This window comes from Hemitrygon akajei, chromosome 3 (genome assembly GCF_048418815.1).
Source record: "Hemitrygon akajei chromosome 3, sHemAka1.3, whole genome shotgun sequence".
NCBI classification, from domain to species: Eukaryota; Metazoa; Chordata; class Chondrichthyes; order Myliobatiformes; family Dasyatidae; genus Hemitrygon; species Hemitrygon akajei.
Genome location: NC_133126.1, coordinates 124,145,817 through 124,217,905, shown reverse-complemented (window position 1 = coordinate 124,217,905; position 72,089 = coordinate 124,145,817). Strand labels below are relative to the sequence as shown.

The 72,089-nt window shown below is 48.7% G+C and overlaps 1 protein-coding gene across 1 annotated transcript; it reads right to left on the bottom strand.

Annotated features, from left to right (window-relative positions):
• Positions 1 to 29,048: 29,048 nt before the first annotated feature.
• LOC140725372 (phosphatidylinositol 3,4,5-trisphosphate 5-phosphatase 1-like) lies at positions 29,049 to 64,823 on the bottom strand. Its single transcript, XM_073040772.1, has 4 exons — positions 64,748 to 64,823; positions 64,047 to 64,166; positions 30,318 to 30,852; positions 29,049 to 29,183 (listed from the first exon to the last, which is right to left on the bottom strand). The coding sequence occupies exons 1-4, from the start codon at positions 64,783 to 64,785 to the stop codon at positions 29,181 to 29,183; spliced, it is 696 nt and encodes a 231-aa protein (XP_072896873.1). The 5' UTR covers positions 64,786 to 64,823; the 3' UTR covers positions 29,049 to 29,180.
• Positions 64,824 to 72,089: the final 7,266 nt, after the last annotated feature.

Here is a 72,089-nt window from a genome sequence, read left to right as displayed (position 1 = left end):
GGATCTCCTTGCCTGCTCCGATCTGTGGAATTTGCCTGCCTCCCTGCCTGCTCCGATCTCTGGGATCTGCCTGCCTGCTCCGATCTGTGGGATCTGCCTGCCTCCCTGCCTGCTCCGATCTGTGGGATCTGCCTGCCTCCCTGCCTGCTCCGATCTGTGGGATCTGCCTGCCTCCCTGCCTACTCCGATCTGTGGGATCTGCCTGCCTCCCAGCCTGCTCCGATCTGTGGGATCTCCTTGCCTGCTCCGATCTGTGGGATGTGCCTGCCTCCCAGCATGCTCCGATCTGTGGGATCTGCCTGCCTGCCCCGAAATGTGGGATCTGCCTGCCTGCTCCGATCTGTGGGATCTCCTTGCCTGACCCGAACTGTCGGATCTGCCTGACTGCCTGCCCCAAACTGTTGGATCAGCCTGTCTGCCCCGAACTGTGGGATCTGCCTGCCTGCCTGACGCGAACTGTGGGCTCTGCCTGCCTGCCCCGAACTGTGGGATCTGCCTGCCTGCCCCTAACTGTGGGATCTGCCTGCCTGCCTGCCCCGAACAGTGGAATCTGCCTGCCTGCCCCGAACTGTGGGATCTGCCTGCCTGCCTCGAACTGTGGGATCTGCCTGCCTGCCTGCCTGACCCGAACTGTGGGATATGCCTGCCTGCCTGCCCCGAACTGTGGAATCTGCCTGTCTGACCCGAACTGTGGGATCTGCCGTCCTGACCCGAACTGTGGGATCTGCCGTCCTGCCCCGAACCGTGGGATCTGCCTGCCTGACCCGAACCGTGGGATCTGCCTGCCTGACCCGAACCGTGGGATCTGCCTGCATGCCCCGAACTGTGGGATCTGCCTGCATGCCCCGAACTGTGGGATCTGCCTGCCTGACCCGAACTGTGGGATCTGCCTGCCTGCCTGCCCCAAACTGTGGGATCTGCCTGCCTGCCCCGAACTGTGGGATCTGCCTGCCTGCCCCGAACTGTGGGATCTGCCTGCCTGCCTGCCACAAACTGTGGGATTTGCCTGCCTGCTCCGAACTGTGGGAATTTCCTGCCTGCCTGAACCGAACTGTGGGATCTGCCTGCCTGCCCCGAACTGTGGGATCTGCCTGCCTGCCTGCCCCGAACTGTGGGATCTGCCTGCCTGCCTGACCCGAACTGTGGGATCTGCCTGCCTGCCCCGAACTGTGGGATCTGCCTGCCTGCCTGCCCCGAACTGTGGGATCTGCCTGCCTGCCTGCCCCGAACTGTGGGATCTGCCTGCCTGACCAGAACTGTGGGATCTGCCTGCCTGCCTGACCCGAACTGTTGGATCTGCCTGCCTGCCCCGAACTGTGGGATCTGCCTGCCTGCCTGCCCCGAACTGTGGGATCTGCCTGCCTGCCTGACCCGAACTGTGGGATCCGCCTGCCTGCCCCGAACTGTGGGATCTGCCTGCCTGACCCGAACTGTGGGATCTGCCTGCCTGACCCGAACTGTGGGATCTGCCTGCCTGACCCGAACTGTGGGATCTGCCTGCCTGACCCGAACTGTGGGATCTGCCTGCCTGACCCGAACTGTGGGATCTGCCTGCCTGATCCGAACTGTGGGATCTGCCTGCCTGCCTGCCCCGAACTGTGGGATCTGCCTGCCTGCCTGACCCGAACTGTGGGATCCGCCTGCCTGCCCCGAACTGTGGGATCTGCCTGCCTGCCTGACCCGAACTGTGGGATCTGCCTGCCTGACCCGAACTGTGGGATCTGCCTGCCTGACCCGAACTGTGGGATCCGCCTGCCTGCCCCGAACTGTGGGATCTGCCTGCCTGCCTGACCCGAACTGTGGGATCTGCCTGCCTGACCCGAACTGTGGGATCTGCCTGCCTGACCCGAACTGTGGGATCTGCCTGCCTGACCCGAACTGTTGGATCTGCCTGCCTGCCCCGAACTGTGGGATCTGCCTGCCTGCCTGCCCCGAACTGTGGGATCTGCCTGCCTGCCTGCCCCGAACTGTGGGATCTGCCTGCCTGCCTGACCCGAACTGTGGGATCTGCCTGCCTGACCCGAACTGTGGGATCTGCCTGCCTGCCTGACCCGAACTGTGGGATCTGCCTGCCTGACCCGAACTGTGGGATCTGCCTGCCTGACCCGAACTGTGGGATCTGCCTGCCTGCCTGACCCGAACTGTGGGATCTGCGTGCCTGACCCGAACTGTGGGATCTGCCTGCCTGCCTGACCCGAACTGTGGGATCTGCCTGCCTGACCTGAACTGTGGGAACTGCCTGCATGCCCCGAACTGTGGGATCTGCCTGCCTGCCTGACCCGAACTGTGGGATCGGCCTGCCTGACCCGAACTGTGGGATCTGCCTGCCTGCCTGCCCCGAACTGTGGGATCTGCCTGCCTGCCTGCCCCGAACTGTGGGATCGGCCTGCCTGCCCCGAACTGTGGGATCTGCCTGCCTGCCTGACCCGAACTGTGGGATCGGCCTGCCTGACCCGAACTGTGGGATCTGCCTGCCTGCCTGACCCGAACTGTGGGATCTGCCTGCCTGCCTGCCCCGAACTGTGGGATCGGCCTGCCTGCCCCGAACTGTGGGATCTGCCTGCCTGACCCGAACTGTGGGATCTGCCTGCCTGCCCCGAACTGTGGGATCTGCCTGCCTGACCCGAACTGTGGGATCGGCCTGCCTGACCCGAACTGTGGGATCTGCCTGCCTGCCTGCCCCGAACTGTGGGATCGGCCTGCCTGACCCGAACTGTGGGATCTGCCTGCCTGCCTGCCCCGAACTGTGGGATCGGCCTGCCTGCCCCGAACTGTGGGATCTGCCTGCCTGCCTGACCCGAACTGTGGGATCGGCCTGCCTGACCCGAACTGTGGGATCTGCCTGCCTGACCTGAACTGTGGGAACTGCCTGCATGCCCCGAACTGTGGGATCTGCCTGCCTGCCTGACCCGAACTGTGGGATCGGCCTGCCTGACCCGAACTGTGGGATCTGCCTGCCTGACCTGAACTGTGGGAACTGCCTGCATGCCCCGAACTGTGGGATCTGCCTGCCTGCCTGACCCGAACTGTGGGATCTGCCTGCCTGCCTCGAACTGTGGGATCTGCCTGCCTGCTCCGAACTGTGGGATCTGCCTGCCTGACCCGAACTGTGGGATCTGCCTGCCTGACCCGAACCGTGGGATCTGCCTGCATGCCCCGAACTGTGGGATCTGCCTGCATGCCCCGAACTGTGGGATCTGCCTGCCCCGAACTGTGGGATCTGCCTGCCTGCCCCGAACTGTGGGATCTGCCTGTCTGCCCTGAACTGTGGGATCTGCCTGCCTGCCTGCCCCGAACTGTGGGATTTGCCTGCCTGCCCCGAACTGTGGGATCTGCCTGCCTGCCCCGAACTGTGGGATCTGCCTGTCTGCCCCGAACTGTGGGATCTGCCTGCCTGCCTGCCCCGAACTCTGGGATCTGCCTGCCTGACCCGAATTGTGGGATCTGCCTGTCTGACCCGAACTGTGGGATCTGCCTGACTGACCCGAATTGTGGGATCTGCCTGTCTGACCCGAACTGTGGGATCTGCCTGACTGACCCGAACTGTGGGATCTGCCTGCCTGACCCGAATTGTGGGATCTGCCTGTCTGACCCGAACTGTGGGATCTGCCTGCCTGACCCGAACTGTGGGATCTGCCTGACTGACCCGAACTGTGGGATCTGCCTGCCTGACCCGAACTGTGGGATCTGCCTGCCTGCCCCGAACTGTGGGATCTGCCTGCCTGCCTGCCCCAAACTGTGGCATTTGCCTGCCTGCTCCGAACTGTGGGAATTTCCTGCCTGCCTGCGCCGAACTGTGGGATCTGCCTGCCTGCCTGACCCGAACTGTGGGATCTGCCTGCCTGCCCCGAATTGTGGGATCTGCCTGCCTGCCTGATCCGAACTGTGGGATCGGCCTGCCTGACCCGAACTGTGGGATCTGCCTGCCTGCCTGACCCGAACTGTGGGATCTGCCTGCCTGCCTGACCCGAACTGTGGGATCTGCCTGCCTGCCTGACCCGAACTGTGGGATCGGCCTGCCTGTCTGCCCTGAACTGTGGGATCTGCCTGCCTGCCTGCCCCGAACTGTGGGATCTGCCTGCCTGACCCGATCTGTGGGATCTGCCTGCCAGACCCGAACTGTGGGATCTGCCTGCCTGACCCGAACTGTGGGATCTGCCTGCCAGACCCGAACTGTGGGATCTGCCTGCCTGACCCGAACTGTGGGATCTGCCTGCCTGACCCGAACTGTGGGATCTGCCTGCCTGACCCGAACTGTGGGATCTGCCTGCCTGCCTGACCCGAACTGTGGGATCTGCCTGCCTGCCTGACCCGAACTGTGGGATCTGCCTGCCTGCCTGACCCGAACTGTGGGATCTGCCTGCCTGACCCGAACTGTGGGATCTGCCTGCGTGCCTGACCCGAACTGTGGGATCTGCCTGCCTGCCTGACCCGAAATGTGGGATCTGCCTGCCTGACCTGAACTGTGGGAACTGCCTGCATGCCCCGAACTGTGGGATCTGCCTGCCTGCCTGACCCGAACTGTGGGATCTGCCTGCCTGCCTGACCCGAACTGTGGGATCTGCCTGCCTGACCCGAACTGTGGGATCTGCCTGCGTGCCTGACCCGAACTGTGGGATCTGCCTGCCTGACCCGAACTGTGGGATCTGCCTGCCTGCCCCTAACTGTGGGATCTGCCTGCCTGACCCGAAATGTGGGATCTGCCTGCCTGACCTGAACTGTGGGATCTGCCTGCCTGACCCGAAATGTGGGATCTGCCTGCCTGACCTGAACTGTGGGAACTGCCTGCCTGCCTGACCCGAACTGTGGGATCTGCCTGCCTGCCTGACCCGAACTGTGGGATCGGCCTGCCTGACCCGAACTGTGGGATCTGCCTGCCTGCCTGACACGAACTGTGGGATCTGCCTGCCTGCCTCGAACTGTGGGATCTGCCTGCCTGACCCGAACTGTGGGATCTGCCTGCCTGACCCGAACTGTGGGATCTGCCTGCCTGACCTGAACTGTGGGAACTGCCTGCATGCCCCGAACTGTGGGATCTGCCTGCCTGCCTGACCCGAACTGTGGGATCGGCCTGCCTGACCCGAACTGTGGGATCTGCCTGCCTGCCTGCCCCGAACTGTGGGATCTGCCTGCCTGCCTGACCCGAACTGTGGGATCTGCCTGCCTGACCCGAACTGTGGGATCTGCCTGCCTGCCCCGAACTGTGGGATCTGCCTGCCTGCGCCGAACTGTGGGATCTGCCTGCCTGCGCCGAACTGTGGGATCTGCCTGCCTGACCCGAACTGTGGCTTCTGCCTGCCTGACCTGAACTGTGGGAACTGCCTGGCTGCCCCAAACTGTGGGATCTGCCTGCCTGCCTGCCCCGAACTGTGGGATCTGCCTGCCTGCCTGACCCGAACTGTGGGATCGGCCTGCCTCACCCGAACTGTGGGATCTGCCTGCCTGACCTGAACTGTGGGAACTGCCTGGCTGCCCCAAACTGTGGGATCTGCCTGCCTGCCTGCCCCGAACTGTGGGATCTGCCTGCCTGCCTGACCCGAACTGTGGGATCGGCCTGCCTCACCCGAACTGTGGGATCGGCCTGCCTGACCCGAACTGTGGGATCTGCCTGCCTGCCTCGAACTGTGGGATCTGCCTGCCTGACCCGATCTGTGGGATCTGCCTGCCTGCCCCGAACTGTGGGATCTGCCTGCCTGACCCGAACTGTGGGATCTGCCTGCCTGACCCGAACTGTGGGATCTGCCTGCCTGACCTGAACTGTGGGAACTGCCTGGCTGCCCCAAACTGTGGGATCTGCTTGCCTGCCTGCCCCGAACTGTGGGATCTGCCTGCCTGCCTGACCCGAACTGTGGGATCGGCCTGCCTCACCCGAACTGTGGGATCGGCCTGCCTGACCCGAACTGTGGGATCTGCCTGCCTGCCTCGAACTGTGGGATCTGCCTGCCTGACCCGATCTGTGGGATCTGCCTGCCTGACCCGAACTGTGGGATCTGCCTGCCTGACCCGAACTGTGGGAACTGCCTGCCTGCCTCGAACTGTGGGATCTGCCTGCCTGCCTGACCCGAACTGTGGACTCTGCCTGCCTGCCTGACCCGAACTGTGGGAACTGCCTGCCTGCCCCGAACTGTGGGATCTGCCTGCCTGCCTGACCCGAACTGTGGGATCGGCCTGCCTGACCCGAACTGTGGGATCTGCCTGCCTGCCTGACCCGAACTGTGGACTCTGCCTGCCTGCCTGACCCGAACTGTGGGATCTGCCTGCCTGACCCGAACTGTGGGATCTGCCTGCCTGCCTGACCCGAACTGTGGGATCGGCCTGCCTGACCCGAACTGTGGGATCTGCCTGCCTGCCCCGAATTGTGGGATCTGCCTGCCTGCCCCGAACTGTGGGATCTGCCTGCCTGACCCGAACTGTGGGATCTGCCTGCCTGCCCCGAACTGTGGGATCTGCCTGCCTGCCTGACCCGAACTGTGGGATCTGCCTGCCTGACCCGAACTGTGGGATCTGCCTGCCTGACCTGAACTGTGGGAACTGCCTGCATGCCCCGAACTGTGGGATCTGCCTGCCTGCCTGACCCGAACTGTGGGATCGGCCTGCCTGACCCGAACTGTGGGATCTGCCTGCCTGCCTGACCCGAACTGTGGGATCTGCCTGCCTGCCTCGAACTGTGGGATCTGCCTGCCTGCCCCGAATTGTGGGATCTGCCTGCCTGACCCGAACTGTGGGATCTGCCTGCCTGACCCGAACTGTGGGATCTGCCTGCCTGACCCGAACTGTGGGAACTGCCTGCCTGACCCGAACTGTGGGATCTGCCTGCCTGCCCCGAATTGTGGGATCTGCCTGCCTGACCCGAACTGTGGGATCTGCCTGCCTGACCCGAACTGTGGGATCTGCCTGCCTGCCTGACCCGAACTGTGGGATCTGCCTGCCTGCCTGACCCGAACTGTGGGATCTGCCTGCCTGCCTCGAACTGTGGGATCTGCCTGCATGCCCCGAACTGTGGGATCTGCCTGCCTGCCTGACCCGAACTGTGGGATCGGCCTGCCTGACCCGAACTGTGGGATCTGCCTGCCTGCCTGACCCGAACTGTGGGATCTGCCTGCCTGCCTCGAACTGTGGGATCTGCCTGCCTGCTCCGAACTGTGGGATCTGCCTGCCTGACCCGAACTGTGGGATCTGCCTGCCTGACCCGAACTGTGGGATCTGCCTGCCTGACCCGAACCGTGGGATCTGCCTGCATGCCCCGAACTGTGGGATCTGCCTGCATGCCCCGAACTGTGGGATCTGCCTGCCCCGAACTGTGGGATCTGCCTGCCTGCCCCGAACTGTGGGATCTGCCTGTCTGCCCTGAACTGTGGGATCTGCCTGCCTGCCTGCCCCGAACTGTGGGATCTGCCTGCCTGACCCGATCTGTGGGATCTGCCTGCCAGACCCGAACTGTGGGATCTGCCTGCCTGACCCGAACTGTGGGATCTGCCTGCATGCCCCGAACTGTGGGATCTACCTGCCTGCCTGACCCGAACTGTGGGATCGGCCTGCCTGACCCGAACTGTGGTCTCTGCCTGCCTGCCTGACCCGAACTGTGGGATCTGCCTGCCTGCCTGACCCGAACTGTGGGATCGGCCTGCCTGACCCGAACTGTGGGATCTGCCTGCCTGCCTGACCCGAACTGTGGGATCTGCCTGCCTGACCCGAACTGTGGGATCTGCCTGCCTGACCCGAACTGTGGGATCTGCCAGCCTGCCCCGAACTGTGGGATCTGCCTGCCTGCCTGACCCGAACTGTGGGATCTGCCTGCCTGACCCGAACTGTGGGATCTGCCTGCCTGCCTGACCCGAACTGTGGGATCTGCCTGCCTGACCCGAACTGTGGGATCTGCCTGCCTGCCTGACCCGAACTGTGGGATCTGCCTGTCTGACCCGAACTGTGGGATCTGCCTGCCTGACCCGAACTGTGGGATCTGCCTGCCTGCCTGACCCGAACTGTGGGCTCTGCCTGCCTGACCCGAACTGTGGGATCTGCCTGCCTGACCCGATCTGTGGGATCTGCCTGCCTGCCTGACCCGAACTGTGGGATCGGCCTGCCTGACCCGAACTGTGGGATCTGCCTGCCTGCCTGACCCGAACTGTGGGCGCTGCCTGCCTGCCTGACCCGAACTGTGGGATCTGCCTGCCTGCCTGACCCGAACTGTGGGATCTGCCTGCCTGCCTGACCCGAACTGTGGGATCTGCCTGCCTGCCTGACCCGAACTGTGGGATCTGCCTGCCTGCCTGACCCGAACTGTGGGCGCTGCCTGCCTGCCTGACCCGAACTGTGGGATCTGCCTGCCTGCCTGACCCGAACTGTGGGATCTGCCTGCCTGACCCGAACTGTGGGATCTGCCTGCATGCCCCGAACTGTGGGATCTGCCTGCCTGCCTGACCCGAACTGTGGGATCGGCCTGCCTGACCCGAACTGTGGGATCTGCCTGCCTGCCTGACCCGAACTGTGGGATCTGCCTGCCTGCCTGCCCCGAACTGTGGGATCTGCCTGCCTGACCCGAACTGTGGGATCTGCCTGCCTGACCCGAACTGTGGGATTTGCCTGCCTGATCCGAACTGTGGGATCTGCCTGCCTGCCCCGAACTGTGGGATCTGCCTGCCTGATCCGAACTGTGGGATCTGCCTGCCTGACCTGAACTGTGGGAACTGCCTGCATGCCCCGAACTGTGGGATCTGCCTGCCTGCCTGACCCGAACTGTGGGATCGGCCTGCCTGACCCGAACTGTGGGATCTGCCTGCCTGCCTGACCCGAACTGTGGGATCTGCCTGCCTGCCTCGAACTGTGGGATCTGCCTGCCTGCTCCGAACTGTGGGATCTGCCTGCCTGACCCGAACTGTGGGATCTGCCTGCCTGACCCGAACCGTGGGATCTGCCTGCATGCCCCGAACTGTGGGATCTGCCTGCATGCCCCGAACTGTGGGATCTGCCTGCCCCGAACTGTGGGATCTGCCTGCCTGCCCCGAACTGTGGGATCTGCCTGTCTGCCCTGAACTGTGGGATCTGCCTGCCTGCCTGCCCCGAACTGTGGAATTTGCCTGCCTGCCCCGAACTGTGGGATCTGCCTGCCTGCCCCGAACTGTGGGATCTGCCTGTCTGCCCCGAACTGTGGGATCTGCCTGCCTGCCTGCCCCGAACTCTGGGATCTGCTTGCCTGACCCGAATTGTGGGATCTGCCTGTCTGACCCGAACTGTGGGATCTGCCTGACTGACCCGAACTGTGGGATCTGCCTGCCTGACCCGAACTGTGGGATCTGCCTGCCTGCCCCGAACTGTGGGATCTGCCTGCCTGCCTGCCCCAAACTGTGGCATTTGACTGCCTGCTCCGAACTGTGGGAATTTCCTGCCTGCCTGCGCCGAACTGTGGGATATACCTGCCTGCCTGCCCCGAACTGTGGGATTTGCCTGCCTGCCCCGAACTGTGGGATCTGCCTGCCTGCCCCGAACTGTGGGATCTGCCTGCCTGCTCCGAACTGTGGGATCTGCCTGCCTGCCCCAAACTGTTGGATCTGCCTGCCTGACGCGAACTGTGGGATCTGCCTGACTGCCTGCCCCAAACTGTTGGATCTGCCTGCCTGACGCGAACTGTGGGCTCTGCCTGCCTGCCTGCCGCGAACTCTGGGCTCTGCCAGCCTGCCTGACGCGAACTGTGGGCTCTGCCAGCCTGCCTGACGCGAACTGTGGGCTCTGCCTGCCTGCCTGACGCGAACTGTGGGCTCTGCCAGCCTGCCGCGAACTGTGGGCTCTGCCTGCCTGCCCCGAACTGTGGGCTCTGCCTGGCTGCCTGCCCCGAACTGTGGGCTCTGCCTGCCTGCCTCGAACTGTGGGATCTGCCTGCCTGCCCCGAACTGTGGGATCTGCCTGCCTGCCCTGAACTGTGGGATCTGCCTGACTGACCCGAACTGTGGGATCTGCCTGACTGCTTGCCTGCCTCGAACTGTGGGATCTGCCTGCCTGCCTGCCCCGAACTGTGGGATCTGCCTGCATGCCCCGAACTGTGGGATCTGCCTGCCTGCCCTGAACTGTGGGATCTGCCTGCCTGCCTGCCTGCCCCGAACTGTGGGATCTGCCTGCATGCCCCGAACTGTGGGATCTGCCTGCCTGCCCTGAACTGTGGGAGTTGCCTGCCTGCCTCGAACTGTGGGATCTGCCTGCCTGCCTGCCTGCCCCGAACTGTGGGATCTGCCTGCATGCCCCGAACTGTGGGATCTGCCTGCCTGCCCTGAACTGTGGGAGTTGCCTGCCTGCCTGCCCCAAACTGTGGCATTTGACTGCCTGCTCCGAACTGTGGGAATTTCCTGCCTGCCTGCGCCGAACTGTGGGATATACCTGCCTGCCTGCCCCGAACTGTGGGATTTGCCTGCCTGCCCCGAACTGTGGGATCTGCCTGCCTGCCCCGAACTGTGGGATCTGCCTGCCTGCTCCGAACTGTGGGATCTGCCTGCCTGCCCCAAACTGTTGGATCTGCCTGACTGACCCGAACTGTGGGATCTGCCTGCCTGACCCAAACTGTGGGATCTGCCTGCCTGCCCCGAACTGTGGGATCTGCCTGCCTGCCTGCCCCAAACTGTGGCATTTGACTGCCTGCTCCGAACTGTGGGAATTTCCTTCCTGCCTGCGCCGAACTGTGGGATATACCTGCCTGCCTGCCCCGAACTGTGGGATTTGCCTGCCTGCCCCGAACTGTGGGATCTGCCTGCCTGCCCCGAACTGTGGGATCTGCCTGCCTGCTCCGAACTGTGGGATCTGCCTGCCTGCCCCAAACTGTTGGATCTGCCTGCCTGACGCGAACTGTGGGATCTGCCTGACTGCCTGCCCCAAACTGTTGGATCTGCCTGCCTGACGCGAACTGTGGGCTCTGCCTGCCTGCCTGCCGCGAACTGTGGGCTCTGCCAGCCTGCCTGACGCGAACTGTGGGCTCTGCCAGCCTGCCTGACGCGAACTGTGGGCTCTGCCTGCCTGCCTGACGCGAACTGTGGGCTCTGCCAGCCTGCCGCGAACTGTGGGCTCTGCCTGCCTGCCCCGAACTGTGGGCTCTGCCTGGCTGCCTGCCCCGAACTGTGGGCTCTGCCTGCCTGCCTCGAACTGTGGAATCTACCTGCCTGCCCCGAACTGTGGGATCTGCCTGCCTGCCCTGAACTGTGGGATCTGCCTGACTGACCCGAACTGTGGGATCTGCCTGCCTGCTTGCCTGCCTCGAACTGTGGGATCTGCCTGCCTGCCTGCCCCGAACTGTGGGATCTGCCTGCCTGCCTGCCTGCCCCGAACTGTGGGATCTGCCTGCATGCCCCGAACTGTGGGATCTGCCTGCCTGCCCTGAACTGTGGGAGTTGCCTGCCTGCCTCGAACTGTGGGATCTGCCTGCCTGCCTGCCTGCCCCGAACTGTGGGATCTGCCTGCATGCCCCGAACTGTGGGATCTGCCTGCCTGCCCTGAACTGTGGGAGTTGCCTGCCTGCCTGCCCCAAACTGTGGCATTTGACTGCCTGCTCCGAACTGTGGGAATTTCCTGCCTGCCTGCGCCGAACTGTGGGATATACCTGCCTGCCTGCCCCGAACTGTGGGATTTGCCTGCCTGCCCCGAACTGTGGGATCTGCCTGCCTGCCCCGAACTGTGGGATCTGCCTGCCTGCTCCGAACTGTGGGATCTGCCTGCCTGCCCCAAACTGTTGGATCTGCCTGACTGACCCGAACTGTGGGATCTGCCTGCCTGACCCGAACTGTGGGATCTGCCTGCCTGCCCCGAACTGTGGGATCTGCCTGCCTGCCTGCCCCAAACTGTGGCATTTGACTGCCTGCTCCGAACTGTGGGAATTTCCTGCCTGCCTGCGCCGAACTGTGGGATATACCTGCCTGCCTGCCCCGAACTGTGGGATTTGCCTGCCTGCCCCGAACTGTGGGATCTGCCTGCCTGCCCCGAACTGTGGGATCTGCCTGCCTGCTCCGAACTGTGGGATCTGCCTGCCTGCCCCAAACTGTTGGATCTGCCTGCCTGACGCGAACTGTGGGATCTGCCTGACTGCCTGCCCCAAACTGTTGGATCTGCCTGCCTGACGCGAACTGTGGGCTCTGCCTGGCTGCCTGCCCCGAACTGTGGGCTCTGCCTGCCTGCCTCGAACTGTGGGATCTGCCTGCCTGCCCCGAACTGTGGGATCTGCCTGCCTGCCCTGAACTGTGGGATCTGCCTGACTGACCCGAACTGTGGGATCTGCCTGACTGCTTGCCTGCCTCGAACTGTGGGATCTGCCTGCCTGCCTGCCCCGAACTGTGGGATCTGCCTGCATGCCCCGAACTGTGGGATCTGCCTGCCTGCCCTGAACTGTGGGATCTGCCTGCCTGCCTGCCTGCCCCGAACTGTGGGATCTGCCTGCATGCCCCGAACTGTGGGATCTGCCTGCCTGCCCTGAACTGTGGGAGTTGCCTGCCTGCCTCGAACTGTGGGATCTGCCTGCCTGCCTGCCTCAAACTGTGGCATTTGACTGCCTGCTCCGAACTGTGGGAATTTCCTTCCTGCCTGCGCCGAACTGTGGGATATACCTGCCTGCCTGCCCCGAACTGTGGGATTTGCCTGCCTGCCCCGAACTGTGGGATCTGCCTGCCTGCCCCGAACTGTGGGATCTGCCTGCCTGCTCCGAACTGTGGGATCTGCCTGCCTGCCCCAAACTGTTGGATCTGCCTGCCTGACGCGAACTGTGGGATCTGCCTGACTGCCTGCCCCAAACTGTTGGATCTGCCTGCCTGACGCGAACTGTGGGCTCTGCCTGCCTGCCTGCCGCGAACTGTGGGCTCTGCCAGCCTGCCTGACGCGAACTGTGGGCTCTGCCAGCCTGCCTGACGCGAACTGTGGGCTCTGCCTGCCTGCCTGACGCGAACTGTGGGCTCTGCCAGCCTGCCGCGAACTGTGGGCTCTGCCTGCCTGCCCCGAACTGTGGGCTCTGCCTGGCTGCCTGCCCCGAACTGTGGGCTCTGCCTGCCTGCCTCGAACTGTGGAATCTACCTGCCTGCCCCGAACTGTGGGATCTGCCTGCCTGCCCTGAACTGTGGGATCTGCCTGACTGACCCGAACTGTGGGATCTGCCTGCCTGCTTGCCTGCCTCGAACTGTGGGATCTGCCTGCCTGCCTGCCCCGAACTGTGGGATCTGCCTGCCTGCCTGCCTGCCCCGAACTGTGGGATCTGCCTGCATGCCCCGAACTGTGGGATCTGCCTGCCTGCCCTGAACTGTGGGAGTTGCCTGCCTGCCTCGAACTGTGGGATCTGCCTGCCTGCCTGCCTGCCCCGAACTGTGGGATCTGCCTGCATGCCCCGAACTGTGGGATCTGCCTGCCTGCCCTGAACTGTGGGAGTTGCCTGCCTGCCTGCCCCAAACTGTGGCATTTGACTGCCTGCTCCGAACTGTGGGAATTTCCTGCCTGCCTGCGCCGAACTGTGGGATATACCTGCCTGCCTGCCCCGAACTGTGGGATTTGCCTGCCTGCCCCGAACTGTGGGATCTGCCTGCCTGCCCCGAACTGTGGGATCTGCCTGCCTGCTCCGAACTGTGGGATCTGCCTGCCTGCCCCAAACTGTTGGATCTGCCTGACTGACCCGAACTGTGGGATCTGCCTGCCTGACCCGAACTGTGGGATCTGCCTGCCTGCCCCGAACTGTGGGATCTGCCTGCCTGCCTGCCCCAAACTGTGGCATTTGACTGCCTGCTCCGAACTGTGGGAATTTCCTGCCTGCCTGCGCCGAACTGTGGGATATACCTGCCTGCCTGCCCCGAACTGTGGGATTTGCCTGCCTGCCCCGAACTGTGGGATCTGCCTGCCTGCCCCGAACTGTGGGATCTGCCTGCCTGCTCCGAACTGTGGGATCTGCCTGACTGCCTGCCCCAAACTGTTGGATCTGCCTGCCTGACGCGAACTGTGGGCTCTGCCTGCCTGCCTGCCGCGAACTGTGGGCTCTGCCAGCCTGCCTGACGCGAACTGTGGGCTCTGCCAGCCTGCCTGACGCGAACTGTGGGCTCTGCCTGCCTGCCTGACGCGAACTGTGGAATCTACCTGCCTGCCCCGAACTGTGGGATCTGCCTGCCTGCCCTGAACTGTGGGATCTGCCTGACTGACCCGAACTGTGGGATCTGCCTGCCTGCTTGCCTGCCTCGAACTGTGGGATCTGCCTGCCTGCCTGCCCCGAACTGTGGGATCTGCCTGCATGCCCCGAACTGTGGGATCTGCCTGCCTGCCCTGAACTGTGGGATCTGCCTGCATGCCCCGAACTGTGGGATCTGCCTGCCTGCCCTGAACTGTGGGAGTTGCCTGCCTGCCTGACCCGAACTGTGGGATCTGCCTGCCTGCCTGCCTGCCCCGAACTGTGGGATCTGCCTGCATGCCCCGAACTGTGGGATCTGCCTGCCTGCCCTGAACTGTGGGAGTTGCCTGCCTGCCTGCCCGAAATGTGGGCTCTGCCTGCCTGCCTCGAACTGTGGAATCTGCCTGCCTGCCCCGAACTGTGGGATCTACCTGCCTGCCCTGAACTGTGGGATCTGCCTGACTGACCCGAACTGTGGGATCTGCCTGCCTGCTTGCCTGCCTCGAACTGTGGGATCTGCCTGCCTGCCTGCCCCGAACTGTGGGATCTGCCTGCATGCCCCGAACTGTGGGATCTGCCTGCCTGCCCTGAACTGTGGGATCTGCCTGCCTGACCCGGACTGTGGGATCTGCCTGCCTGACCCGAACTGTTGGATCTGCCTGCCTGACCCGAACTGTCGGATCTGCTTGCCTGCCTCGAACTGTAGGATCAGCCTGCCTGACCCGAACTGTGGGATCTGCCTGCCTGCCTGCCCCGAACTGTGGGATCTGCCTGCCTGACCCGAACTGTGGGATCTGCCTGCCTGCCTGCCCCGACCTGTGGGATCTGCCTGCCTGACCCGAACTGTGGGATCTGCCTGCCTGCCTGCCCGAACTGTGGGATCTGCCTGCCTGCCTCGAACTGTGGGATCAGCCTGTCTGACCCGAACTGTGGGATCTGCCTGCCTGCCTGCCCCGAACTGTGGGATCTGCCTGCCTGTCTGACCCGAACTGTGGGATCTGCCTGCCTGCCTGACCCGAACTGTGGGATCTGCCTGCCTGCCTGCCCCGAACTGTGGGATCTGCCTGTCTGACCCGAAATGTCGGATCAGCCTGCCTGACCCGAACTGTGGGATCTGACTGCCTGCCCGAACTGTGGGATCTGCCTGCCTGCCCGAACTGTGGGATCTGCCTGCCTGACCCGAACTGTGGGATCTGCCTGTCTGACCCGAACTGTGGGATCTGCCTGTCTGACACGAAATGTGGGATCTGCCGTCCTGCCCCGAGCTGTGGGATCTGCCGTCCTGCCCCGAACTGTGGGATCTGCCTGCCCCGAACTGTGGGATCTGCCTGCCTGCCCCGAACTGTGGGATCTGCCTGTCTGCCCCGAACTGTGGGATCTGCCTGCCTGCCTGCCCCGAACTGTGGGATCTGCCTGCCCCGAACTGTGGGATCTTCCTGCCTGACCCGAACTGTGGGATTTGCCTGCCTGACCCGAACTGTGGGATCTGCCTGCCTGACCCGAACTGTGGGATCTGCCTGCCTGACCCGAACTGTTGGATCTGCCTGCCTGACCCGAACTGTCGGATCTGCTTGCCTGCCTCGAACTGTGGGATCAGCCTGTCTGACCCGAACTGTGGGATCTGCCTGTCTGACCCGAACTGTGGGATCTGCCTGCCTGCCCCGAACTGTGGATCTGCCGTCCTGCCCCGAACTGTGGGATCTGCCTGCCTGACCCGAACCGTGGGATCTGCCTGCCCCGAACTGTGGGATCTGCCTGCCTGCCCCGAACTGTGGGATCTGCCTGCCTGCCTGCCCCGAACTGTGGGATCTGCCTGCCTGACCCGAACTGTGGGATCTGCCTTCCCCGAACTGTGGGATCTGCCTGTCTGCCTCGAACTGTGGGATCAGCCTGTCTGACCCGAACTGTGGGATCTGCCTGCCTGCCTGCCCCGAACTGTGGGATCTGCCTGCCTGACCCGAACTGTGGGATCTGCCTGCCTGCCTGCCCGAACTGTGGGATCTGCCTGCCTGACCCGAACTGTGGGATCTGCCTGCCTGCCTGCCCCGAACTGTGGGATCTGCCTGCCTGCCTGCCCCGAACTGTGGGATCTGCCTGACTGACCCGAACTGTGGGATCTGCCTGCCTGCCTGCCCGAACTGTGGGATCTGCCTGCCTGCCTCGAACTGTGGGATCAGCCTGTCTGACCCGAACTGTGGGATCTGCCTGCCCGCCTGCCCCGAACTGTGGGATCTGCCTGCCTGTCTGACCCGAACTGTGGGATCTGCCTGCCTGACCCGAACTGTGGGATCTGCCTGCCTGCCTGCCCCGAACTGTGGGATCTGCCTGCCTGCCCCGAACTGTGGGATCTGCCTGCCTGCCCCGAACTGTGGGATCTGCCTGCCTGCCCCGAACTGTGGGATCTGCCTGCCTGCCTGCCCCGAACTGTGGGATTTGCCTGCCTGCTCCGAACTGTGGGATTTGACTGCCTCACGGCCCCGAACTGTTGGATCTGCCTGCCTGCCTGCCCCAAACTGTCGGATTTGACTGCCTCACGGCCCTGACCTGTGGGATCTGCCTGCCTGCCTCGAACTGTGGGATCTGCTTGCCTGCCTGCCCCGGAACTGTGGGATGTTGCCTCTGTCGGGCGGATCCGGCGAGACTGCCGCTGCCCGGCGGCGGTTTTGCCTCTTCCTACCCATTGCCTCCGTTGTGCGGATCCGGCCAGTCTGCCGCTGCCCAGCGGGGGTTCTGCCCCTTCCTTCCCGTTGCCTCCGTCGGGCGCGTCCGGCCGGACTGCCGCTTCCTGGCGAGTTTTCTGCCCCCTCCTGCCCGTTGCGTCCGTCGGGCAGGTCCGGCCGGACTGCCGCTGCCCGGAGGGTTTTCTGCCCCTTCCTGCCCATTGCCTCCTTCGGGTGCATCCGGCCGGACTGCCGCTGCCCGGAGGGTTTTCTGCCCCTTCCTGCCCGTTGCCTCCGTCGGGTGCGTCCGGCCGGACTGCCGCTGCCCTTCGGGTTTTCTGCCCCTTCCTGCCCGTTGCCTCCGTCGGGTGCATCTGGCCGGACTGCCGCTGCCCGGTGGGGTTCTGCCCTTTCCTACCCGTTGCCTCCGTCGGGCGGGTCCGGCCGGACTGCCTCCCGGCGTGTTTTCTGCCCTTTTCTACCCTTTGCCTCCGTCGGGCGGCTCCGGTCAGACTGCCACTGCCCAGCTAGGGTTCTGCCCCTTCCTACCCGTTGCCTCCGTCGGGCGGGTCCGGCCAGACTGCCACTGCTCGGCGTGTTTTCTGCCCCTTCCTTCCCGTTGCCTCCGTCGGGCGGATCCGGCCGGACTGCCGCTGCCCAGCGTGTTTTCTGCCCCTTCCTTCCCGTTGCCTCCGTCAGGCGGATCCGGCCGGACTGCCGCTGCCTGGTGTGTTTTCTGCCCCTTCCTACCTGTTGCCTCCGTCGGGCGGATCCGTCCGGACTGCCGCTGCCCGGCATGTTTTCTGCCCCTTCCTACCTGTTGCCTCCTTCGGGTGCATCCGGCTGGACTGCCGCTGCCCGGAGGGTTTTCTGCCCCTTCCTGCCCGTTGCCTCCGTCGGGTGCGTCCGGCCGGACTGCCGCTGCCCTTCGGGTTTTCTGCCCCTTCCTGCCCGTTGCCTCCGTCGGGTGCATCTGGCCGGACTGCCGCTGCCCGGTGGGGTTCTGCCCCTTCCTACCCGTTGCCTCCATCGGGCGGGTCCGGCCGGACTGCCTCCCGGCGTGTTTTCTGCCCTTTTCTACCCTTTGCCTCCGTCGGGCGGCTCCGGTCAGACTGCCACTGCCCAGCTAGGGTTCTGCCCCTTCCTACCCGTTGCCTCCGTCGGGCGGGTCCGGCCAGACTGCCGCTGCCTGGTGTGTTTTCTGCCCCTTCCTACCTGTTGCCTCCGTCGGGCGGATCCGTCCGGACTGCCGCTGCCCGGCATGTTTTCTGCCCCTTCCTACCTGTTGCCTCCTTCGGGTGCATCCGGCCGGACTGCCGCTGCCCGGAGGGTTTTCTGCCCCTTCCTGCCCGTTGCCTCCGTCGGGTGCGTCCGGCCGGACTGCCGCTGCCCTTCGGGTTTTCTGCCCCTTCCTGCCCGTTGCCTCCGTCGGGTGCATCTGGCCGGACTGCCGCTGCCCGGTGGGGTTCTGCCCCTTCCTACCCGTTGCCTCCATCGGGCGGGTCCGGCCGGACTGCCTCCCGGCGTGTTTTCTGCCCTTTTCTACCCTTTGCCTCCGTCGGGCGGCTCCGGTCAGACTGCCACTGCCCAGCTAGGGTTCCTACCCGTTGCCTCCGTCGGGCGGGTCCGGCCAGACTGCCGCTGCTCGGCGTGTTTCTGCCCCTTCCTTCCCGTTGCCTCCGTCGGGCGGATCCGGCCGGACTGCCGCTGCCCGGTGTGTTTTCTGCTCCTTCCTTCCCGTTGCCTCCGTCAGGCGGATCCGGCCGGACTGCCGCTGCCCGGTGTGTTTTCTGCCCCTTCCTACCTGTTGCCTCCGTCGGGCGGATCCGTCCGGACTGCCGCTGCCCGGCATGTTTCTGCCCTTCCTACCTGTTGCCTCCGTCGGGCGGATCCGGCTGGACTGCCGCTGCCCGGTGTGTTTTCTGCCCCTTCCTACCTGTTGCCTCTGTCGGGTGGGTCCGGCCGGACTGGCCTCTGCCCGGCGGGTTTTCTGCCCCTTCCTACCTGTTGCCTCCGTCGGGCGGCTCCGGTCTGACTGCCGCTGCTCCGACTGGGATTCTGCCCCTTCCTACCGTTGCCTCCGTCGGGCGCGTCCGGCCGGACTGCCGCTGCCCGGAGGGTTTTCTGCCCCTTCCTACCGTTGCCTCCGTTGGGCGGCTCCGGTCAGACTGCCGCTGCCTGGCCGGTTTTCTGCCCCTTCCTTCCCGTTGCCTCCGTCGGGCGGATCCGGCTGGACTGCCGCTGCCCGGCTGGGGTTCTGCCCCTTCCTACCCGTTGCCTCCGTCGGGCGCGTCTGGCTGGACTGCCGCTGCCCGTCCGGTTTTCTGCCCCTTCCTACCCGTTGCCTCCATCGGGTGGATCAGGTCAGACTGCCGCTGCCCGGGTGTGTTTTCTGCCCCTTCCTACCTGTTGCCTCCGTCGGGCGGATCCGGCTGGACTGCCGCTGCCCGGTGGGTTTTCTTCCCCTTCCTACCTGTTGCCTCTGTCGGGCGGGTCCGGCCGGACTGGCCTCTGCCCGGCGGGTTTTCTGCCCCTTCCTACCCGTTGCCTCCGTCGGGCGGCTCCGGTCAGACTGCCGCTGCCCGGCTGGGATTCTGCCCCTTCCTACCCGTTGCCTCCATCGGGCGCGTCCGGTCAGACTGCCGCTGCCTGGCTGGGTTTTCTGCCCCTTCCTTCTCGTTGCATCCGTCGGGCGCGTCCGGCCGGACTGCCGCTGCCCGGAGGGTTTTCTGCCCCTTCCTACCGTTGCCTCCATCGGGCGCGTCCGGCCGGACTGCCGCTGCCCGGAGGGTTTTCTGCCCCTTCCTACCCGTTGCCTCCATTGGGCGGCTCCGGTCAGACTGCCGCTGCCCAGCCGGTTTTTCTGCCCCTTCCTTCCCGTTGCCTCCGTCGGGCGGATCCGGCTGGACTGCCGCTGCCGGCTGGGGTTCTGCCCCTTCCTACCCGTTGCCTCCGTCGGGCGGATCTGGCCGCACTGCCGCTGCCCGGCTGGTTTTCTGCCCCTTCCTGCCCGTTCACTCCGTCGGGCGGATCCGGCTGGACTGCCGCTGCCCGGCTGGGGTTCTGCCCCTTCCTACCCGTTGCCTCCTTCGGGCGCGTCCGGCCGGACTGCCGCTGCCCGGCTGGGGTTCTGCCCTTTCCTACCTGTTGCCTCCATCGGGCGCGTCCGCTGGACTGCCGCTGCCCGTCCGGTTTTCTGCCCCTTCCTACCCGTTGCCTCCTTCGGGCGCGTCCGGCCAGACTTCCACTGCCCGGCGGGTTTTCTGCCCCTTCCTACCCGTTGCCTCCATCGGGTGGATCAGGTCAGACTGCCGCTCCCCGTCGGGGGTTCTGCCCCTTCCTACCCATTGCCTCCATCGGGTGGATCAGGTCAGACTGCCGCTCCCTGCCGGGGGTTCTGCCCCTTCCTACCCATTGCCTCCATCGGGTGGATCAGGTCAGACTGCCGCTCCCTGCCGGGGGTTCTGCCCCTTCCTACCCGTTGCCTTCGTCAGGCGGATCCTGCCAGACTGCCGCTGCCCGGTGGGGGTTCTTACCCCTTCCTGCCCGTTGCGTCCGTCGGGCGGGTCCGGCCGGACTGCCGCTGCCCGGAGGGTTTTCTGCCCCTTCCTGCCCATTGCCTCCATCGGGTGCATCCGGCCGGACTGCCACTGCCCGGAGGGTTTTCTGCCCCTTCCTGCCCATTGCCTCCATCGGGTGCATCCGGCCGGACTGCCGCTGCCCGGAGTGTTTTCTGCCCCTTCCTGCCCGTTGCTTCCATCGGGCGGGTCCTCATCTCTCGTACCCTTCAAGGCCCTGAAATTCAGCACTCCGCGGTGGAGAAAGAAGCCCAGGCCGTAGTGGAAGCTATTAGGCACTGGAGGCACTATCTCGCCGGCAGAAGTTTCACCTTGCTGACCGACCAGTGCTCAGTTGCGTTCATGTTCAGCAACCAACAGCGGGGCAAAATCAAAAATGATAAAATTTTGAGGTGGATAATAGAACTCTCCACCTACAACTATGACATCTTGTACCGGCCTGGAAGACTCAATGAGCCCCCTGATGCCCTATAACGGGGAGTGTGTGCCAGCGCGCAGCTCGTCCGTGACCTGGCACCCGCAGGAGCACCAGACCCCCTACCCCGAACACTCCACGGTGACTATAAACCAGTACCCACTGATGTATTTATATATACCCACGAGACCCCACCCACACTCCCTCTCAGCCGAGGCCCATGCGCACACCAAGCCCTACGCAGTCTCCTCACGACACTCCCATACCGGGCGCCGGGCACACGCATGAGGGATTACTGACGCCCAACGGGCTGGCACCTCAAGTCAGGCCGGAGCCAGCACAACCACCGTCACCGGTGCTACGTAGATCGCAGCGACAGACTCGACCACCTGATAGACTTAACCTGTAAATATACTTGTGAGAAACATCGCCCCGTGGGGACTCTCTTTTAAACAAAGGGGGGGTGAATGTGGTAAACTATGTGTATACCTGTCTGGACACGCCCTTCTGCCGACTGCTCCTATGGCTTCTCCCACACACCCTGTATAAAGGCGATTGGAGGCACTGCTCCTCCCTCAGTCTCCAAGATGTTGTCACGTTTGCAGCTAATAAAAGCCTATCATTTGACTCCCGTCTCCGAGAGTTATTGATGGTGCATCAAGGTTGAAGATGTAAGAGAGTTTTCACATGCCCTAGCCCAAGCTCTAACTTGATACTGAAGCACTCCCCTGATGCCGTGACCAATAAGAGGGTGGTACTAAGAGATCAATTTATAGAGGGGATCAGGGATTCTTCCCTCATAAGAGAGCTCCACGGATTTGTGCAGAACCACCCTGAGTCCTCGATGATAGAAGTGCGAGAGGAGGCTCGTCTGTGGCCCTGGGAAATACAAAGTCTGGAAAGTTAGAGTGTAGCAGTAGCCAGGCACAGTGATTGATTCTTAAAGCTCGGGAATCTGAGTCTGTCACACAAGATGACGTCCTTAAAGTAGTCGCAGAGCAGGGCAAAGCCCTTTGTGAATTGACTCGAGCAGTGAAAGATCTCACTGTACAGAGGGAGCTTACGTGCGCTACTAGCAGCAGACAAAATTTACAGCCTAGGTTCACAGAAAATGGGCAACCAATATGTTTCAAGAGTCAGGTGGGAGGGCATTTGGCCAAGAATTGCCCATGGAAGAGGGGTGCAAGGGAAGTGGAGCCTGCATCCTCCCGCCCTCAAGAGGTTGGGAGTCGGGCAAATCGATGGAACCTCACAGATACGGAGAATGAACCGCTATCCCGTGACCAGTTGCTACAACGCATCATAGGAACATGTCCAGTTGCTGAGCTTGAAATAGCAGGTATGGCTGTCCGTTGTCTGTCGAACACAGGTAGTCAAGAAAGCATCCCTGACCGAGCAGTTCTTTCGAGAACACTTGAATGGAGAGGACTGCTGTCCTGGCTGTTGTCCACTGCTGGCTGGCTTAGTTTAACAGCTGCAAATGGTCTTGATATTCCCTGCCTTGGGTATCTAGACCTAGAGGTTCAAGCAGTGGGCATGAAGATACCAAATTGTAGCTTTCTAGTAGTCAGGGATCCCGTTGGCACCGAACCACCTATCCTATCTATTGTAGACATGAACATTATCAGCCAGTGTAGGCAACTTGTCTTTGTAGAGGTTTGACACAACCCTAGAAGGGAAGCTGGATTCTGATTGCAGAGATGTTTTCCAGAAAGTGCAGATGCACACTACTGAAAAGAAAGCAGTAGTCCGAGTATTGGGAAAAGATACTGAGCACATACCTGCTGGATCTGTCGTAACCATTGCAGCTAGCAAGGCCACTGGCGATGCTGGCAGTGACCATAAAATGTTACTTGAGCCACTTAACAGCCCTTTACCTGGAGGTATTGTAGTCATTCCTGCGCTCATTGAGTCCTGCTTATCATATAGTGCCAGTACAGATTTTAAACCTCTCTCGAGAGGATGTATGACGCACACCTAGGACCTAGCTGGGTATCCTGTCAAAGGTGGAGTGCATAGATAGTGATCAGCAATGTGCAGTAAGGTTTCAGCGGATCTCAGCTGGCATTGATCACGTGACTGTGGGTTTAAAGGAGCAGTGTAGTAATCACAAGTTGAAGTCAATTCTAGACAAGCTCGACATTGGGAGTAGTGAAGGACAACAAGCTCAGCTAAGAGCTTTACTGGTTAAGTACCTGGATATCTTTGCAGTTGAAGAGGAAGACCTTGGGTACACTGACAAAGTCAAGCATGAAATTCAGTTAATTGATGACAAGCCTGTTTGACAGCCATACCGTCGTGTTCCGCCGAATCAGTACAATGAAGTGAAACAGCACATCGCAAAGTTGTTGAAGAAGGATGTGATTCAGGAGAGCAATAGTGCATATGCCTCATCTGTGGTGTTGGTCCAGAAGGCTGATGGTAGTATAAGACTGTGTGTAGATTATTGGAGACTGAATCTCAGACCAGAAAGGACACGTTCCTGCTCCCGCGTATTGATGAGAGTTCTGATGTCCTGCGGGGTGCGCAAATTTTCTCGACAATAGACCTCGCAAGTGGTTACCACCAAGTGGTAGTAGAGGAGCGTGATAGGCATAAGACTGCTTTTTTGACCCTGTTTGGTCTATATGAATATCTTCAAATGCTGTTTGGGGTCTGCAATGAACCGGCGACTTTTCAAAGGCTCATGCAGGCAACCATGAATGACTTAGTCCTTCCAAATCATGCTTCTGTACCTGGATGATATTTGGTGTATTCACAGTGTTACGAACCCCATAACTGGGTTACTTACCAGCAAAGATAGAGATGTCCGTTGGAGTCTGGTGATACTATTTTTAACAGTAAAAATACACAATTTTATTAGTAAAAATACACAAAAATAATATCAATGCAAATATACAGATAATATACGTCGTCAATACTAAACCTAAATGTGTGGGTATAATAATAATAAGAAATAAGCTCTATCGTTGTCTAGGGGATAATGAATTGTCCGATGGAAATATAAAGTTCGCTGCAGTTCACACAGGCTGCCGTCGTTTGTTTGTCGCTGTGTTGCAATTGTTGTGGAGAGAGAGAGAGATAGGAGAATGGGAACAGTTACCGCTAAGTGTTTTGCCAACCTTCCTTTATGATTTCGATCCGTCGGTGTCTCGTTGTTGTGGCCGTTCAAGTGTGACCTCTCCTTTAGCTAAACCGTTCTTCCGTGATGAGCCCGCCACCCAGGCAACGGAGGATGCACATGAGCTCTCACCGGCTTTTGCTATAAAACGCTGTCCCTGGATCTCTAGCGTTTCTCCTGGTGCATCTAAGGGGTGTTCCCCAGACCCGTCTTTTATCCTCACTCACGGGGTCTCAGATGTCAGTAAGGTTGGGATGATGCAATCCCTCAACCAGACCACTCTGGTTGTCCCCTTAGGGGATTCAATGAATAGTACAGTACTCAATACACAATTCCTTCTCCAAGAGACGATAGCCGTTATCAGTGGTTCCGTTCCGCTTATGTCAGGAGACATTCCAAACCTTGTGTATTCTGTGTTGTCTATAACAACTGCCTTTGCTGTTATCCTGTGTCTCCCTCATTACTGACATGCTGTGTATCTCTCTCATTTCCTGGGTCTCAGACCCGAAATAATAGCGATCTTGCGATTCTCAAAAAGGAGGGGGCGACTTTGTACCCTTCGGCCCCTCAGAGTTGCTCCACATTTGTAACAACAGACTTTCCAGGAACACTTGGAGAGGCTCAACACTGTGCTTAAGTGCCTCAAGGAGAATGATCTGAAGGTAAAATTGGAGAAGTGTCATTTTCTGCAGTCAGAGGTCAAGTTCTTAGGACACCAGATATCAGCCAAGGGGATAGGCACAGATCCTGAGAAGGTCTTAGCTGTTCAGCAGTGGCCAGTACCATCTACAGTTAAGGACTTAAGATCATTTCTTGGCTTTTGCAGTTATTATCGATGATTCATTCAGGGATTCTCAAAGATTTCAGTCCACTGCATGATGTAGTGAATTTGTTTACTAATGTAGGGAGTCCAAGTAAAACAAACCGGCTGTTACAACAGTCTTGGATGAAAGTCAAACTGCCTTTGACTTGCTCAAAGAGAAACTGACCAGCTCCCCCATCCTTGGCTTTGCCGATTTCTCCCAGCCCTTTACAGTGGAGACCGATGCCAGCAATCATGGGCTAGGGGCTGTGTTATACCAACAGCAGGGAGAGGCAAAGAGGGTTATTGCATATGCAAGCTGGCGATTAAGGAATGCCGAAAAGAATGATAGGAATTATAGCAGCATGAAGTTGGAGCTGCTTGCACTTAAGTGGGCTGTAGTAGAGAAGTTTTGTGGGTACTTGTTGGGCTCCAAATCCACTGTAATCACTGACAATAACCCCCCTTATCCCACCTGAAAACTGCCAAATTGGGAGCAGTGGAGCAGGGATGGATCTCACAGCTGTCAGTGTTTGACTTCGATGTCCAGTATCGTCCGGGTCAGAGCAATACCGTGGCTGAGTCGGGAGGTAGGGTCTCGGACAACTCCAGCCACAGTTCTGGGGACTGCAAACTAGAGCATCATCTCCAAATAACATTCAGAATTGGGTTGAAAACAGTTGTTCACAATGTCCCAGAAACATGCGCACCTTTTTCAGTGGGAATTTGCTGCTGAATTCTAAATTGTCAGCTCGTTTCTGTTTGTGCACTTTGTGTCGATTCACCCTGTGACTTCCAGTTCACCAGAGAGTCCGCTAGAGAGCACCGACCTTAGTGTGTGATCTGTGGGATGGTGCATGTGGAGACGGTGAACGCTGAGATGGAGAGCACTGAGTGATAACAGGAGTTAACCCTTGCTAATGGCAGCAGAACAATGCCTCAGGGGAAACTGAGGCGCAGGGTTTGTAATAGTGTGCTGAAACTCAGAGAATTGAGCATGCGGTGGTAGACATGATCTGTATTCACACTCTTCAATATAGTCATGTAGAGATACAAAGCAGAAATAGGCCTCACAGAGCTCGCACAATCAGCTGCCCAGTCTCATTAATCGTTTGTTTATTAGAGTTATTGAGTCATACAGCACAGAAAGAGGACAATCTGGCCACCAATTCCACGCTGACTAGTGAGTACCCATCCATATTAAACTCCTCCTCTTGAACTTGGCCTATAGCCTTCTATGCCTGGGCTTGTCCTGACACTTTGGCAATGTTATCAGTGATTCAGCTTCCATCCCTCTCTCAGACAGTGTCTCACTTCTCTCTGGGTGCCAAAGGTCCCCATCTGATCGCCTCTAAATCTCTTACTCCTTACCTTTAATTTATATCATAGAAGCATAGAAAACCTATAGCACAATACAGGCCCTTCAGCCACAAAAGCTGTAGCCGAACATGTCCTTACCTGAGAAATTACCTAGTGCTACCCATAGCCCCTCTATTTTTCTGAGCTCCATGTACCTGTCTAGGAGTCTCTTAAAAAGACCCTATTGTATCCACCTCCACCATCGCTGCTGTCAGCCCATTCCACACACTCACCACTCTCTGCATAAAAAAACTTACCCTGATATCTCTTCTGTACCTATTTCTGAGTACCTTAAAACTGTGTCCTCTCGTGTTAGCCATTTCAGCCCTGGAGAAAGCCTCTGACCATCCATACAATCAATGCCTCTCATCGTCTTATACACCTCTATCAGTCACCTCTCATCCTCCATCGCTCCAAGGAAAAAAGGCCAAGTTCACTCAACCTGTTCTCATAAGGCATGCTCCCCAATCCAGGCAACATTGTTGTAAATCTCCTCTGCACCCTTTCTGTAGTTTCCACATCCTTCCTATAGTGAAGTGACCAGAACTGAGCACAGTACTCCAAGTGGGGTCTGACCAGGGTCCTATATAGCTGCAACATTACTTCTCTGCTTCTAAACTCAATCCCACGATTGATGACAGGCAATGTACTGTATGCTTTCTTAACCACACAGTCAACCTGCTCAGCAGCTTTGAGTGTCCTTTGGACTCGGACCCCAAGATCCCTCTGATCCTCCACACTGCCAAGAGTCTTACCATTAATGCTATATTCTGCCATCATATTTGACCTACCAAAATTAACCTCCTCACACTTATCAGGGTTGAACTCCATCTGCCACTTCTCAGCCTAGTTTTGCATCCTATCAATGTCCCGCTGTAACCTCTGACAGTCCCTCCACACTATCCACAACAGTGGGGATGTGCAAAGTTGAGACAAAATGCCACCAAACCACCAGGATGTATTGTTATGCTGGAAAACGTTAGTCTGGATCACATGAGCCAGTAGCATCAAACGGGGTCAAGGACAAAATTGTATGGTTGATTTGACAGCATTTTATTTCATCCATATTCTCTTTCATGGGGTTGTCATTGTACATTCAATAACAAATGGAGGCCAAGTGTTAAATTCCACAGAAATGTCAAAATTTTGAAAAACATTGTTGTATGGGAAAGATGAAAGAGTTGAAAGGCATCTAAGAGCCTGATACTGGCTCCCACTGGTACATCCCTTAAAGCATGAGATTACACAGGGAGCGACACTTGGCAGTGTGTTGAGGGCCTCAGTCATGTCCCAGACAGGTGAAAGGAGCAGCAGAATTAAAACAGTTTCTTCTCATATGCAGTTGTTCCTACAGCAATGGCAGCAGAGTTGGGGACACCTACAAGTGTGAAACGAGGGTATGAGGGGTAGAGAAGAGGCATTATCAACAGTTCCTCTTAGGGCATAAGCCACTGTCATCTCCCTGATATCACAGAATGGACAGCAGGGTTAACACATCTCATGTGGCGTTTCACACAGGGGCAGATTGCACTATCTCCAAACCTGCAGGGAAGAACTTCCAGGGTGATTTGCAAACTGAGGACAAAACCTGAAGGCATACAAGTGTCATTGTATGGTTTCTGACACATAATTCTAACTGCTCCCCAGTCCTTTCTCGTCCCTGATGCACCATCAATAACTCCACGCTGAGACTTAGGAAGTGAGAGAATATCGGCTTTTATTGACTGGAAGAATAAACAGCACTACATCCTGGGGAAAATGAGGGAGAGCAGCAGCCCACAGTCGCCTTTATACAGGGGTCTGTGGGAGGAGCCACAGGAGCAGTCAGCAGGGTCTGTGGGAGGAGTCAGCAGGGGTCTGTGGAGGAGCCACAGGAGCAGTCAGCAGGGGGTCTGTGGGAGGAGCCACAGGAGCAGTCAGACAGGTATATCTAGTTCACCACAGTCCCCACACAATCAAATCACAATCTTTCTCACATGAGCCACGCCCCTGTGTCCCAACCAAGGAGTGTCTTCTTGCCACAGCACAGTGGGTAGTGTTCCTATCTCCGACGCAGCTGGCCCGAGGGTCAAGCCCTCCTTTCAAATCACTTCAGCAGAATGTTAGGTTGGGTGCTGCTGTGCAGTACTGGGGGGAGCATTGATCTGTCAGTCACAGCCAAAGAGATGTTGAACTGAAGTTCTGCATGCCCGTCCAGTAACAACGGAAAAGCTCCTGGTTCAAAGCTGAAGAGAAGTGAAGTTATTTACAATGTGCTGCGTGATATCTATTCACCTATCAGCACCTCGACATAGAACTGCTGTCTGTGAGGCACAGGTTGCGTGCTGTATCTCCCGTATTTTAATAGCGACTGCACCTCTAGATGTTCCAAGTTTGTGGAAAGTGCCGTAGTAAAGTCAGTTCTTTCTCTTCCCTTTAATGCTTTCCAAACTGGCGGACTACTCTGGTGCCGTGATCCATGTTAATAGTGTTGTTGCCTGAGCTGAAAGATGCTGATTATAGGTGCGATCATGTGGCTCCCATAACCAGGCCGTTCAGCAGAATAGGCCGAGTGATGAAGCTGCAGTGCACCTGGGTTGGATCCGGTTGAAAGGTGCGAGGATGAATCCAAAGACTGAATCTCTGTCACCAACGAAATAGGTGCATGTTGAGGGTGGGGTGACAAGTAGGTGGTTCTCAAAACTCCTGTAACACTGAAACTTCTTTAGGCTGCCTGAGCATCCTCACTTCCAGTTCCTTGGCATCAGCACTGAATTCAATCACGTCTCTCTCTCTCTCTCTCTCTCTCTCCCTCTCCCTCTCCCCTCTCCCTCTCCCTCTCCCCTCTCCCTCTCCCTCTCCCTCTCCCTCTCTCTCCCTCTCTCCTCTCTCCCTCTCCCTCTCTCCCTCTCCCCCTCTCCCCCCTCTCCCCCTCTCCCCCCTCTCTCTCCCTCTCTCCCTCTCTCCCTCTCTCCCTCTCTCTCCCTCTCTCTCTCTCTCTCTCTCCCCCCTCTCTCTCTGGTACTTAGCTTATTGAAAAAATTCTGCCAACCAAAGGACCACAGCTTACATCTGTCAAGGGAGTAAAAGCAAACAGGAAAAAAGGAAACGCTTTACTTTTCACAAAGTTCCTGACAAGGATCACAGGCGTGGTCTTGATCACTGCAAAGAGAGAGAGAAAGAGAGATTTGTGAGCAGGTTTGCAATCCAGGCCAATATTATGAAGACCCTTCGTCAGAACAGGGGAAACAAAGAATTTGCTTGTTTTCTCTCTTTCTCAGTTCAATTAGAAGAGACTTCAGCTGAAAAAGCTAAGTCTGTTTCTCATTTTGCAGATGACCTGCTGAGTCTTCCCAGCATTTTCTAGTTTTATTTCACAAGTCCACCAACAGGTAGACTTTTGATTTTCATTAACAATTAGTTGTGATGATTACATTACCGTTGGGGTCTTCCTCCCCCTCTCAGCAGCTCTCCAACCTCTAGCTCCCAAAATTCCCCTTATATCAAAACTATTTTAAACTTCGCACAGTGCTTAGACACATGAATTCCACACAAGGATGACGTCTTTGTTAAAAATATTGATGGCTTTGGAATATGTTGGGCATTTAATGGTCATTCTTTGTTTTTGACCACCTTCTGACTTGCGACCAAACACCATACAGACTAGTGCAATAACCCCAGATGCAACTTGCCTATGGAAGCCAAAACACCCGTTTCCCCCACCACCTCCCAATCCGACCCAAAGACAAAACAGCTGACTTAGCCGTTCCACAGGAAAGTTTGCAGGTACAGGCAGATTGGTGTTGGGGATAAGAACATGGTTATCAGGTGACTGGGGGTGTGGTTGTGCCTGGGCAGGAGACTGGTTTTCTGGCAACCCACAGGGAGTCCCCGATTTGCAGTTACATTTGGCGTTGCGTTGAGTGCAGGTTTTTGCAGCACGCGGGTGACATCTCTAGGCCAGAGTTTGCCTGAATAAACCCACATCCCAACCTGTGAGGATGGAGCTGAAATCAGCCCTGGGTCATGTTGGTGCTGGTGGGCAGAAGGCTCTGCCGACGGATTGTTCTTCACACTGTCAGTGCTTTTCTTACGGACCTGGGATAGAAACTTGGCCAAGGGAATGTTGGATAGAATTTCTGGCATTGAAACAGGCCACTTAGCCCAGCTAGAGAGTCCGTCTCCTACCTTGTGCCCCTCCTAATCTAGTTCCTGATTAAAATTAATGCATCTTTCGAATTCCATATGAAGGTTGTCTGCAAGTGCCTATATTTATAGCAAACATATCTTACTCACCGAGACACTGGCCTGTTGTCCTACACTTTGGCTGCCGCGTTGCTTGGCTTGACCCATGATCTCTGTGCTATCCCTGTAGTCTTTCAGTGCGTGCTGTTGCTCCAGCACCTTCTGACTCTTGACCGGCAGTGGGGGTCTGTTGGGCAAGGGGGCCCACGTGCTTGGCAGGTTGGCACCTGGCTTGGAAAAGTTAGCTGGGGCAGGAGCTTGTTTGGTCTGCGGATTCTCCTGGGCCGAGCTCTTCACCTCTGCTACGGTGTAGGAGTGATTCCGCACCACTGCTGTCTGGTGAAGCACCTGCCAATTTGACTTGGTCAATTTATTGGCAGAGATCTTATCCGCAGCTGCTGGGGCCTCTTTCCTTGGGGGCCAGGCTGTTCCTGGCTCGCTCCTTAAGCCCGCGTTCGGCCTCTGTTCAAATGTTTCATACAAGGGATTACTAATCACCTCCATTGACCTCTGCTCACACGATGGGGTTGGTAGCCTCCTTTGGGCTTTCGGTGAGTTTATTTTCCAGGAATTTTCAGGCACGCTGCTGTTTGGTTAAGAAGCACAGAAGGTGACATTACAACATGAATCAAAGAATGAGTCAATACACACAAAATGCTGCATGTGCACCCGTACAGGATAGTGATTCAAGATCTGGACTGCAACTCCAAAGAGATACGTCACAGTCGGCACACTTTGCAGTTTTTGTGCAGTGTGTCTATATATTATACACACACACACACACATATACTGTAATATATAAAATTATATTATAAAGTTTTGTGTACACAATCAATCAAAACCAGATTTATTATCACCACCTTAGATGACATGAAATGTGTTGTTTTGTGGCAGCAGTACATTGCAAAGATATAATATTATCATCAATCAACACACACAAAATGCTGGTGGAACACAGCAGGCCAGGCAGCATCTATAAGGAGAAGCACTGTCCCGACGAAGGGTCTCGGCCCGAAACGTCGACAGTGCTTCTCCTTATAGATGCTGCCTGGCCTGCTGTGTTCCACCAGCATTTTGTGTGTATTGTTTGAATTTCCAGCATCTGCAGATTTCCTCGTGTTTGCTCATGTTATTATCAATTACTGTACGGGAGACTTCCGGTGGGTGTAATGGAGTAGGTTGCGGGTAGCTATGTGCTCCGAAATTATTTGCTTACTTTGCTGTTTAAACCTATCTCGGTGAGAGCACCATGAGTAGAAAACACTAAAAAAAAAGAGACTACTTTAGAGACTTTGACTGAAATGTTTCAACAAATGTCAGAGAAACTCGAAAAATTGGATAAACTGGGATGACTTGGAATCCAAGTTTGACTTGTTACAGAATTCCTTCGACCTGGTTAAATCTGAACTGAAAACGCTTAATCGGAAAACTTGGAAGTATACAGCAGACTGTGAATGACCACAAAATTCGTATTAAGCTACACGAAGAATCTCTGCCGGTGTTGCAGAAGGATATCGAAGGTTTCAAGAAAATTTCTAAGGAACAACTTAAAAAATACAACGCGTTACTGAAGAAACTTACAGATTTGGAGACCAGGAACCGAAGGTGCAATATCAGAATTCTTGGAATTCCTGAAAAACTGCAGGGTAATGAACCTATCGATTTTTGTGCTCAAATGCTGAAAGATTTATTCCCTGATATATTATCGGAACTACCAAAACTTGAGGGCGTTCACCGAGTTACCCTGCCTAATTGGGATCCTGCCAAACATCGCTCTGTTATCATTCGCTTTTATGACTATCAGATTAAAGAACAGATCCTTCGTGAATCAAGGAAGAAACGTATATTACAATTTTGTGATCAACAGTTTCGGATCGTTCAAGATTATCCACCGGAAGTTCCAAGAGCTAGACAGGCTTTTAAAGAGGTCATGTCTGATCTTTTTAAGCTTGGCTGTCGCCTTTCTCTCAAAGATCCATGTAAACTCAAGGTTACTACTTCAGATAATAAGGTTTCTTGGTTTACGAAGCCTGAAGAAGCTACAAAGTCTCCATGCTTAAATTCAACCTTGAGTTGTTTTATGTTAAATGTTTTAATTTCAGGTGTTCAATCAAGTAATTGGTGCTTTGTTGTGTTATGAATGTACCACAGCTCTGAGGGGCCGAAGGGTGCGGGACCAGCCCCCTCCTTCCGGAGAATCGCAAGATCGCTATTAATTCGGGTCTTGGACCCAGGGAATGAGAGACATTGCAACGGATTTGACCATTGTTCTTAGAGGCACCTGTGTGAATTGCAACTCTATAGTACGTGCCAGCTATCAGGGACATGGACACCCTCGGGCAATGTGGGGTGGGGATTGTATCACCCTACCTTGATTGACATTTACAAATCTGCCAGCCATGATAAAACGGAGACTGCAGGAGGCGGTACTCCAGCGACGCACCAGATGGAGACACCATCGCTCATCGCTCCCGTAAGGACGGGAAGCTGTTCGGGAGCCACGTGTGGTTTGGTTCCCCTAGCTAGGGAATCGAGTGGCTGATAACCCCGAAAAGGATTCCGAACTGACAACGGGGAACTCACGTTCCCGATTCCACGATTTGAGTCCAACAGGCTGGCAAGTTTATTTTCTCTCTCCAACCCGTGAACACCCAGCGGTCCCTCAAATGGCTAAAAGCCTTCATGAACTGGCGAGACTTTTTATATTTCCATCGGACAGTGGTTTTACTCCTAGACAAATGATAGAGCTACTTCAAATTGTTGATTATTACTATACCCGTGCTTTAGATTGAGTATTGACAACGTATATTATCTGAATGTTTGCATTAACCTTACTTTTGTGCCCCTTTATAAATTAAAACGTTTAAAAATGGTACCATCAGACTTCAGCGGACCTCTCTATCTTTGCTGGTAAGTGACCCAGTTATGGGGTTCATAACAACGTGGGGCCTCGTCTCGCGATTTGATACCAAATTGGGAGGTCAGTGAATTGGGTTTGTAAGTCAAAAAATTTGGATCTGGTACGCGTGTAGCCAGACGGGAAACCAGCAAAGATGGACGTGGATGAATTTATGAAAGACCCGACTCTGGGGGCGCTAGAGGCGGCTACAAAATTAGACTTGGTAAATCTGGCGAAGGGGTTAAGCCTCACAGAGGTGAGGTCATCAATGAAAATGCGGGAAGTGCGAAGGGTCATAACTCAGTATTACATTGGGAAGGTGTTTGCAGCTGAGGAGTTGGAAAATATCCCTGAAAAGGTACTAGCAAGTGGGACGGATCAGTTAGAGTTGGAGAAATTAAGGTTGGAACATGAATTTAAAATAAAGCAGCTGGAAGCAGCTGAGAGAGAGAAAGAACGGGCTGAGAGAGAGAGAAAGAAAGGGCTGAGAAAGAGAAAGAAAGGGCCGACAAACAAAGGGAGCAGGTGTTCCACCTAAAGGAGTTAGAGATGAAACGGGACCAGGAGCTCCAACTAAAGGGGTTAGAGGTGAAAAAAAGAGCAGGACCAAGCTGAGAGGCAAAGACAGCATGAAATTCAGCTAAAAGAGCTAGAAGCAGCCGAGAAAGAGAAGGAACAGGCCGAGAGAGAGAAGGAACGGGCTGAGAGAGAGCAGGACTGAGCTGAAAAGCAAAGAGAGTATGAGGAGAAAGAGAAACAGAGGGAACATGACTTAGAGATGGAGAAGTTAAGGAAAGAGCGAAGAGATCCAGGGTTAGATGGAGAGGAGAGGTTTAATGTTAGTCGGGAGTTGAGGGTAGTACCTCCATTCGAAGAGTCGGATGTTGATAGTTATTTCTTGCTTTTTGAAAAGGTGGCAGTATATCAGAAGTGGCCCAAAGAGCAGTGGGTGGCGTTGTTACAAAGTGTGTTAAAAGGGAAGGCACAACAAGCATATGCAGCATTGTCCGTCGGGGAAGGGGAAGCGGAGAATTATGCCAAAGTAAAGGAGGCCATTCTCCAGAGTTACGAGCTAGTACCTGAAGCTTATCGACAAAGGTTCAGAAATTTACGAAAAGGGTGGAATCAAACGTATACCGAGCTAGCCCATGAAAAGGGTGTGCTCTTGGACCATTGGTGCACCGCGGAACAGGTGGACGGGGATTATGGGCGTATCAGGGAGTTATTTTTGATTGAGGAATTAAAAGGGTGTGTTCCGGAGGAGATCCGGATGTATTTGAATGAGAAGCCGAATAAGTCCATCTCGGAAATTGCTAGGTTCGCAGATGAATATGCCCTAATATTATTACTATACCTGTGCTTTAGATTGAGTATTGACGACGTATATTATCTGAATGTTTGTATTAACCTTACTTTTGTGCCCCTTTATAAATAAAAACGTTTAAAAATGGTACCATCAGACTTCAGCGGACCTCTCTATCTTTGCTGGTAAGTGACCCAGTTATGGGGTTCATAACAGTTGATAATAAGGTTTTTTTGGTTTTATGAAGTCTTTTGCTGTTTTCTGCCTTTATATGGGTCCTCTGATGTTACTTTTTCGCAGCTCTTTTTAAACAATACGTTTTTAAACAATACTGATGTTACTCTCAGTGTTATGTTGATTTTAACTTCTTTTTAGTAATTTGACTGAAAGTAATTATGTCGGGTGTACATGTAGTAATTACTGGGGAATGAAACTATAGGGTGTTTTGCTTTACCTTAAATTCACTCAAATTTTTCCTATCTTTTGATTATTTATATACCTTTTGGTCTTTTACTGTTTTTCAATAGTATACAATATTCTATATTTCTTATTGCTGGTTTTTGATTTTTTCCCATTATTTTGCCATGTTATCCTTTTTTTTCTCTCCCTTGAATGCCTTAAATTAGTCATGTAGGAATCTATCTAAACAGCTTCCCTTTTTAATTATCTTCTATTTGTTTCTTTACTCCTTTTTTTTGCACCCGCGAGTATATGTTGTCTTACTTATTGATTTTCCTTATCTGTCTTTCCTTTTTTACCGAGACTAATACTTATATTTTCCCATAGTGTTTTTTTTCGTAATTAGCAAACTTATTTACTTTGATATTTTGTTTATGTATATATAAATATTTACAATTGTTTATTAAGCACAGCTATACATATATATTTTCTGGAGCCACTGGAGTTTTGGGTTGGGAACGTTAGAATTAGTCTTCAGCCTCTCTTGGCTGATTTCTCTCTTGGGGGGAGGGAGGGGGGAAATGGGTTCTTCCAGAAAGCTGATTGGATGTTTTTACTGTTTTATTTATTCACTTGTGATTACCTTTTATACATTACTAAAGGATACTTGATGGATTCTTTTATTAATATACTCAATTTTAATGTGAAAGGTCTAAATAACCCTGTTAAACGAAATAAGATTTTCTCTTATATCAGGAAACTTAAAACTTGTATAATCTTTCTCCAGGAAAACTTATTTCGTAACGATTATATTTCACGCTTTTTCAAGGATGGAAGGGTATACATTTTCATTCACCCTCTCAATCTAGGCGTCTCTCTCCTGTTTGATCAGAATGTATCCTTTATTCAACATAATGTAATTTCTGATACAAATGGGCACTTTGTTATTGTTTCGGGTAGTCTTGAGAATAAACTAATCGTATTTGCAAATGTATATGCTCAAAATACAGATGACTCCTTGTTCTTTGAACGTCTTTTCTCTTTTCTGCCTGATTTGAATTGGTATTCCTTAGTGATGGGTGGAGATTTTAATTTTTGGCTTGACCCTATATTAGACCACTCTTCAAGTAAAACCCCTGTCACTAATAAATCAGTCCTACTTTTTAAATCTTTTTTATCTCAATGTGGTATTCTTGATGTGTGGCGTTTTTTACACCCCAAAGAAAAGGAATATCCGTATTTCTCTCAGGTTCATCATATGTACTCTCGGATTGATTTTTTTTTATAGATAGAAACTTGCTTCCACTGGTATGATCCTGTGATTATGAGATTGCTTTGTCTGATCATGCACCTGTGCTTCTGGCTTTAAGACTACCTGTTTACTCTGTACCAAATAGAAGTTGATGTTTTAACTTATCATTGTTATCTGATAAAAATTTTCTAAAGTTTTTGGAAAACCGTATTACTTTTTTCTTTAAAGAAAATTTTAAAGGAGATACTGCTGGTAATATAGTCTGGGATACTTTTAAAGCATATATTCGTGGAGAAGTTATCTCTTACTCTACCTATATAAAGAAAAAAGCTGACAAAGGAAGGTCTGACCTAGCGGCGATAATAAAAGATCTTGATCGAAAGTATGTCCTATCTCCAGATCCAAGCATATATAATAAGCGTATTGAAATCCAATCCAAGTATAATCTTCTGCTGACTTACCCAATTGAACGACAGCTGTTGAGAGATAAAACTCAATTTTACATTCACGGGGATAGAACTGGTAGTTTATTAGCCAATCGCTTAAAATCTTTTACAGTTAATCGTCAAATCACAGAAATGTTTAAAGATAATGGAACTAAGACATCCAACCATTCTGAAATTAACAATGTATTTAAAGACTTTTACCTTAAGTTGTATCAGTCTGACTCTTCTTCAGATGATACCTATATGAATGCTTTTTTCAGTAATATCAACATTCCTACATTGTCTGCTGATAGTCTAACATGGTTAGATCAGCCTATTTCCAATGAAGTTGTGGCTGAGGCTATACATGCTTTACATTCTGGTAAGACCCCAGGACCTGATGGCTTTCCTGGGGAGTTTTATAAAACTTTCACTACATTACTTACACCTTATTTATCCTCTGTTTTATCAGAGTCCTTTATATCAGGTAAACTCCCTCAATCTTTTTATGAAGCTTTTATTTCTCTTATTCTTAAAAAAAATAAAAAATCCAGCTGAATGTTCTTCATACAGACCGATTTCTTTATTAAATGTTGATGCAAAAATTTTATCCAAAATCTTAGCTCGAAGACTTGAAAATATTCTATCATCTATTATATCACATGACCAGACAGGATTTATTAAAAATCGTTACTCACATTTTAATATACGTCGGTTATGGAATGTGATATATTCACCATCCAAAAAAAATCAGAGTGTATATTATCCTTAGATGCAGAAAAAGCCTTTGACCGGAGTGAGTGGAATTATCTTTTTAAGACCTTAGAAAAGTTTAATTTTGGGCCTAATTTTATTCTTTGGGTTAAATTAATCTACTTGTCTCCTACCGCTCAGGTTATTACTAACTCCCAAATTTCTAAGCCCTTTAAATTACAGCGGGGAACTAGACAAGGTTGTCCTCTTAGTCCTTTATTTTTTGCTTTAGCTATAGAACCCTTAGCAAAAGCACTTCGAGAATCTAAGGACATTTCTGGTATACTAAGGGAAGGTATGTTTCATAAAATTTCATTATACGCTGATGGTATTTTACTTTTTATCTCTAACACTGAAACTTCTTTACCTTTGCTTCTTTCTTTAATCTCCCAGTTTAGTTCTTTTTCAGGATATAAACTGAACATACATAAAAGTGAGCTATTTCCTTTAAATGACCTAATGTCATCAAATGCCAAATTTCCGTTCAAAGCTGTTACGTCAATTTACATATCTAGGTGTAACAATTACTAAACACTTCAAGAATTTATTTAAAGAAAACTTAAACCCCTTATTGAATTATGTGAAAAAGACGCTTTCTAAATGGTCCCTTCTTTCTTTATCCCTAATTGGCCGAATTAATTCGATTAAAATGAAGATTCTTCCTAAATTTTTATATCTTTTTTGGGCCTTACCTATTTTTATTCCTAAAATGTACTTTGATTCTTTAGATTCAATTTTAACCTCTTATATTTGGAATAATAAACAAGCTCGTTGAAGTAAAGTTTACTTACAAAGAAATAAAGAGATGGGTGGACTAGCCCTACCCAATTTTAGGTTTTACTATTGGGCTGCCAATATAAGGAATATTACTTTCTGGTCCTATTATTTTTATCATAAAGATTGCCCATCATGGGTCTCCTTAGAAGTTAATTCTGTAAAAAATTCCTCTTCTTGGATCATATTCTTCTTTTTCAGTAAATAAAATAACAGATAACATAATTGTTAAGCAAACTTTAAGGACCTGGTCTCAATTTAGAAAATGTTTTGGTTTAACGAATTTTTCATTATCATCTCCCATTCTCCTTAATTTTTTTTTATCCCTTCCATGACTGATAAAGTCTTTAAAGATTGGGATGAACTAGGTATTAAGTGTTTTTGGGACCTGCTTATCTCAGGATCCCTTGCTTCATTTGACCAATTGTCAAATAAATTTGCATTCCCAAAAACACATTTTTACAGATACCTTCAAATTAGAGATTTTCTACGTTTCCAATTAGCTACTTTTCCTAGAGGTCTTGATAAAAATTTACTGGACGATCTTTTAAATTTAAAACCTTTTGTTAATGGTTCTATTACCGGTATCTATAACTTGTTGATTGATTCTAGACAAGACTTTTTAGATAAAATAAAAAAAGCTTGGGAGGATGACCTAAATTGTCAGATTTCTGATGATAGATGGAATAAAATTCTTAAACAGGTTAATAAATCATCTTTCTGTGCTCGTCATTCTCTTCTACAATTTAAAGTGGTTCATAGAGCTTACATTTCTAAACAGAAGCTCTCCAGTTTTGACCCGAATGTTTCTTCACTTTGTAATAAATGCAACTCTGCTGATGCCTCTTTAATTCATATGTTTTGATTTTGCCCTACAATTGAAAAGTTTTGGCGGGAAGTATTTCATACCTTCTCACAACTTTTTAGGGTCCAATTTGACCCAAATCCCCTTACTGCCTTGTTTGGTATTATTGCAAATGAAGAGATAACTTTAAATACTCCTAACCTACAGGTTTTAGTTTTTACCTCTCTTTTAGCAAGAAGAGCAATCTTGCTCAAATGGAAGGAGTCTACCCCTCCTACACATCTTCAATGGCTACGTGATATTATGTCTTATTTAAATTTAGAAAAGATCCGCTGCTCAGTCTTAAATTCGAAACAATCTTTTTATGATATTTGGGGACCTTTCCTAAATTACTTTTCCAATTTATAAAGTTTAACAGTGCACAGACTTTTATGTATCTTTTTATCTTCCCTTCTTAAGTGAATATGTCTTTTTTTTTCTAATTATCCATTGTCATCCTTCAGCTTTTTTCTTTGGTAGTTGGTAGGGGGTTGACTTTTTATATAAAAAATGTCTTTTATGATGTATGACTTATCTTTAAATTTTTTATTACAGAGTGCTATACCTTTAAGTGTTATGCTATAACATTTTGATCAATTTTATTACAATATATGAAGATACACAAGTTATGTTGAGATGTATCAATGTGTTGCACTCTGTAAATCTTGTTTTTTTTTCTTCTGAATAAAAATATTGTAAAAAGAAAAAAAAGAATTACTGTACAAAAATATAAACAAGCACAAAATAGCACATACAGGAGAGCATTACAAGGTACACAGAGGTTAGGAATAATACAGAGCTATATAGCACATTGTGCACAGACATTATCTAAACACTTGCACAGTTATTTATTGAGATAAAGCATGGAGTAGGTTTTCCCAGCCCTTCAAGCCACACTGCCCCACAATTGACCGATATGATCCCACTGTGGGAGGTCCAAGCACATCTTTCCCCTCCTCCCACTTCTCGCTTTCCACCGGTATCACTCCCTATGCGACTCCCTTTTCCATTCGTCCCTCTTCAATGATCTCCCTCCTGGCACTTATCCTTGCAAGCGGAACAAGTGCTACAGCTGCCCCTACACCACCCCCCTCACTACCATTTGGGGCCCCAAACTGTCCTTCTAGGTGAGGCTGTGGGTCTGTTGGGATCATCTGCTGTATCCAGTGTTCCTAGTGTGACCTGTCTATCAGTGAGACCCGATGTAGATTGGGAGACCGCTTCGCCAAGCACCTATGCCCCATCCGCCAGAAAGAAAAGGGATCTCCAGGTGGCCACCCATTTCAACTCTACTTCCCATTACCACTCTGGTATAAGCCAACACTCCAATCTGCCAGAGGCACACCTTGTGTCAATGAAGTTCGGAATCTTCATCCCCCTGGACACACGGTATCCTGACTAACCCTGACACTACAGTCTCTCGAAACCTCATCATGTTCTGCACACCACCTTTAACAAAGGAAAACATCCAACGAGTTTTCACAGAAGTGTGGACAGATAAAAGAAGTGACTTTGCTAGGATTTAACATTTCCATTCAGAAAATGTGAGCACCACTCAGACATGCTGGAGGAAGTCAGTGGGCCAATCTACATTTCAGGGGAACAATCTACGTTTTGGCTGAGATCCTTCATCAGGACTGGAAAGAGAGAGGAAGAGAGTCAATATAAAAAGGTGAGGAGGGGGTGGTGAGTGGGAATGATGCAAGAAACTGGGAAATGATAGGTGGAAATGACCAAGGGCTGAAGAAAATGGAATCTGCTAGGACAGGGAACCATGTAATAAAGGGAAGAAGATGAGAGAAGGAACTGGTAGTAGGGGTGTCTTGATGATGGGCAGGTGGGGGTGAAGGGAGGGGAAACAGATAGGGTGATGAGGGCCATGAACATCATTTCCCTAATTTCTAATAACCATTCTTCTTGTCCCTTCTATTTTTCCATTATCCCACTAGTTCCTATTACCCTACATTTTTCTTCTCCCTGACTCACACCATCTGTCCATTACCCAGAGACACCTCCCACCAGTTCCCCTCCTTGCCCCCTTCTATGGTCCACTTCTCTGGCCCTTCGTTACTTACACCCATCTTCTACACCCTTAAGAGTCTCCCTCACCTTCATATCATCCTCCTCTCACCCAGCCCCTTCATCCAGATGTTAACACTGGCTACCTTTCTTTCCAGTCCCAATGAAAGACCTTGACCTGAAAAGCCAGCAGTCCATTTCCCTCCATGGATGCTGCCTGACCCACTCAGTTCCTCCAGCATTTTGTGTGTTGCTCCCGATTGCCGACATCAGATATTTCTTGTGTCTCTTGCAGAGTACTTGTGCTCTTACAGGACTAGCGTGAGCCTGCTTGCTAGGTTCATGTGGTTAAAACTGCACGAGGTTAACATAGACATTCACACAAAAACAACCAGGAACTTAAAGTTTAGAATTTACAGTCTGAATAAATGATTATGATGGAATTTCGGATTCTGGGCTTAGCAATTCAGCCACTTTGTGATGGTCTTTTATACAGATATTGCTTTTGGCTCTTTTGTCTGTCTTTATTTTTCCTTCTGATCCACTCAATGAATACAATCAAGTGTAAGAAGAAATACGAGATGAGCACGGCTAGGCAATTCAAGATGCACAGCTGCACAAGTATACTAATGTGGAATAGAATCTGTACAACGCTGAGTTCACAAGTACACTCATGTGGGATAGAATCTACACAATGCTGTGTTCACAAGTATACTAATGTGGAATAGAATCTGTACAACGCTGTGTTCACAAGTACACTAATGTGGAATAGAATCTGTACAACACTGTGTTCACAAGTACACTCATGTGGGATAGAATCTACACAATGCTGTGTTCACAAGTACACTCATGTGGGACAGAATCTGTACAATGCTGTGTTCACAAGTACACTAATGTGGGATAGAATCTGCACAGTGCTGTATTCACAAGTACACTAATGTGGGATAGAATCTACACAATGCTGTGTTCACAAGTACACTAATGTGGGATAGAATCTGCACAACACTGTGTTCACAAGTACACTCATGTGGGATAGAATCTGCACAGTGCTGTGTTCACAAGTACACTAATGAGGGTCAGAATCTACACAACGCTGTGTTCACAAGTACACTAATGTGGGATAGAATCTGCACAACACTGTGTTCACAAGTACACTCATGTGGGATAGAATCTGCACAGTGCTGTGTTCACAAGTACACTAATGAGGGTCAGAATCTACACAACGCTGTGTTCACAAGTACACTAATGTGGGATAGAATCTGCACAGTGCTGTGTTCACAAGTACACTAATGAGGGTCAGAATCTACACAACGCTGTGTTCACAAGTACACTAATGTGGGATAGAATCTGCACAGTGCTGTATTCACAAGTACACTAATGAGGGTCAGAATCTACACAACGCTGTGTTCACAAGTACACTAATGTGGGATAGAATCTGCACAACACTGTGTTCACAAGTACACTCATGTGGGATAGAATCTGCACAGTGCTGTGTTCACAAGTACACTCATGTGGGACAGAATCTGTACAATGCTGTGTTCACAAGTACACTAATGTGGGATAGAATCTGCACAGTGCTGTATTCACAAGTACACTAATGTGGGATAGAATCTACACAATGCTGTGTTCACAAGTACACTAATGTGGGATAGAATCTGCACAACACTGTGTTCACAAGTACACTCATGTGGGATAGAATCTGCACAGTGCTGTGTTCACAAGTACACTAATGAGGGTCAGAATCTACACAACGCTGTGTTCACAAGTACACTAATGTGGGATAGAATCTGCACAACACTGTGTTCACAAGTACACTCATGTGGGATAGAATCTGCACAGTGCTGTGTTCACAAGTACACTAATGAGGGTCAGAATCTACACAACGCTGTGTTCACAAGTACACTAATGTGGGATAGAATCTGCACAGTGCTGTGTTCACAAGTACACTAATGAGGGTCAGAATCTACACAACGCTGTGTTCACAAGTACACTAATGTGGGATAGAATCTGCACAGTGCTGTATTCACAAGTACACTAATGAGGGTCAGAATCTACACAACGCTGTGTTCACAAGTACACTAATGTGGGATAGAATCTGCACAACACTGTGTTCACAAGTACACTCATGTGGGATAGAATCTGCACAGTGCTGTGTTCACAAGTACACTAATGAGGGTCAGAATCTACACAACGCTGTGTTCACAAGTACACTAATGAGGGTCAGAATCTACACAACGCTGTGTTCACAAGTACACTAATGTGGGATAGAATCTGCACAGTGCTGTATTCACAAGTACACTAATGAGGGTCAGAATCTACACAACGCTGTGTTCACAAGTACACTAATGTGGGATAGAATCTGCACAGTGCTGTATTCACAAGTACACTAATGAGGGTCAGAATCTACACAACGCTGTGTTCACAAGTACACTAATGTGGGATAGAATCTGCACAACACTGTGTTCACAAGTACACTAATGAGGGATATAATCTACACAACGCTGTGTTCACAAGTACACTCATGTGGGATAGAATCTGCACAGTGCTGTATTCACAAGTACACTAATGTGGGATAGAATCTGCACAACACTGTGTTCACAAGTACACTAATGAGGGTCAGAATCTACACAACGCTGTGTTCACAAGTACACTAATGTGGGATAGAATCTGCACAACACTGTGTTCACAAGTACACTAATGAGGGACAGAATCTACACAACGCTGTGTTCACAAGTACACTAATGTGGGATAGAATCTGCACAACACTGTGTTCACAAGTACACTAATGAGGGATATAATCTACACAACGCTGTGTTCACAAGTACACTCATGTGGGATAGAATCTGTACAATGCTGTGTTCACAAGTACACTAATGTGGGATAGAATCTGTACAATGCTGTGTTCACAAGTACACTAATGTGGGATAGAATCTGCACAACGCTGTGTTCACAAGTACACTCATGTGGGATAAAATCTGCACAGTGCTCTATTCAAAAGTACACTAATGAGGGACAGAATCTACACAACGCTGTGTTCACAAGTACACTAATGAGGGATATAATCTACACAACGCTGTGTTCACAAGTACACTCATGTGGGATAGAATCTGCACAACGCTGTGTTCACAAGTACACTAATGAGGGACAGAATCTACACAATGCTGTGTTCACAAGGACACTAATGTGGGATAGAATCTGTACAATGCTGAGTTCACAATGTTATGCCGTTGGCCCCCTCCTTTGTGAAAATCGCAAGAACTCTAGTTAAGGGGGGTCAACTGACCCAAGAGAGAGAGACGTGCGAAAGACCACGTTCTCCCAGGAAGCAGAATAAAAGTGACTTTGACTATTGTCTCATGGAGACCACCTGAAAAGCCCTCGGGCAAAGTGGGCTGGTTGAGAGAGAGATCGCATTACCTGCAACTTGATTGACACCTGCGATCCCGTGAAGAAGTATAAAGGCGGGTCTGAGGGGAGGACCCTCAGATGCCCAAGGAAACACACGAAGGAGAAACGCTAGAAATCCTGCGACAGCGTTTTAATAGCTACAGCCGGTGGTGGGTTTCGTGTGCGTCCTTCCCTTGCCTGGGATTGGCGACTTCACCACGGAAGACGGCCTAGCTACAGGGGAAGCCACAGATGAGAGTCCATTCCCCCAACGAGACTTCCGACTACCTCCTACAGGTTGGAAAACCTGTCGGGTAAATGCTTCATGTTCTCTGTCTTTCTAACTAAAAGTGCACCAACGCGACACTTCCGCCAGCAACTAAGTGAAACTGCCGTGATCTAAAAGACTTTTAGATATCCAGTGAACGATATAAAATCTACATTACCCCTAGACGACGATCGAGCTTGTGTTTTGAATGATTATTATTACACCGGTGTTTTAGATTGAGTTTTGATGATTTGAATGTTTTGTATTAACCATACGTTTGTGCCCTTGTTGAATAAAACGTTTGAAAATAGTAGCATCCGACTCAGCTGATCCATCTATCTTTGCTGGTAAGTTACCTGGTTACGGGGTTTTCGTAACAAGTGGGGGCTCGTCCGGGATTTGAAACCAAACGGGAGGGTCAGTGAATCGGGCTGTAAGTCCAAACTTAAATCTGGTTACGCAGGTAGCCAGACGAGAAACCAGCAAAGATGGATGTGCAGGAATTTAGGAGAAACCCGACGGTAGAGGCGCTATGGAAAGCTACAAAATCAGACTTGGTAAGTTTGGCGCAGGCATTAGACCTCACAGCGGTGAAGCCAGCAATGAAAAAGCAGGAATTGCGAAGGGTCATACAACAGCATTACGTTGGGAAGAAGGTGTTTGCAGCTGAGGATTTGGAAAATATCCCCGAAAGGAGATTAGTGAGTGGGACAAATCAGGCAGAGTTGGAGAAAGCAAGGCTGGAACATGAGTTTAAAATAAAGCAGCTAGAAGTAGAAGCAGCTGAGAAGGCTGCAGAGAGAGAAGCCGAGAGAGCTGAGAGGGAAAAAGAGAGAGAAGCCGAGAGAGCTGAGAGGGAAAAAGAGAGAGAAGCCGAGAGAGCTGAGAGGGAAAAAGAGAGAGAAGCCGAGAGAGCTGAGAGGGAAAAAGAAGCCGAGAGAGCTGAGAGGGAAAAAGAAGCCGAGAGAGCTGAGAGGGAAAAAGAGAGAGCCGCAAAGGAAAGGGCTGTGGAGAGAGAGCATGAGTTTAAACTAAAGCAGCTAGAAGCAGAAGCAGAAGAGAAAGAGAAACAAAGGAACCATGAATTGGAGCTGGACAGGCGAAAGCAAGAGCGAAGAACTCAAGGGGAAGAGAGACAGGAGGGGTTTGATATTAGTCGGGCGTTGAGGTTGGTCCCCCCGTTCGAGGAGACGGATGTTGATAGTTATTTCTTGCTCTTTGAAAAGGTGGCAAGGAATCAGCAGTGGCCCAGAGAGCAATGGGTGGCGTTGTTACAAAGTGTGTTACGAGGAAAAGCACAGCAGGTATATGCCGCGCTGCCCACAGAAAGGGACGGGAATTATGATCAAGTAAAGGAGGCCATTCTCCGAGGTTACGAGTTAGTACCTGAGGCATGTAGACAAAGGTGCCGAAATTTAAAAAGAGGGTGGAATCAAACGTATACCGAGCTAGCCCATGAGAAGGGTGTGCTCTTGGACCGTTGGTGCACAGCTGAAAAGGTGGCCGAGAACTATGGGCGTCTCAGGGAGTTAGTTTTGATTGAGGAATTTAAAGGTTGCGTTCCGGAAGAGATCCGAATGTATTTAAATGAGAGGACGAATCAGTCCATCTCAGAGATGGTTAGGCTCGCAGATGAATATGCCCTAACCCACAAGACAAAGTTTTCCTCGCCAAAAAGTTACCCGAGGGACCGTCGGAATGGTAGGGAAAGTCCGCCGGCTAAGGGAGAAACTCCGCCGGGAGCTAGCATAAAAAGTGAGGATAACAGACAGGAAACCTGGAGATCTCCTGGTTTAAACTGTTTTAATTGTGGAAAGGTGGGACATATTGCATCAAAATGCTTTGCTCCGAGAAAGGAGCCAGAGAGGGAGAGAGCAGCGACCCCTATCGGGCGTGCAGTGGTAATCAGGAAATGGACAAGAGGGCCCCAGGTAGATGGAGTACCGGAGGGGCGGGAGACATTTAGTTCCGAAGGAACCGTGTCTTTGAGGGAAGGGGACCCCCCCATCCCCGTACGAATTTGGAGAGACACGGGGGCGGAACTATCGTTAATTAGCCGTAATGTGTTAAATTTCGGCCCTCGGACAGGGGAGGTTGCCCTGAGAGGAATCGGGAACCAGACCGCGGTCGTGCCTGTGCATAGGGTCTTTCTCGATTGCGAGTTGGTGTCGGGACCTGTGGAGCTAGGAGTCCTGCTGGAGTTACCGGGGGAGGGCGTGGACCTCCTGTTGGGTAATGACCTCGCGGGTGGGAAGATGGGAACCGCCCTGATAGTTGAGGCCCCGCCCATGGAGTCCCCGAGCTATCGCGCATGCGCGGTCACTCGCAGCCTGTCGAGAGCGGTGGCTGGGACAGCGCGCAGTTTGAAATTGGCCCAGACGTTTTTACCGACCCTACACCACGAGGGTTCAGAGGGTGGTAAAACGGAAGGTAGTAAAGTAAAAGGGGGTAAGGGTGAGGAGATAGCTCCCCCCTTAGTGAAGAGAAAGGTCCTAGAGGTAGGAAATAAAGATGAGAAACGGATAAAGCTGTTAAAACGTCCAGAGTTGGACGTGGTTGATCTGTCTGGTTTGGCAGAATTGTTTGGAGAAATTGAGAGTTCTAAAGATGTTCTCGATGGTCCCGAGAGTGAAATGAGGGCAGTCTTAGAGGAGAAGGGTATCCTTGCTGTGGAGAAGTCAGCTGACATGGCCGAGGAGGTTGTTTCAGCTCGCAGGGTTGCGCCTTCCCCAACAGGGGGCTGCCTGGAGAGTTACTGGAAGGAGGGGGGGACGTTAGAATTTGAAAAAGGTACGGGTGTTGAAAACCTGGAAGAGGCCAATGTCCCGTTTGAGTGTGTCCAAGATGGGGATACACATGGTGCTGAACCTAGTCACGGAACTCAAGGGAAAGGGGGATGTGTAGTTCCCAAATTGAATGAAGAAAATTTAAAGGCTGGACTGATATCAAAAGCAGCAACCAGGCTACAGAGACAATGGCTTGGTACCACAAAGCCTGTGAATCAATTACAGGTTGAGTTGGAAGGTAAAGGGGCCCCACACGCTATTGTTATTCCAGAGTGTGGTGTGAAAAGGCAGAATTTGAAATGCTGTCTGAACAAAGCGAGATCGCTTGCGGATCTTAAATTGGAAACTAATAGCATGACGGGTCCTGAAGAGAAAAACGACAAATTGCCTAAAATTAAGGAATTGGGTGGTCTAAGTTTGGAACACTTACTTTGATAAGTCTGATAAAATAACTCCTATGAAAGGAGCGGGCGAAAGCCTATTTCGCCAGGGTGCCCAAGATCGCCACGAGGGAATTAACCGGAAAAAAGGCGAGGGTTAATGGGGACGCGATTTTTAAAATAGCAGAAGCCGGTTTTAAGGGATTTTGACAAAGTATGTGAATAATAAAGACAACACCCATGGAAGCTTGACTGTTAAGTTTGAAAGTAGCATAAAAATTTGTCTTTTGCATGAACCTTTGTAGATGTATGTAAGCTAAGATCACACCACCTTAGTTATGTTGCTGAAGAAAGCAAATAAATAAGGTGGTTATTGAGCTGAAGTTTGATGCTACCAGGCGTTAGTAGGGCACATGAGGTTAAGGTATTAAAGAAAAGGGGCACTGTACTTGTTACCTGTTTAGATACTGACTTGAATGTATAACAGTAGTACTCTGTGAAGAGAAAAGCTTGTGTAGTATGTAGATTCAAAAAAAAAAATTCCTGTGTCAACCTGTTTTTAACCGCTGGTTAAAAACCCATTATGGGGGGAGGTGTTATGCCGTTGGCCCCCTCCTTTGTGAAAATCGCAAGAACTCTAGTTAAGGGGGGTCAACTGACCCAAGAGAGAGAGACGTGCGAAAGACCACGTTCTCCCAGGAAGCAGAATAAAAGTGACTTTGACTATTGTCTCATGGAGACCACCTGAAAAGCCCTCGGGCAAAGTGGGCTGGTTGAGAGAGAGATCGCATTACCTGCAACTTGATTGACACCTGCGATCCCGTGAAGAAGTATAAAGGCGGGTCTGAGGGGAGGACCCTCAGATGCACCAAGGAAACACACAAAGGAGAAACGCTAGAAATCCTGCGACAGCGTTTTAATAGCTACAGCCGGTGGTGGGGTTCGTGTGCGTCCTTCCCTTGCCTGGGATTGGCGACTTCACCACGGAAGACGGCCTAGCTACAGGGGAAGCCACAGATGAGAGTCCATTCCCCCAACGAGACTTCCGACTACCTCCTACAGGTTGGAAAACCTGTCGGGTAAATGCTTCATGTTCTCTGTCTTTCTAACTAAAAGTGCACCAACGCGACACTTCCGCCGGCAACTAAGTGAAACTGCCGTGATCTAAAAGACTTTTAGATATCCAGTGAACGATATAAAATCTACATTACCCCTAGACGACGATCGAGCTTGTGTTTTGAATGATTATTATTACACCGGTGTTTTAGATTGAGTTTTGACGATTTGAATGTTTTGTATTAACCATACGTTTGTGCCCTTGTTGAATAAAACGTTTGAAAATAGTAGCATCCGACTCAGCTGATCCATCTATCTTTGCTGGTAAGTTACCTGGTTACGGGGTTTTCGTAACAACAAGTACACTAATGTGGGATAGAATCTGCACAACACTGTGTTCACAAGTACACTCATGTGGGACAGAATCTGCACAGTGCTGTATTCACAAGTACACTAATGAGGGACAGAATCTACACAACGCTGTGTTCATAAGTACTCTAATGTGGGATAGAATCTGCACAACACTGTACTCACAAGTACACTAATGAGGGACAGAATCTACACAATGCTGTGTTCACAAGTACACTAATGTGGGATAGAATCTGTAAAATGCTGTGTTCACAAGTACACTAATGTGGGACAGAATCTGCACAACGCTGTGTTCACAAGTACACTAATGTGGGATAGAATCTGCACAATGCTGCGTTCACAAGTACACTAATGTGGAATAGAATCTGTACAATGCTGTGTTCACAAGTACACTAATGTGGAATAGAATCTACACAACGCTGTGTTCACAAGTACACTAATGTGGGATAGAATCTGCACAATGCTGCATTCACAAGTACTCTAATGTGGATTAGATTCTACACCAATGCTTATTTGAATATATACAGGCTTTCAGTCCAGCTGTGGAGTCTGACTTCGGCAGACTGAATCCATTACGAGTGTGCAAAGGCCTCTGAATGACAGTCTACTCAATTTTTCAGCGTAGAGAGTTGCCATATATGGGGATCCTTTGCATTGTTATACAGATCAGGTCAGGTGAAGTCCTGAACTGGGTTTAATTCTTCCCCTGAACATGGATGTAATTGCTTTATTTTATATCTTCCTGTACTTATTAAGAATGAGATACATAAATTCTTTCTGATATTTATTCAATTTGGTTTTGGTTTTATCCCTTCAATATCGCCTAGTAAAAATAATATTGGATTATGTGGAAGTTGTGTTCCAATAATTTGTTCCAATAAAACTCTTAAATTTGTCCAAAAGGGTTGAATTTTAGAACAAGACCAAGTAGAATGTAAAAAAGTACCGTTTTCTTGGTCACATCGGAAACACTGATCGGATAAATTTGGATTGCACTGGCAGTAGCCAAAAAGGCTATTGCAGTTACTTGGAAATCGGATACATATTTAAGTATAGATCGTTGGAAGAAGGAAATTTATAGCTGTATTCCATTTGAAAAAATTACTTATAATTTAAGAGATAAATATGAAACATTTTTGAAAATTTGGCGCCCTTATTTACAAAAGACAGGATTAAATATATAGGTGCTCCGAAGATGAAATAATTGGTTATTTGGGGAAAGAAATATATATAGTAAAGTTATTACAAACTCCATGGAGCATGTGGGGATCTTCTGATATCCAGGCACTCTTTCTTTTTTTTCTTTCTTTCTTTTTTCTATAGGGGTGTTAGGGGGGAGGGGTTAAGGGGAGGGGGGAAGGGTATATACATTTTTTGTTCATATATTTTCTTTTAATTCTGTAATTATTTGAAAACTCAATAAAAAAGTTTATTAAAAAAAAAGAATTAGATACATTCATTGGTACAGAATTCTGTTTTATGCATCTCCTGCCAGCAATTAGAAGAGGGCGCTAATTATAAAACTGCACTGTTTATAAATGTGTGCTACCATGAATGACCAGGCTACTATGTATGTAGATTCAATTGTCAGTGATAACTTCACTTGTGAGTTATCAGATATTAATCTAAAGCTTGTGTATTTATATACTCCGAGGCCACTTTATTAAGTATACCTGTACACCAGCTCTGTAGTACAAATATCTAATCAGCCAATAATAGATGATGTGAGGAGTTAATTATAGTCCATAGGCTTGGTTATTAATGAACTATAAGAGCTACTAAAGGAATAAGTGAATAATTATTAATGCATTACATGGAAAGTTAATGATAGATTTCAGGGAGAGATATTGGATGATAGGAAAGGTATGGGTTACAGAGAAAATTAGTTTTAGACTAAAAGAAAAGTTCTTTTTATAATATATGAAATTATTAAGGGGCTATAGAAAGAGTTAGTACTGATCTAAAGGGAGGTTTATTAATTGGCTATAAATGCATTATTAGGCACCACAGTGATTAATCGTCTACAGGCAAAATTGCAAATGAACTACAAGGATAGTAGTTACTGGCTAAATGGAGAACAATGAATGTATTATAAATTGGATTATTATTGTTTATAAAGAGGGTTATTGATTGACTATATAGTTGTTAATGTGTAATAGACAGAATTGTTAATAGCATTGTCAAAAGTATTAGCTGGCTATCGGGAAATATATTAATGGGCTACAAGGAGTTATTAATGAACCAAAGACTTCATTGAACTATACTGAGTTATTAAGTGCCAATTAAATGGCTATTCGTGAATTACATGATAACCTGTTAGTGGGGTACATTGCAAGATATTAAAGAGAGTTCATAATGGAATACATGAAGAGTTATTAATTGACCAGAGCATTAATAACAATGAACTAAAAGGAGAATTATTAATGAATTACTGGGTTGGTTATTAGTAACTAAAGGGGAAGTTGTAAATGGATCTCATGGGCTATATGTTGTGATATTAATGGTGTGCAGTGATATTTATTAATAGACTATAGAAAGTGTTATTAATTGACCACATGACAAGTTTTTTTTGGACAATAGGGAGGGACATGAACAGATGATTAGGTGAGTCATTGCTCAACTAAAGGCAGACCTATAAGTAGCCTAGAGGAGAGGGTTCTTAATCAACTACGTGATCATTTATTAATTAAATTCATGGACTGTTATTAATGGACAAGAGGGTGAATGTTATAGTCACATGGATAGCAGGGAGAGTTACTGACAGACTACACAAGGAGTTATTAATAAACTACAGGAAAGATTATTTATAAATTAATTGTTTAATTATTGGGAGGGTAATTCATGAACTACATAGAGAACTATGAATGGGCTACAGGAATAAGTTATGAATGGAATACTTTGAGTGTTATTAATGCACAATGGAGAGAGGAATTAGAGGGAGTAACTAATCAATTGAAAAGGAGATTGTAATAAATAGACTATGTGGATTGCAGAATTGCATGGAGAGTCATTAATCGACAAACGAGATTTATCAATGGATTTTAGGAACAGTCATAATGAATCATGAAGAAATCTTTACCAATTACTTACTCAAAGTCCATTTTTCATATACAACATGAAAAATTATCAAACACGAGGAAATCTGCAGATGCTGCAAATTCAAGCAACACACACAAAATGCTGGTGGAACACAGCAGGCCATGCAGCATCTGTAGGAAGAAGCACTGTCGACGTTTCGGGCTGAGACCTTTTGTCAGGACTAACTGAAAGGAAAGATAGTAAGAGATTTGAAAATAGGAGGGGGAGGGGGAAATGCGAAATGATAGGAGAAAACTGGAGGGGTGGGGTGAAGTTAAGAGCTGGAAAAGTGATTGGCAAAAGGGATACAGAGCTGGAGGAAGGAAAGTATCATGGGATGGGAGGCCTCGGGAGAAAGAAAGGGGGGAACACCAGAGGGAGATGGAGAACAGGCAGAGTGATGGGCAGAGAGAGAGAAAAAAAGGGGGGGGGGAACTAAATATGTCAGGGATGGGGTAAGAAGGGGAGGAGGGGCATTAACAGAAGTTAGAGAAGTCAATGTTCATGCCATCAGGTTGCAGGCTACCCAGACAGAATATAAGGTGTTGTTCCTCCAGCTTGAGTGTGGCTTCATCTTGACAGCAGAGGAGGCAGCACTCGGATACAGAGTATCATTAAATAGTCAGAGGGAGGATCTGAATGAATTATAGATACCATTATTTCCTGGCTAATGGCTGACTACAAGAGTTAACGATAGGTCTTATAGAAGGTTACTCATAGATTATAGGGAGGAATAGGAATCTTTATGCAATCCTTTACAACCTTGGCATATGAACCTTTTATGACTTCTTGTGGCATACTGATATTTCATATGGTAGGTTGTTTATACATCACTGTTATAATTAAGAATGATCAAATGGGGAGTAGTTAATAGGCTAAAACAGAGCATATAATCCACTATATGGGATTATTGATGAACCACAGGGAAATTACTGGTCGTCCACAATAGAGAGCTATTAAAGGACTACATAGAGATTTATTGAGCGGTTGAGCAGAGAACTATCAAATGACAGTAGGAACTTAAGAATATGATTTTGAGAAAGTCCATAAAAGTGAGTGTCTAGATAGTTCTGGACAAAGAGCTGAACATTCCTGGACACATGGGGTGTTATTAATGGAGAGAAGGGAATGTTATTCACAAATAGCATTGGAATATGTTATTTAACTACAGGGATAATTATTACAAAATGACACAGAGAACTATTACATGATGATAGGGTTAAATATTAAGAGACACTAATAATACTTAGTAGGGATATAGGGATAGGTATTATAGACTGAAAGGAGAGTTATTAGTGAAATACAGGCTATGGATTATGTTATTAATGGACCAATGTTTGGGGGGGTATTAATTTATAATTGGGAGATGATTAATAGGGTATCTATAAAGTTACTACTTATCTATAGGGGATTATTAATGGATTGCATGGGTAGTTATTAATGGTATATTTGGGGAGTCACTAATTGGCTATAAATGGAATATAAGAAGAATTATTAAAATGCTATTTTAAAGTTATTAATGGAATAGATGGACAGTCCTTAATCATCAATAAGGAAAATTATTCATGATCAAAAGGAGAGTTGATTTATAAATTACATTTTGGGTTATTAAGAGACTGGAGCAATCAATATCGTACAGGTACACTTATAAATGAACAACATGGGAAGTTAGTAATTAGTTATGCAAAGATTATTATTGTCTTAATGAGTTATTAATTGACAGGAGGAGTGGAATGTATATTAAGTTATTATTGGGCTACTGGGAAGCACTAATGGGCAGCAGAGAGTCTGAAAATGTTAACTGAGTATACAGGGAGTTATGTTTAGGTTGCAGCAAGATTTATTAATGGAAAACCCATAGAAATAGATAGAATGCAGGGAGGGAATGTAATAGATCACTTAGAGTGTAATTAATGGATTACATGGGTGTTATGTAATGAACCGGAGGTGATTAGGGAGCTTAAGGTAAATGAGTCCTTATGAGCCAATGATCACAATGTGATTGAGTTCAACTTGAAATTTGATAGGGAGAAAGTAAAGTCGGACATGGCAGTATTTCAGTGGAGTAAAGGAAATTACAGTGATATGAGAGAGGAGTTGGTCAGAGTAAATTGGAGGGAGCTGCTGGCCGGGATGACAGCAGAACAGCAATGGCATGAGGTTCTGGGGAAAATGAGGAAGGTGCAGGACAGATGTATTCCAAAAACAAAGAAATGCTCAAAACAGACAAGTTAGGGAAACATTTAATTGCAGTAAGGGGAAATATGAGGCTATCAGGCAGGAACTTGGAAGCATAAATTGGAAACAGATGTTCTCAGGGAAACGTTCAGAAGAAATGTGGCAAATGTTCAGGGTATATTTGCAAGGGGTGCTGCATAGGTACATTCCAATGAGACAGGGAAAGGATGGTAGGCTACAGGAACTGTGGTGTACAAAGGTTGTTATAAATCTATTCAAGAAGAAAAGAAGAGCTTACGCAAGGTTCAAAAAACTAGGTAATGATAGAGATCTACAAGATTATAAGGCTAGCAGGAAGGAGTTTAAGAATGAAATTAGGAGAGCGAGAAGGGGGCACGAGTAGGCCTTGGCAGACAGGATTAAGAAAAACCCCAAGGCATTCTACAAGTATGTGAAGAACAAGAGGATAAGATGTGAGAGAATAGGACCAATCAAGTGTGACAGTGGAAAAGTGTGTATGGAACCAGAAGAGATAGCAGAGGTACTTAATGAATACTTAGCTTCAGTATTCACTTCGGCTGAAATGGCTAGCACGAGAGGGCATAGTTTTAAGGTTCTTGGATATAGGTATAGAGGAGATGTCAGGGGTAAGTTTTTTACGCAGAGTGGTGTGTGCATGGAATGGGCTGCCAGTGGAGGTGGAAACGATAGGGTCTTTTAAGAGACTGCTGGATAGGTACATGGAGCTCAGAAAAATAGAGGTCTATGGGTAAGCCTAAGTAGTTCTAAGGTAGAGACATGTTCCGCACAGCTTTGTCGACTGAAGGGCCTGTATTGTGCTGTAGGTTTTCTATGTTTCTTATGTTTGATGGCTTGGGGTCTGTACTCGCTGGAATTCAGAAGGATGAGAGGGGATCTCATTGAAACCTTTCTAGTGTTGAAAGGTATAGACAGAGTAGATGTGGAAAGGATGTTTCCCATGGTGGAAGAGTCTAGGACAAAAGGACACAGTCTCAGAACAGAGGGGAGCGCCTTTCAAAACTGAGATGCAGAGAAATTTCTTTAGCCAGAGGGTGCTGAATTTGTGGAATTTTTTGTCATTGATAGCCGTGGAGGCCAAGTTGTTGGATACATTTAAGGCAGAGATTGATAGGTTCTTGATTGGACATGGCATCAAAGGTTACAGGGAGAAGGCCGGGAACTGGGGTTGAGGAGGGGAAGAAAGGATCGGCCATAATTAAATGGCAGAGCAGACTCAATAGGCCCAATGACCTAATTCTGCTCCTATGTCTTACAGTCTTATGATTAGATATTATTCACCTACGGAGAAGACTATAAATGTCGGAACAGACTACATGGGCAGTTAGTAATGGAAATACAGAGATTTGTTGATGGGTTGCAGGAAATGTTCTTAACAACTTACATTTGGAGTTATTAATGCTTCTTCAGAAGTACCATTTATGACTGCATGGAGAGCTTATAATTGACGGCAGAAAGGGTTACTAACAGATTACACAAAGAGTTATTAACGGGTGAATTACATGATGGATTATTAATGGAGAATGGAGTGTTATTACTTTAACACATGAAGTACTGTATTATTAACGGACTGTAGAGACAATTAGTAGACCACATAGAATGTTAGTAACGGTCTATAGAGAGGGTTATCTGTGAATCACATGGAGAGCTCTTAATAGATTCTGTGGAGTGTTATCAATGAGCTACAGTGAGTTATTTATTGGGTACATTGGGAGTTATTAATTGGCAGAAGAGTTAGTTATGAACTATGTGGAGAGTTATTAGTGAATCACAGTTGTACAGAGTCATTAATGAATTGTAAGGAAATTTCACAAGGGAATGCAGTTATTGAAGGATTTGGAAAGCATTTAGTGGACTATTTGGAGAATACTTGAAGTACAGAGAATGTTATAAATAAATAGTTATTAATGACCTACCAGTAGAGTTACTGATGGATTATAAGGAGTGATATAAACAGGATATGGAGGAGCTGTTGATGGACAATGAGAGCTAATAGAGAGATTTATTGATGCATTATTAGTAAAGCTATTAACAAAAATTATTAATGGACTATGAGAGAGTTGTTACAAAAGTGCAGTACAACATATAAATAGATTACAATGGAGTTATTAAAGGACTGCACAGCCATTTCTGGGTGTATTGAGCGCCATGAAGAATTATACAGACAGATGTTAATGTGTTTCATGAAGAGTTAATAATGGGCATGAAGGAAAGGTAATGGGTGTAACAACAGGTGGCACCAATCAACATTTTAGTGAGTTATTAGTGGGTTTGGGGTGAGGGTTTCTAAAGGACCAGGGAAGTTTTAACATTTTATTATTGTTATTAATTGCTTAAGATGGCTTTAATAGGCTACTGAGACAGTTATTATTAGGCCGTCAGGAACAATATTAATTGGCAAGTTTGTTTTATTAAAGGATTATAAGAGAGCTTACTAACTGGAAACAGGAGGATTATCAATAGACATACTGGCAGGCTATTAATGGACAAGTAGATAGGATTATTTGCACTGATGTCTTTAAGTTATAAATTCATTAAGTCAACACTTGCCACATATCAATGTGCTCTTAATTTGTAGGCCTTAATTGTGTGTAAATTTGGCTGAAGCATTACGTCAATAATTTGATCCATTGCTGTTAATTGATGGTAAAGATCTTTGACAGATACAGAAGACTCTACCTATCTGTACGTTCTTTCTTCTTTTAGGGCCAAAATCCACACAGCTGGGGCTTGGAGCAGAAATCCTGGTTTTCAGAGGATGATCTCTGAACAATTTCAGTATTCTCTTGGTATTCCTGGAATAACTAAAACTCCACGTCTGAATGGACTCTTAACTCATTTGTTGGTACCTCAGCCATTTTTCACATCAGTTCTTGTCACTGGAATTCATTCCCACTCATTTGTCTAATATTCATCACGAGTCCCACCATTACAACAAGACCAGGATCTGCCCTCCAGGTTTTACATTTTCACCATTTAATGAGATTATAGTTGATCTAAAATCCAAACTTCCCTCAGATACCTTGATTACTTGCTATCAAGGTTATGTTGATTTGTGATGTGAATGTGTGCCATGTATGAACATGTATAACTTTCCATGGTAGATGATCCCAAACATTCACAACCTTTAGAGCTTTTCTTTATTTTGGCCCTAGTGAGTGATCCATTATTCTAATGTTCTGACCAATAGATTCAGGATCTCCTCACTGGTAAAGCATTATCTCAAGTGGCTTGGTCAAACGATATACCAGAAATACAGTATACATTTCAATGGGGTCACCTCACTAGGGGAAGAAGCTGCATGCATCTTGTCTCTCTTCAAAAGACAAAGCCCTCATCCCAGTCAACATAGCTCCACTAACTTTGGGGTCAAGTAATATCCACGCTTAGGTATAAGATCAATAATGTATTCCAAGTATGGTCTCATCAAAAGTCAGTTAGTCTTCTACTTTGTTGAGCACTTAGAAGTGGAACTTGCTGGTGGCCAAACATTTCTATTTCCCATTTCTATGACCTCCTCTTGAGCCAAGATGAGGCCACCCACAGGGTGGAAGGGCAACACCTTATATTCCATCTGAGCAGCCTCCAATCCATTAGCATGAGTATCAATTTCTCCTTCCAGTAAAAATATTTTTCCCACCTCCTTGACTTCTCTTCTTTTCCCCACACTGACCTCTTACTTCTTCTCACCTGCCTGTCACCACCCCTCCTCCTTCACCCCTCTTATCAGGTTCCTTCCTCTCCATCCCTTTATCATTCCTACCCACCTAGCTTCACCTAGCACCTTTAGCTGTCCTCCTTCACAAACCCCCCTCCACCACCTTTTTATTCTGGCACCTTCCCATTTTATTTCCAGTCCTGAAGAAGGGGCTCCGTCTGAAATGTTGGCTGTTTATTCATTTCCATGGATGCTTCCTGGCCTGCTGAGTTCTTCCAGCGTTTTGTGTGTGTTGTTTTGGACGTCCAGCCTCTGCAGACTTTCTCCTGTTTATTATTAGACCCTTGCACTCCAATTTACTTGTAACTGAAGGGCAGTGACTTAGCTAACACACGTGTGAGGAGTATGCATGACCTCTCGGTGATTCTGGGGAATTTCCTGTGGTTGCTCTGGATTCTTCCCACATTCCATACAAGTGTGGTTCTTTGTAAAAACTCCCCTTGTGTGTAACGATGTGCTAGAATGCTGGGGGCGGGCAGGAACCGGAAGGTGCTGAGAATCAAGTAAAGGATTATTGCAGGAGTAGTGTAAACGGGTGGTTGATGATGAGCGAGCCCAATGACCTGTTTCTGTGCTGTATCACTCTATAGCTCTATGAAGGCTGACTATTATTCTTCAACATTTATTTCTGCTTTATCAAATATGATAGATTCTTTATAAAAACACTCAACCACAAAAATCTATATTTCCACCTAGCCTTTCAAAAGAAAAGTCCTGCTCTTTCATTTTTCTTACTGAAGTACAAATACAGTTTCCACAACTTCTGAACATACCCATTTGCAGATGTTTTGTAAGACTTTCATACCTTACTTCAGCAGCATCAGTGACAATCTGAAGATAGAGCAGCTCACCTCCATCGCTGAAAGTAGTTATGACCCACTTCTTCCTCCTCCATGTCATCTGGTTATCACTCACTTACAATCAAAACAAATATGTTGCCCCTATTTTATGCCACCAATTTTATAATAGCTGCTTAGTTATATTTTTCCAAAGACTTTTTAAAACTGAATATTACATATCTGCTGGTTTCCTCTTCATTGCTGGCTACAGACTTAGAAAACTTAGAAACTTTTGACAGATTGTTTCTTTGTATAAATCTGAACTGCAGCATATCATTTTCTAAATGCACTGTTCCAACATAACCAAAAATATGTTTCCAACATTTTCTTTGCTACTGTGAGTTAGCCTACTCACCTATAGTTCTGTGTTCTCTCTCCCTCTCTCTCTCTCTCTATCATTTCCTGTGTAATGGGATTCCGATCTGCATTTTCCGATCAATGGACGTCATTCTAAACCCATCTCCATAACCAACAGTTTCAAAATCTTAGAATGCACACCAAGTTCAAAGAGTATGACAGCTTTGAATTCCAATAAATTTACTTCTATTAAAAAAAAGGCTTTAGTGGGAACATTCTTTTTCCCCACATTTTAGGAATATTTTTGGACTTTTTCACCATGACTTTTCCTCATTCCCATTACCCAATCCTCCCAATCACAATTTGTTTTAGCTGCATTAAACTCTTGACAAGATACAATTATTTAACCTCCATTATCAATAGATGGATCTCTTTACTGTGATGTTTTGTTTCCTAAGGGAATGTATAATCATTACAAATTATGATGTAGTCTTAAATCTCCCTTCAATTCAGTTTTTGAAACCTGCTTCAACAAACTTGCAGTTTATTTGTTCATATGTAAGGATTTACATTTGGGCATGATGAAAACACTCCAAAATTCAAGGTTTTTTTTTCTCTCTTATTGCAGCCAGTCTTTCCCAGAGACTTCTTTTCTAAAACAACACTAGCATTTTTGAAATAAAATAACATGTTTCAAGTTTGGTCCCTTGACATATTGATTCCAGCATAGTACAACCGCAAATCTGCCAAGACTCACGTACATGTTGTTGTGTTTGCTGTACCAGCTTGCATTTTCCTTTATATATATTCTGACCAAAACTATAGCACCCTGAAGGTATCTGTACACAGTGCCAGAGAGTATTTTCTGCCCTCTTTCTAAATTCCTCCTAAAGTGATTCTCCATGTCGATTTATGCTGTGGAGGACCATTGATTTTATATCCTCCTTCACAATCAGGGCTATTCCAATCCACTCCATCCTTTTACCAATTTGCCTGTCTTAAGAGACTGAAACTGTTGGGTTTTCAGTCCTGGCCATTCTACAATTCTGCCTCCATGCTGGTTAGATAATCAGAACTATTTATTTAGTTTTGTGCTTTTATTCATTCATTTTTAATAAATGCACCACACATTTATATACAGCTTCTTCAGCTTTTGCTCTTTTTACTCTTCTGGCATAACCCAAGTCACCAACATCCTGGAGATTATAGTAAGCCCTCCATCGTTCCTGCTCTGCGTGACTTTGCACAATGCTTCTCGATTCAACAATCCTGACTTTGTTCTTCCTGCCGTTGAATCTAGCCTTACAGAATCCTTCCTTTTTCTCACCCTCCTCTTCAGCTTTATTATTTTAAAACTCTACTTGCCACATTGGCCCTGCCTTGGTATCAATGGATTCCCATTGCTATATCCCAATGTTTCTCCTCTTTCCAATCTACTAGAACAACATTCCTTCTGGCTGTGTGCTACTTTTACATATTTATACCTGACCAAAACGGTGCTTTTTAAAACAGGAAAACACTGCAAGGGAATATAGTCCAGAAACTAAGCTATTTGAGTTATTAGTGACATGAGAGAGGTAGCATATTTGGAAGGAAAATGATGACCTTGGGTTCTAAATGCTCCGAACTAGAGGCACGTTCTTACCTTATTTCATGGTTTGTTGCAGAGGAAAAAAACTCAATGATAATTATTCCCAGGTTTGTCCTCTCCTAATCTCTTCTCAAGTGTCACTCTTCTCAGAATGAGGTGGGTTATTTTTGCTCACAACCCAGGCTGACACTTTAATCCAGTACTGAGGGCATACCGCAGTTTGAAGTGCTATTTTTGACTGGGACATAGTAAGTGAGAACTTCACTGTTTGTACAGGGTCCAATAATAGGTTCTCCCTGCATCATGAGAAGCAGCACTGGGTATTCTACTAAAGCAGGGGTTTCCAACCCAGGGCAGCACAGACCCCTTCCTTAGTGGCACCGATCCATGGCGTAAGGCAGCTGGGAACCCTTTTTCTGATGGCATGGCTATTATTCTGCAGAAGTCATCAACACCTTGTGACGCTTTATCCACCATTAGCGGAGTAGTCTGCAGAATTGCTTCAGAGCCCCTGTAAGTGTTTTTGTAAAAGTGTAAAGAAATGAAAGGCAATCCAAGTTCCTTTTCTGAACCTGTCAACGCATGAATAATGTTCAGATATGACTGTGGCCAATTTGTTAACTTGAACCTAGATGCCTGAGATGCTGTCCCAGTGAAATTTGCATTGGTTCTGTTTGATTTGCAATGCAAATTAATTTCTTCATGCTTATACTTTATTATATCTTAAATGAGTATTTTTCATCAATGGAAAAAAACTATTAAGGTATATTTGCTGAATCTTAACATTGTTTTCAAGCTTCAGTTTCCAGATTACCTTCAAGTTGTACATGACTCGCCTTTGATCAGCTTCTGGGCATCAGATTCACCGTCACACTGACCCATTTTATTTTTATTCATTTGTTCTATATTAGAAATATTTCTGCCAGTACAACACATGAAGCAAACTGACTTTTCCCAGCTTCTCCTCCATTTCCTGCCAGCTCCTGTTCCATCACCGTTTGCACTGCCCTCTCGTCCCTACGCACATCTCTATTACCGACATGGTCCTCAAGTCATGGCATCATACACTGAGTAACTATTCCAATAACTATAACTAGAAGGTTATCCATACATAACCATTGGGAACTACAGTTTTATAGTACTGTAGTAGCATTGTTACATTCTAATTCATTCTGTACTTCTCTTAAATGCATAATTTATTAGTTAAGTGGTAGGTTGTTCTTTCTTATATGTTTTTAGCTATTTCCAAGAAATTTCAGCTAATGAGGTCGCCTCTTAATTAGGACAAAATGTACTGGTCCCGGTGTGTCACCATTAACAGGAATCCACTGTAAATACAACAGTAATGGCAAATAAATCTCTAAGCCATGAATATGATCTGAAAGCAGTGCACATAGAGGATAAAAATTAAATATAAATATTTGTAAATAGAAGATGAAGGGTGATGAGTACACATTCAAAACTGAAACAAACATTCAGAGATACATACTGTAGATGACAGGAAACTAATTAATACGAATGTGCCACTAAATACAACAATATCTGAGAAAATCAAGAGTTTGAAGGTGGGTCTACACTGGGACAGAGATACAAATATATAGGAAAACATTAATCTGCAGGAATAGAACTCTATCATTAATAAACTTATATAAGCTTAATTTATTAAAGGCAATACAAGTTCTTTTTGAACCTTTTCAAAGCACGAGTAATATTCCGGTTACTGCGGTCAATTTATTAGGTTGGAATTAGTTACCTGAGACGCTGATCCAGTACCAGTGACCCAGGTTCAATTCCCGCCACTGCCTGTAGGGAGTTTGTACATTCTGCCCATGACTTTGTGGGTTTCCCTCGGGTGCTCCAGTTTCCTCCCACAGTCCAAAGAGATGCTAGGTCAATTGGTCATTGTAAATTGTCCCGTGATTAGGCTGGGGTTAAATTGGGGGTTTGCTGGGAGGCATGCCTCGATGAGCCGGAAAGGCCTATTCCACACTGTATCCCAATAAATAAATAAAACTATACTTTCACATTAAGTAAACAGAATAAAATAATTGTTAAAAAGGACAGAAATGAATTACTTTCTGTCACTAAATGCTAGTTATGTTCCCTCGCACTATCTGGTGCCTGTGAGTCTGATGGCAGGCAAATACGACCTGGGGCTGGGACTCGTCCACATTTAGCACAGCTACTCAAGAGTTGCACTGCATCATCGAAGTGTCCAGTAACAGAACACAAAAGGGCTCAGCACAGAGACACAGCGGATCGAAGGAATATCCCCCTGCAAAGCAGGGCCAGGGAGAAAACAGATCTAGCCTGGGAAACATCAGAATGAAAAGCTGACAAGCGAAGTTATCATTGAATAATGGGTGGCCTTTAAAACAGGGATGCTCCAGCTGCAGTGTGGCCCTGTTCCTGAGAGAGCGAAGGATGAGCGAAGCAAAGATGCAGCTCCCTGAGTAACCTGAAAGGATTTGTTCTGCTAAGGGAGGAGCAAAAGGATGTGTAGCATCTGCATTAATCTTGCATAGTACTGGTACAGGCACGGTGGACAGACTGAATTCCCGTGCTATAACCGTTTTGTAACTTGCTGATACAGCTTATTAACTGTCTACCCCCAGGCTTCTCATCACACTATTCTCACATATTAAGCCACCCCTATACTGCCACAGAAGACCTTATAGTTGATCAAAAGCAGTTGCAACTCCAAATTGTTTAGGCAAAACCTAGGCGGAACTCTGCATTGTAACATTGACTTGTGTCACAAATCCAGTACAGTTCCAGAAAATGGAACCATTGCCCTTGCACACTCTGGGTCTACAATGAGGATGGTCTCACGTTTGAGTTGATTTTGTTCAACACCAACCAGTGCTGACTCACTTTGTAGGCTTGCTTGCCTATAACAGGGTCAGACTATGCAGTGAATGCACTGTATTGTTCTATGCACTCATGCTTGGCAAGGACTGGGCTAACGGAGCTCAGATTATGCTTTTAACAAGGCCCTAGACAGGTATGAAGTCATCACAAGTGCTGAGTTTTTCATCCTTTGAATTTGATCCTAATCCAGAGTTCACAGGGAGAGGCCCACATGAACTAACGCCTTTCCTCTTTTTGGGTTCTCAGTTATAGTACCTTGAGGGCTTGGCATCATCCTTGGCGGTGCTGTCTGGTAGGCACGGTAACGGCACTCGGTCTCGAGCCTTGGCAGCTGCTTTTTCTGCTACCACATTGGAGGACGATCTTGTTGCTAACCTAATGCAATGGTGAAAGGACACATCATTTCCAAGAAAATATTATTTCCTGTTCACACCAACTCAACATCAACTGTGCCCAGTATCTTTGTTGAGAACGTTCCGATCAGAATATTCAGCACATTTTATACACTGCCTGAACTGGAACTAACAGTTGTGTGACAAGACTTCCTCACCAATTTCATTCGCATGTAGGCAGTGCAGATAACAGCAAACTGGAGCACAGTGTTGGATTGGGAGTGACTGAATGGATTAGACAATAAAAAACAGATGAACTAGAAGTCTCTGGGTTCAATTCTCATTCCAAAGCATTGAGTGTATAAATCTAGGCTGACAATTTTGATAGGATGCTGGAGGTGCCATCTCCTAGACACAACCCTAGAGGCACATAGAGAGCATCCTATCAGGTGCATCACAGCTTTGTAAGGCAGACATCACGAAACCAGCTTCCCCTGATGAAGGGACTCGGCCTGATACATTTACTCTTCATTTCCCTCCATAGATGCTCCCTGACCTGCTGAGATCCTCCAGAACTTTGTGTCTGTTGCTTCCCTCTATTAATTTTGTACAATTAACACTAACCTTTTAAACGGACCTCTTGTATAACAGGGATAACTCATGGTTACAACCCCGGCACTGTATTTGTCTACCTGCACGACACTTTCTCTGCAACAACAACTCTGCATTCTGCATGGTTTGTTTTTGGTCCCTTTTATACCACCTCGGTGTATCCGTGTAAGGAATGATCTGCCGGGAAGGCATACAAATAGAGCTGCATCTCAGTCGGTGTGACAAAAATAAACCAATCACCAAATACCAAACAAAATTATGGAACCATGACAATCTCTTAGAAATAGAACTTATTCCTTAATTAGTGCCAAATCCATCCATAAAACAACATAACCAAACAAATCCCTGGTTATCCTCACATTTTTGCTTGCGGGAGCTGGCTCTGCGCAGGCATTTCCTATAAGAGATCACATAGCTGATTAAGTGCTTCGGGAAATCGCAAATATAATGACTTGCACAGTATAAAATGCAGTTGTCTGTCTTTAACTAATAGGCATATATTGTTTTGTGAGACCCCACTTCCAACATTTTTGTAGTACCATTGCAGTGGTTCCTAGTGGGTCCTCAGGTGGTTGAAAAGGCCAATCTGCAGACACGAGTAAGTGGTGGCAGTGGCTGATGATTGGGTCTTTTCGTTGTTCATTCTTTCCTTTCTCAGCTGCCCCTTGTTCTCTGCAGCCCAGCAGAGGTGGGTCTCATGTAGCACTGCTCCCTCTTGAACAGATTTCCTCCAGGTGCATCTATTGAGTGCAATGTCTTCCCACTTTTTAGATGTCATGTTGAATTTGTTCATGCTGATTTTTATGCTATTTTTGAAGCAATTTCTTTGCCCACCGGGGGCTCACTGACCTTCCTTCAACTGGGAGTCAAGTACCTGTTTGAGGAGATGTGAGTTTGGCATCCAAATGTCATGACTTATCTATCGGAGTTGGTGTTGTTTTATTGTGAAGGAGATGCTGTTCCTGTGGCCTCCTCCAGTACACCAGCGTTAGTACGTCTGTCCTTCCAGCTGATCCTCAAAACCTTTCATAAGGTTCTTTGGTAGGATTGTTCCAGGGTTTTCAGGTGGCCACTGTAGGTGGTCCATACTCAGATCTAGGAAGATCTGAATGTAGGAAGGACTACTGCTCTGCAGACTAAAAGTTTTGTTTGGGCCTGTATGTCACAGTCTTCAAAGACTCTTTTCCTTAATATTACATGGGCTTCACTAACATTGCTCAGGCGGTGGTTGATCTCTGAGTCGACGTCTGCTTTTGAGGAGAGAATGCAACCAAGGCAGGGAAAGTGAACTATATTTTCAAGGATAAATGACTGGCTTGGTGGTGGCTGAGAAAGGGATTGTGTCTTTTTAATATTTAAACCAAGACCCAGGGCACAATATGTCTTGCAAAGGTATTGGGGATACACTGGAGTTCTCTTTCAGAGTGTGCTGTGATGGCATTGTCATCTGCATAATGATGCTCCATGATAGTGGTTGTGCTGACCTTGTTCTTGGCCTGGAACTGGTTGACAGTGTTTTCCGTTCTGTGCACGAATGGGATTCCCTAAGTCAGGCCTTGGCCAATGAGGTGAAAGATGACAGCAATAAAAATGGCAAATAGGGTGGGTGCAATGAGAAAGTAAGGAGGCATGGGACCCAAGGGGATATTGCATTGTAGATCCAGAACTGGCTTGCCTGCAGAAGGCAACAATTGGTTGGAAATGGGTCATATTCTGCATGGAGATCAGTGACCAGTGGTGTGCCTCAGGGATCTGTTCTGGGACCCCTACTCTTCGTGATTTTTATAAATGACCTGGATGAAGAAGTGGAGGGATGGGTTAGTAAATTTGCTGATGACACAAAGGTTGGGGGTGTTGTGGATAGTGTGGAGGGCTGTCAGGGGTTACAGAGGGACATTGATAGGATGCAAAAATGGGTTGAGAAGTGGCAGATGGAGTTCAACCCAGATAAGTGTGAGGTGGTTCATTTTGGTAGATCAAATATGATGTTAGAATATAGTATTAATGGTAAGACTCTTGGCAGTGTGGAGGATCAGAGGGATCGTGGGGTCCGAGTCCAAAGGACACTCAAAGCAGCTATGTAGGTTGACTCTGTGGTTAAGAAGGCATAGGGTGCATTGGCCTTCATTAATTGTGGGATTGAGTTTAGGAGCCGAGAGGTAATATTGCAGCTGTATTGGACCCTGGTCAGACCCCACTTGGGTTACTGTGCTCAGTTCTGTTCTCCTCACTACAGGAAGGATGTGGAAACTATAGAAAGGGTGCAGAGGAAATTTACAAGGATGTTGCCTGAATTGGAGAACATGCCTTATGAGAATAGGTTGAGTGAACTCAGCCTTTTCTCCTTCAAATGACGGAGGATGAGAGGTGACCTGATAGAGGTGTATAAGATGATGAGAGGCATTGATCGTGTGGATAGTCAGAGGCTTTTTCCCAGGGATGGAATGGCTAGCACGAGAGGGCACAGTTTTAAGGTGCTTGGAAGTAGGTACAGAGGAGATGTCAGGGTAAGTTTTATTTACACAGAGAGTGGTGAGTGCATGGAATGGGCTGCTGGCAACGGCGGCGGAGGTGGATCTGATAGGGTCTTTTAAGAGACTCCTGGATAGGTACATGGAGCTTAGGAAAAGAGGGCTATGGGTAACCTTCGATAGTTTCTAAGGTGAGGACATGTTTGGCACAGCTTTGTGGGTCGAAGGGCCTGTATTGTGCTGTAGGTTTTCTTTCTATGATGCACCCAATTTGACTCCTGAGTTGCCGGTGAATGGTTCCAATTCAGCGCCACTATTACTGAGTACTGTGGCTGACATGTCACCACACAGCAGTCTCAGTATTTGTAAGTACTTGTCAGGATAGCCAAGATTTGATAGTATATGCCAGAGAGCTTGACAGTTTACTGTATCAAATCTATGAAAGCCAAGTACAAAGGTTGCCTTTATTCACGGCAATTTTCCTGTAATTGGTGGGCTGGGAATATCATGTCTATTGTACCTTTTGGTTTGCACGTGGCCAAGTGGTTAAGGCATTCATCTAGTGATCTGAAGGTTGCTAGTTCGAGCCTTGGCTGAGGCTGCATGTGTGTCCTTGAGCAAGGCACTTATCCACACATTGCTCTGCGATGACACCGGTGCCAAGCTGTATGGGTCCTAATGCCCTTACCTTGGACAACATCGGTGGCGTGGAGAGGGGAGACTTGCAGCTTGGGCAACTGCCAGTCTTCCATAAAAAAAAACTTTGCCCGCCCAGGCCTGCGCCCTGGAAACTCTCCAAGGTGCAAATCCATGGTCTATCGAGACTAACGGAGGCCTACTACCTTTTGGTGGGTGAAAACCACATTGTGATTCAGGGAGTACTTCAGATAGCGGATGGAGTCAATTAACAAGGATACGTGCATATGTGCAAGCACTTTGTCTGTTGCTGATAGGAGGGAGACGCCTCTGTAATTGTCGCAATCTGCCTTGTCTTCCTTCTTGAATGTGCTCATTATTAGAGCATCTCTGAGCTCTGAGTTCCTTTTCCCAGACCTTCAGGAGAAAGACATGTGTGTGGTGCAGGTCAGCTGGCCCACCTTCCTTAAGGATCCCATCAGGTCCAATGGCATTGTTGCTCTTCACACTCCTGATGACATCACAAGCCTCTTTCATACCAGGAGCTTACCCCATCTTTCCTCTCACAGGTCTCTGGAGGACATGATTAGTAACCTTTGGTTCAGCAGTGTTGTTACGGTTAAGAAAGAAGACAGCTATCAAGCCCAGCATCCATGGCATTGGGTTTGCCAGCTCGTCAGTCAACTCTCTGAACTTCTCGTGGGGAATCAGTGAATGTCTCACGATGATCCATTTGGCACTTGCCAACAACCAGATAGCAACCATCATCAGTGCTTATGCACCAACTCTGGACTTGCACGAGTATGAAAAAGAGGCCTTCTATGCTTGCCTAGATGCGACAGTGTCAAACATCCCCAAGGATGAGGTAATTCTTTTAGGGGTTGGGACTTCATGCTTTGGAAGAGTAGCGTAGGAAAGGAAGGAATTGGCAACTTCAACTTAATTGGAGTACTGCTTCTCTCCACATGTGCTGAGCACGATCTGATCACCAAAACTCTTTTGCATCAGAAAAACAAATTCAAGGCATTGTGGCAGCAGCCCCGATCTGGGCAGTGGCATCTCATTGACTGTGTCATTGTCCGAGTTAGGGATCGGCACGATGTGAATATCACAAAGGCCAGGAATGGCCCTGAAGACAGCTGGACAGATCATTGACTGATCCGCTCCAACAAGCGCCGGGCCGGATCAGGAAGACTGGGTGCAGGTTGAATCCAGGCAGCGGGGTCCAGGCCCCATTGCATATCAAAGCGACTGAACCCTATGTTTGGATGATGATTTAGGCACTGGGCTGGATTGAAAAGGTCAGGGTGTCAGGGGCCGAGGTTCAGCTTGCTGCTCCATGATGTTTACTCGGCTCTGCACTGAACTAAGGGTCTGTGCACGGACTCTATTTGTGGACTTCAGTTCTGAATGCTATTTGCTTGCTCTTATTGTTTACAAGATTTATTTTTTCCCCCTGTGCATTGGGTGCTTGAAGATCTTTTTTCCAAAAATTGGTTCTTTTGAGTTTCTTTGTTCTGTGGCTGCCTGTAAAGAGGTGAATCTGAAGGTTGTATAATGTTTATATACTTTGATAATATATGTACTTTGAACTTTGTACTGTCCTTTTATATTTGACCTCCCAAAGTGCAACACATCACATTTCTCTGTATTAAACTCCATCTGCCACGTCTCTGCCCACACGTGCTTTGATGACAAATCTACTTTGAACTTTTTGAACTTTGAATCGTGTCCATCAGACTCATGAAAAAGAGAAATGTTCATAAGAAGAGACCAGGCCAAGACTAAAACTCAAGAGCCTGGTTGACACTGCCACCCAAAAGCACCTTCAGGCCTCATTTGGGGAAAACCTCCAACAGGATTATCTGGAAGATATCGAAGAGCATTGGGGTCTGCTTAAGTCCACCACCTTTCATACCTGCAAAAACATCCTTATGGTACAAGTCCAGGAAACATCAGGAATGGTTTGATGATAATGACAGGGAGATAGAACAATTTATCTCCAAGAAACAGAAAGCCTTTTCTGCCTGGCAGAATGACATTGGCAGCAGAGCCAAAAGAAGACTTTACTCCAGGGCCAAGCCAAATGTCCAGCACCGGGCGAAGGAGCTAAAAACTTCTTGGCGGAGTAAGCAAGCCCTGGAAATGTAGAAAATGGCAGATTCTGGTGACACAAGAGGCTTTCATGGTGCTGCCAAGGCAAGGCAGTCTACGGACCAGCGGTGGGGGAAGTGGAGGGAGGTAGAGAGGGGTGGAGAGAGGGGAGGTGGAGGGAGGTTTGGATGAGGAGGTTGGGGGGGGGTTGGAGAGGGGGACTGTGGATGTCCGAGGGTCCAGGGGGGAAGGGCTATAGGGACGGGCGACAGAGAGGACAGGGGAGAGAGGGGGGGATTAATCAGAATGAGGTTCAAAATCACTGAAGTGCCTGAGTGGGAGGTGGAGAGGGAGTTTTGGATTTGACAGAATTTTTTTTATTATTTAGCTTTTATTATTTAGACATACAGCATAGTAACAGGGTCTTCCGGCCTAACTACACCCATGTGACCAATTTCACCAATTGACGAGTATGTCTTCGTACCATCGAAGGAAACCCATACGGTCACAGTGAGAATGTACAAACGGCTTACAGGCAACAGTGGGAATCATTATTGTTGACCCTTCTCTGCTGTTATTTTCTATTTTTCTTTTACCATCATGACATCCTGTGGTGGGTATTTCTCAGAGATAATGATCATACAAGGTGAAACGTCAGGCATCCCATATTTATCGTTGAAAAGATCAACTCTTCAAGGTGCTAGGTGTTACTACAATAATCTGGGCATCGAATGAAGTAAGTGTTGTGGGCAGATCAGTTCTCACCCAGAAACTGAAAGTGTCTTTTATGGTTTTCTCAAATGGAATCCTGGAAATCTCACCAATAGGTCAACTGCAACACAATGATTTAACAAGATCTTACGTTTCAACACTGAACGCTGGGACATACTGGGTTGACCTTAAAGAGCTGGCATGAATTTATCAGTGTGCTCCCTCCATACAGACCCCTTATAAATCAATCGCCCAGTTTAAAGTGGGGAAAATTCAGTACAACTAGCTAACCGTAGGATAATGCACCAGCCATCTTGTTATTTTTGCTCTGCCTTCCTGAGCTACTGAACAAGAGAAGTTGTAAAAACTGCTGATGTGGGCAGTGGCCTGATCTGTTATAACAGCTAGTGGAATACTGTGATGTACCATTGAAACAAAGATACAAATTCCATTCACACTTATATTCCCAAGTGCAAATTTCATTACCAAACACATCTTTAGCCTCAATGCCAATTTGAAACAAATCCATCGAAACAATTCGATTGCTATCCCAACCTTAATGCCAAGTTTACTTCAATCACTATCTCAGCCTAAACCTTAAATCCACCCTAACACCCGAATTCCAGTCCCAAATGTATTTCTATGTGTCCAAACTCCAAATGGTTGGCCTGGTGGTGTAGTGGCATCAGCACCGGACTTCGAGGTGAGTGGTCCTGGGTTCGAATCTCGCCAGCTCCTGGACACTTTCCATCTGTACTGGGTTGAGTGTCAAGCTTGCAACTCGGCTTTGTGGAAAACACACAAAATGCTAAGGTAGCGACAATGGTTGCCGCCTGATGTGCCACAAGGCACAAAGAGGACCAGCTAACTCCGAATGCCATAGCAGCCATTGCTTGAATCTTAGGGTTCCCATAAAATATAGGAGCAGAATTAGGCCATTTGACCCCTCAAGTCTCCTAAAACCCACCATGTAGCCATCCCAGCGTCGACTCAAATCTAAAACAAATGTAATCTTATATTAACTAAACGGAACTTACCTTGCGAACCTGTCTCCGGTATTTTGAGGTTCTGCATAAGTATTTGTTTTGTTTTCTTTAACTGAAATCATATCATCTTTTTCCAACTGTATAAAATCTGCAATTAAGAAGCAAATTAAATGAAATGCCAACTGAGTGAAAGAAATATAAAAACAAGGTTAACGTTACAACTGTTTAGAAAATCCCATGCACAATTTAGAACATGATATTCTCAATGTAATATTATCCATTACAATCACACCTATCGTGCATACTGATGACTTGGCATATAAAGGGATTGCCTATGTAGTAATGAGCCATGGAACACATTCAATGTGGGGCACCTATTCAGTCAGGATGTAATACAATCTATATATTGCTCTGAAAATATTGAGTTCTCGCTATGGATCATAAAGCTCTGTGCAC

Excerpts from the sequence above, each read along its gene's own strand:
- LOC140725372 (XM_073040772.1), bottom strand. The coding sequence starts at position 64,785 with ATGAGTTATCCCTGTTATACAAGAGGTCCGTTTAAAAG. Across the intron at positions 64,167-64,747 it reads ACAAGAGGTCCGTTTAAAAG|GTTAGCAACAAGATCGTCCT; the intron begins GTTAGTGTTAAT and ends CCATTGCATTAG. Across the intron at positions 30,853-64,046 it reads GATGATGCCAAGCCCTCAAG|CAGCGTGCCTGAAAATTCCT; the intron begins GTACTATAACTG and ends TTAACCAAACAG.